Source organism: Panicum hallii, chromosome 6 (genome assembly GCF_002211085.1).
Source record: "Panicum hallii strain FIL2 chromosome 6, PHallii_v3.1, whole genome shotgun sequence".
Taxonomy (NCBI): domain Eukaryota; kingdom Viridiplantae; phylum Streptophyta; class Magnoliopsida; order Poales; family Poaceae; genus Panicum; species Panicum hallii.
In genome coordinates, this window is record NC_038047.1 from 26,847,802 (window position 1) to 26,918,259 (window position 70,458).

General features: G+C 43.5%; 4 protein-coding genes, 1 long non-coding RNA gene and 1 other non-coding gene across 12 annotated transcripts; 2 read left to right on the top strand and 4 right to left on the bottom strand.

Moving 5' to 3' along the window:
* Positions 1-3,661: 3,661 nt before the first annotated feature.
* LOC112898622 lies at positions 3,662-3,778 on the bottom strand. The gene has a single exon (XR_003229884.1). It is a non-coding gene; the product is annotated as a U5 spliceosomal RNA (small nuclear RNA).
* A 5,779-nt stretch (positions 3,779-9,557) lies between these two features.
* LOC112897198 (peptidyl-prolyl cis-trans isomerase CYP59) lies at positions 9,558-15,804 on the bottom strand. The gene is made up of 15 exons (XM_025965441.1): positions 15,365-15,804; positions 14,842-15,110; positions 14,085-14,189; positions 13,703-13,820; positions 13,549-13,599; positions 13,363-13,454; positions 13,131-13,230; positions 12,561-12,680; positions 12,388-12,465; positions 12,130-12,176; positions 11,994-12,049; positions 11,143-11,183; positions 10,665-10,770; positions 10,368-10,500; positions 9,558-10,282 (listed from the first exon to the last, which is right to left on the bottom strand). Exons 2-15 carry the CDS (start codon positions 14,937-14,939, stop codon positions 9,763-9,765), a joined length of 1,665 nt encoding a protein of 554 aa, XP_025821226.1. The 5' UTR covers positions 14,940-15,110; positions 15,365-15,804; the 3' UTR covers positions 9,558-9,762.
* Positions 15,805-21,084: 5,280 nt separating this feature from the next.
* Positions 21,085-27,114, bottom strand: LOC112897971. Of its 5 annotated transcripts, none has more exons than XR_003229797.1 (7): positions 26,560-27,114; positions 24,200-24,285; positions 23,086-23,261; positions 22,799-23,002; positions 22,118-22,183; positions 21,389-22,040; positions 21,085-21,295 (listed from the first exon to the last, which is right to left on the bottom strand). It is a non-coding gene; the product is annotated as an uncharacterized LOC112897971 (long non-coding RNA). The 5 variants fall into 5 exon arrangements; XR_003229796.1 differs by having other exon boundaries at positions 23,090-23,244; positions 26,560-27,113; XR_003229794.1 differs by having other exon boundaries at positions 23,086-23,244; positions 26,560-27,112.
* Positions 27,115-27,509: 395 nt separating this feature from the next.
* On the top strand, positions 27,510-32,549 carry LOC112897080 (KH domain-containing protein At4g26480-like). Of its 3 annotated transcripts, XM_025965274.1 has the most exons (8): positions 27,510-27,693; positions 28,608-28,693; positions 29,877-30,022; positions 30,760-30,876; positions 30,957-31,073; positions 31,634-31,777; positions 31,912-32,070; positions 32,156-32,549. In XM_025965274.1, the coding sequence occupies exons 1-7, from the start codon at positions 27,605-27,607 to the stop codon at positions 32,059-32,061; spliced, it is 849 nt and encodes a 282-aa protein (XP_025821059.1). In that variant the 5' UTR covers positions 27,510-27,604; the 3' UTR covers positions 32,062-32,070; positions 32,156-32,549. The 3 variants fall into 3 exon arrangements, with proteins under 3 accessions (XP_025821059.1, XP_025821058.1, XP_025821060.1); XM_025965273.1 differs by having other exon boundaries at positions 31,912-32,549; XM_025965275.1 differs by lacking the exon at positions 29,877-30,022 and having other exon boundaries at positions 30,767-30,876; positions 31,912-32,549.
* A 3,612-nt stretch (positions 32,550-36,161) lies between these two features.
* Positions 36,162-40,806, top strand: LOC112896567 (glucose-1-phosphate adenylyltransferase small subunit 2, chloroplastic/amyloplastic/cytosolic). The gene is made up of 10 exons (XM_025964584.1): positions 36,162-36,416; positions 37,085-37,381; positions 37,960-38,229; positions 38,356-38,535; positions 38,868-38,971; positions 39,089-39,200; positions 39,319-39,417; positions 39,497-39,616; positions 40,234-40,351; positions 40,505-40,806. The coding sequence occupies exons 1-9, from the start codon at positions 36,162-36,164 to the stop codon at positions 40,348-40,350; spliced, it is 1,554 nt and encodes a 517-aa protein (XP_025820369.1). The 3' UTR covers position 40,351; positions 40,505-40,806.
* Positions 40,807-41,485: 679 nt separating this feature from the next.
* Positions 41,486-45,815, bottom strand: LOC112896566 (pyrophosphate--fructose 6-phosphate 1-phosphotransferase subunit alpha-like). The gene is made up of 19 exons (XM_025964583.1): positions 45,482-45,815; positions 45,056-45,216; positions 44,864-44,976; positions 44,656-44,730; positions 44,459-44,572; positions 44,162-44,229; positions 43,993-44,076; positions 43,820-43,873; positions 43,644-43,724; positions 43,460-43,553; positions 43,279-43,352; positions 43,078-43,188; positions 42,944-42,988; positions 42,803-42,859; positions 42,618-42,722; positions 42,419-42,535; positions 42,225-42,328; positions 41,966-42,131; positions 41,486-41,859 (listed from the first exon to the last, which is right to left on the bottom strand). The coding sequence occupies exons 1-19, from the start codon at positions 45,572-45,574 to the stop codon at positions 41,722-41,724; spliced, it is 1,854 nt and encodes a 617-aa protein (XP_025820368.1). The 5' UTR covers positions 45,575-45,815; the 3' UTR covers positions 41,486-41,721.
* Between the last annotated feature and the right edge of the window lie 24,643 nt (positions 45,816-70,458).

Below are 70,458 nucleotides of genomic sequence, written 5' to 3' on the forward strand. Positions count from 1 at the left end.
AATTCCAGCCACGGCAAGGAGTGAGGTCGAGGATATCCGGCTCGAGAAGCTTCCTAGTGGAGCGGCGAAGCTGCTGCGGGCCTTGGCCGGGGCTGGGGTGCAGCGAGACGGCCGGTCCACGGTGGGGCAGAGAGCTCGGTGCGGCGGAGCAAGGCGGCGGTGGTACTAGGGCTTCGGGGCGGCGGCTACGGTGGGGATAAGGGTGCAGGAGCTTGCGGGCATGTTTAAAGGGGAAGGCCGGGGATCTCGGGGGGGGGGGGGCATTCGGAGAAGGCAGGCGAGGATCACGGCGGCCGTTGCGCAGCCGGTGCTGCGAGGAGGAAGAAAGGAAAGAAGAAGGAGGCGCTACCAGGTGGGGTCGGGCGGTCAGTGAGAGAGAGAGAAGGAGAAAGGGAGCGGGCCGAGCTGGCTGCTGAGGGAGGCAGGGTGAGGGAGCTGGGCCGAGCGTGGGAGGGGGGAAAGTGGGCCGCGCGAGGGGAAAAGGTGGGCCGCAGGGTGGACTGGGCTGCTGGTTGGACTGCTTCTCTATTTTCCTTTCCCTTTTCTTTTCAAACTCAAACTCAAACCTATTGAATTCAAATAAATTTGAATCCAACTCCAACCACGCAATCAAATACAACTTATGCACCAGCATGAATGCACAAATATGTTGAACCTAAAAATAAATTTTAATTACTTGTGTAATTTAATTAGATTAAATGCAAGCTAGGCAAAATAAATCCTTAGAAAATTACTGGAGCCCATTTAAATTCATTATAAATCTCGAAATTTTACATTAGGGTGTTACAGTTATCACGGCGGCAATGCAAAATTCTCCAACGACAAAACACCATGGTAAGTACCCTTAGGTATGTCCTGCTTTTGATTTTAAACAAAGCCATTCTAGGAGATAGCCCGAGGTTCACCGCTCTTATACTCAAGATTGTCCCCATTTGAATATGGCTTGAACATGTTTTCATGCTTCCTTTATCTATTCTCGTATGCTTTGGTTGAATGTGTGATGCATAACGCATTCATAGACTTTTCTAAATTAAGCGTGGTGCTTAGGTTAAAAAGTCCGCTTTAATCAAATTAGATGAGTTTGATTGATGGACCCTAGAGTTAATGCTTGTATAGATCTTGGTTGTATATGAGGACAGATCCCTGTAGGAAAATCTTCAAAACCAAATGGGTGAGTCGTTAAGCTGAATTCAAATGGAAAGGTAAGCCAAGGTATTGGATTCATATTGCGCAATCTACGAAGGAGGTACATATCATCCTTCACGGGTCACCGTAAGTATATCCTCTTTTGTTTACGTTGATGCAATTTTAATTCCGCCTTGTTTGAGTAAGACTTATGGTGAAAAAATATATTTGAGTTCGAATAAAATAAGGATCCCTGGTTCTCGAACCATTAGGGTCCCTTTTGTTTCCACCTTTTGTCTTTGAATAAAGCACCAGGTACAAGAACAAGTGTGGGGGAGATCTCTTGGAGTTTTGATGCAGATACGGCCGAGATCACCCACAAACATGTGCACAAGACTGAAAGAACTAGCACGCAAAAGGCTTAAAACCTATCATGACGGTTTGTGCACCCAACCCCTCAAATCTTCCTGATCCATGAGTTTAAATAAAATTCATTGTTAATCATTAGAATTAAACTCAAGGTTATCTTTTGTTAATGTGCTTCACACGATTGGCTTGCATATATTTTATTCCTTACTAAACTTGAACTTATGAATCATATCTTAGGGAACCCATAATATTTAAGTTGTTGAAAAGTGAGATATGGTTTGATGAAAGAATCCTTGCACTCTCTGTTATATGTCTAGAAAAATTTATTTTAAAAAAGAGAACCCTCCATAGCTTTACAAACTTCCCGTGTTTGTTCTACCAAAGCCATGTGTCGATCTTCATGAAAGAAACCATATACATATGTACCTTGTGGTTGCATTGAGCTTCATCAAATTTTGCGATCCTAGTGAGATGTCTTTTCATACTTGCTTGATCAAGATCACGTACGCTTCACATGCTAAACTTCTACACTAGAAGTTAGCAATTTGCATTCCATCTATTCACAAAATAAAATTGTGACACCCTTGGTGTCTAACAAAGATCCATAACATGAAATCAGGCATAAAAGAGCAAGAAAAGTATAAAACAACCTATCAAAATATATAGTTTAAGCAAATGTATATATGTATATGTATATATGCATATACATGTGAACCCTTGTAAATAAACCCTTATCTCAGAGCTAGCTAGCTCTGCAAAGGTAATTCTCCGTGCATTTATAAATATATGACGTTTAGGATAAGCATGTGATTTCTTTTTTTCTGCGAGCACTGGGTCATAGCTGTGTGTTTTTCTCCATTTTTGCTAATTCAGGACGTTGTCTAGGCGAAGCATAATAATTTTGATCCAGGTTATAAGTTTCTGCAGAAAATGGTCGAGTAGTCGGCAAAAATAGGGTATGGATTGGCCGGTCGTAGTTGGCCCCAAAGCTGTACCTGCAAGGCTGCAACGATCAGTCCGTGTCGTGTCAAGGGCATCATGAAACGAAAACGAAGGCTTGGAGTGAGACAAGATGCTCCATGGGTTTAAGCTAAGGGTAGCATTGCGGGCCGTTCTGGAGCTTGCTTTTTTCATGCGTTGTCCACCTGGATGTGGTTGAAGGTTGGTGGGGACAGGCTGCTGCTGCTGTTGCGCATATATTTTGAGATGTTTGTCCTGAATAAAAGTGTGCTGCGATTTAATGGAAATTTTTCTTCCGTTCACACTCATGATTATTGTTTGAAAAGGAAATGCAAGCAAATCCTTTAAAGCAAGTACCTGGCTCTAACAGTCACAAATACTTGGCGCTCTGACCAAGATATGGTCAAAACTTTTGGACTTTCTCAAATTATCGTGTTTGAGAAATATCACAAATTATATAGGTAATTCTTTTTCTTGAAAAGTACCCTCATAATCTTATCAATTTATCATATATTGTAACCATAATGTAACACTAGACTGGATGTGCCCATAAATGCAAGCACCTCCATTCTAGCCCAAATCCCCGTCTCGACGCAGGTGCCTGTATTTTCGTATCAGTTGTGCTTTATGGTAGGCTTAATCTAGGAATACCAAACCGTACACGTACGATGTAGGAGCTTGCAATTGCATACACACCTCCCTTCTGCGATCCATGGCGTATGGAGGGCTATAAAGCGCGAGGACGCCGCCGCCGTACACTCGAGTATAGTAGGGGAATTCGTAGTAGGGTGAGTGGTGACGTACGTGTGTACTGCTTGCAACGGGTTTACCGAAAACGTGTACGGCCGACGTGATGTCTAACTTGGTTGGATTCACGTCCCGTCGACTTGCCGGCAACAAACAATAGGCACCGCTTGCTCATCTGCCCGCATGACGGCCAGGATTTAAGAGGGCAGCACCGCTTAACTGACGTGCAAAAAAACTGCAAAAATGAACGTGAAGGGCCTAATATACATTAGAATCCCGTTGGAGACATGGGCCTTTCCTGCTTTCCAACATTCTTTGCTGGTAAGGAAAAGATAAAAAATGGGAGAGTTCACATTTTTTGGACGATAACAAGCCACAAAAAGAACATACATGTGCTTGAAGTTGAAGGAGCAGTAGTAACTCACACAAAAAAAATTTGGAAATTATGACATGTTGGGGCGGCGCCTCAATGAGAAAGGACCCTCCAAAATTAGAGTATGCTGCTTTTTGTGGAGTGCACACGGTATTTTTTAGCAAAACGTTAAAGAATAGTTCGCTTTGTGCTCACCACGCAGCTGCTTGATTTTGAAGCCTGCAGCTGCCGCCCTATAAGACGTGTCATTGCTGGCTAATCTCCTCCAGACTAAGCAGTGTGGGACTAAACATCATCATCCGGTTCATCCCCCGGGTGATGCAGCCGCTTCTCAAACACACCCTCCCGCGTGGCCGCAGTATAAACCCACATCAACACACGAAGTCGATGCAGCAAGCCAGCAACCTGTGGAAAATTGGATGGAGCTCACGATCACGTTCGAGTTCTACTCGGCTGGGCCACTGGCAGGTGGGGTCACTGCGGGGCCACTCGGATGCGTGGGGGCAGTCAACGATCTAGCCAGTGACATGTGGGGCCACGGATGGGGGAGTCCGACCGGGAACTTGTCGAGTTCGAGTCAGACACGAAGAAGAACAAGAAGCGACCATAACCAACAGCCTGGGCACAATCTTTTGGGAAGGCAAGCAAGATCTTAGGAGAAGATGGCGTATGGACAGCGCCGATCAGCTCGCTCCGTCCTCTCCGACGAGTCGTCTCGCTCGCCTCCTGCTGTGAGGTCAAAGCCTCGCGAACGTGGGACCCATTGGGGCAGCGGCGGCGCCGAAGAAGCAAGGTTTTATATAGCAGACTACAGCTGCCGCTATAGTCGACTATACGTGACATTCAGGTACTTAGGATTAAAACACACTAGATGCTAGTAGAAAGTATGTACGTTTGATCTTTTATATGTGTGCTAAGACTTGAATGCAAAGGGAAAAGGGTATTTGTCTAAATTCTGGAAAATTTAGGTCTTTTAGTGTAAAATGGGTGAGAATGGGAGGTAAAATTAAAATATATGAAGGTTGTTTTGCAAAAAGTTAAGAACTTACTTTAAACCGCAAATAGAGGTGAAACTACCCAAAGGATGCAAGTGTAGCGTAGATTTTAAATAGAATTTCTTTAAAGTTTAAAACTTTGCTAAATTTTAAGTTAAATTCAAATACTTAGCTCTTTTGCAACTGAACCTTAAAGCAAAGTTGTAGATCTTACTAAACCCTACACTTTTGCTTTTGGCCACATTTTCATTTGAGATATGGTTTGAAAGTTAACTAGGCTTTACAGTGGAGTCCCTGCACTTTTAACAAATTGCACCTAGGTCCTCCTTCGTCTACCTCCAGTGCCCCTGCTCTGTTTTTCTCTCTGCACCGCCCCGCCGCCTTCGCCGGCCATGTGCCGAGCCTCAGCTGCTCCCCGCGCCGCCCCTCTGCGCGCCACGTGCTGTCCAGCACCCCGCCCGCCGCTCACCCAACCGCGCTGGCCTCTCCTAGCCCCGCCCGAGCTGCTCTCCGCCGCCGCTCACCATCACTGTAGCCCGACCGGTGCCACCTCCTGCTTCTGGCAGCCCCCACGAGTCGCTCCCGGGCCGGCCGCCGCCCTAATTCTTCCCGCTGGCTTCTCCCGCGCAGGCCACGCTGCCCCGCCTCTGCCTGAGCTCCGCCCACGGCCGCCACGCACGCCGTCGGCCGCCAGCACCTGCTCTCGCTCGCCGTGCCTCCTCCTCGACTTGAAGCACGTCCCCGAGCTCCCAGTGCACTCCCTCTCGCCTTCACGCACCCACATTTGCACTGCCTTCTTTCTCCCCGAGCTCCACGACTCGCCGAAGCCCCACCGCTACCTCGGCTCAACGTCGACAGCCGCCTCCGCCATTTCCCACCCCCGATCCAGTGCTCTAGCAGCACCACAGCAACCCACTGAAGCTCACAAGCCCGCCCAATTTCGTTCTCCCACGCTAGATCACCCGGACCACAGCGCCGGTGAGCTCGAGCTTCCGCCGCCGCTCGGCCTCATCGTCGTCCCGACAATCTACTGCTTCTTAGCCCCGGCCAAGCACACCACCAACACCACATCATCACGTGGAACCTCTCTGGCCACTTCCCCACCGCTCTCCTGCCCTCCGGCCACCGGAGTGCCGTCGACGTCCCTCGGACCTCCGCCGCCCACCTCTGTTCGCCGTCGACCCGCCGCCTCGGCCCCTCTCTTCCCCAACACCGGCCACCCCCGTGACCGCCGTGAGCTCCTGAACCTTTCCCCTCACTTGCCCCTCGCCGCCGGTGAGCCCCCTCGCCGGAATTTGATCGGCACCGATCGGTTTTCCTGTGTAGCCCGGTCAAGGACCCAATTGCAAAGATTAGAATCTTTCCAGGGTCTTTCTATAGGAAATCAGTACCCCCTCTCAAATTCAAATCAGCCAATTTGTAAAATCAATAGGAATTTGTAGAAAAATTCAAAAATTACCAAACTAGTTTTTCTGTGTTCCAGAAGTTTAGCTCTACAACTTTTGTTAGTGGAGTTCAGTTTGAAACCAAATATTTTTAGAGTTATTTTAAAGTTTAATAAAAGGGTATCTTATGTGTAACTTTTGCATGTTAACTTTATTTTCTGTGAATTTTGGTGAGTAGCTTTTTTAGGGTACAAGTGATCTTGTGTGAAAAATTCACCTATAGTACTGAATCCTAGTTTGAATTAATTTAAACTTATGCAAATCAAGCTAGAAATATTTTAAATTTATTCCAGCATGTTACTAAGGTTTTCATGCTTAGATCTTTTTACCATTTGATGTTCTGCAATAGAGTAGTCCATAGTAAATATTTTGCAAATTTACAACACTATTTTGCTTAAGGTTTGCATTTAAACTTGAAATTTGAACTTAATTCAAACACTTTAGTTTCTGTTTTCAGAAAATTATGAAAAATTCACAGTAAGCTTATTCACTATAAGATAGCTTACCCACAAAAAATTCAAGGCTAGAGCTTTTGTGGATTTCAAAATAAAAATTAAACTTGTTGACTTAGTTCTATTAAATCAAGTACTTTGATATTGAATTAAAGTATACTTAGTGAATTTGAATTCAAATCTCCTATTTTATGAAGTTGTATTTATCAATTGGTTGGATTGTAACTTTATTGTGAAATAAAATACTTAACTCAAGAACCACCTAATTTAAATTATTGCATATCATGTAGAGTCAGCGACACTCGACGACGGAGACTACGAGCTAGTCCCGGAAACCGAGCAAAGGATTTCTGAAGATCCTGCAAACATCGTCGAGACTTTAACTGAAGCCCCGAACCAAAGTTCGGAAGTCTTTGACATCCCCGACCCTAGCCCCGCTCAAGAAGGCAAGTCCCGATGCATAACCTAGTATTTCAAATTACTCCATTTATACAATTTTATGCTTATATATTATATCTTGCATTAAGTCTAGGAGTTGAAATGAAACCCTAGATGCATGAATACTAGGAACTTATGTATTGTGTCTGAGTCCGTATCGAATAAATGCTCTGCTAATAGGACCGGCAGAAGTCGAGTGATTTCCTGTCACTCGCACGATATAGCAATTGAATGTTTACGATCCTGCAATCACTATAAGGATGATGGATGGGGTCATGTGCAGTATCATGACCTGGAAGGTTACCCCGTCTGTGTTGATAAAAGTTGCTAAGATCGCAGTGTGTGGTAGTGGTGGTTAAACATTTGAAAGTACTAGCCACATGCCGTGAAATATGGAAAGCGGTAAGTCCAGTAACCAATCGGCCCGACGAGTGGACATACCTCCCACCACTCGTAATTTGGTTTTTCTCACGCACCGACGTGCGGGAGTACGTTCCGCACAGCGGACAGGAGTACGGTCATGTAGTCGCGCTACAGACGTATGTCCTGCACATTGGATGTGCGTATGGTCCTACAGTTGCTTGTGGTGGCCCTGTTCGACGAGTCGGAATGAAAGGCAAACGGTTGCTTTGGAACGATCATTGGATGTTCTTAGGTTTACCCTTGCAAGGTTTGGAAATTCGATTCAGAATCGCCGTTTCTCATGGAGATTGAGACTGCTTATTCCTTCTGCCACATAGAGTAAGAACAGTAACTATTGTTGGAATAATCTTGATGGATGCTAATCTCTACCTTGCTTGCCTAGAATAGGTGCTTACCTAGAATGGTTAATGAAACTAGAATCTGAAAGCTAAAATATGAAAGTAGATCATACTCTTTGTTGCTTTTTTCAGCAAAAGAAAACCAGAGCCACTCAACCTTTCATGATCTAGTTATGTGCTAAGTATACCTGATCTCGGTTAAGTCTTGCTAAGTATTAGTATACTCAGTCATGCTAGTCTATTTTTCAGGTATGACGTTTGAGAACTCCACGGATGGTCCAGCATTGCCAATCTCTGTTCCGTTTGGCTGGTCCGAGGAGTGGGATCCGTCCCCGGCTGGCAGTGACCCTCCGGAATGACACCATGTTTCGGGCTGAACTTGGTGTCAACCTTCGCGACGTGTGTAGTCGCGTGTTTATTTCTTCCGCTGTAACTCTACACAAGCTTGCATAGCTTGTAGTTTTAAACAATGTTTGTATAAGTATACTTAAATTTGAAATGGTTTGTAATAATGTTTAATATTCTGTGAATTAAAAGTTGGTGAGCTGTTGTGCGATTGTAAACTCGCCTTCGTGCGAGGTAAACCTGCTTCGATCCTGTTGAACCGTGGTTGCATCGGGCGGAGATCCGACAAACCAATGAGTTGTTCCGTTTGAAGTGCGTTGAGTTAGTATCGGCTGTATAGCGATGACTAGCGCATTTGAGCCGGAATAATTCAGTCGGTTCTGCCACACTATGCCAGTAGAAAAAGAAATCAATATGACATTTAGCCTGCTAAAGACCGCTATAACTCGCTGAATATCGTAATGGCAGCCCTACTGCTAAACGCTTTAGCCGGCGATTTAAAATCACGCCAAACAGAGGAAGTTGGGCACGGTTTTCGGCTGCCCGGTCTGCAAGCACGCCACCGAGAGCATGGGGTGCCGGATCACCGCGAGCGCAGGGTCGCCGAGGCCTCATGCTGGGCCTGCGGGGCGGGCTACTCCGCCGCCGCCGACGCGCTGACCGAGCCCTTCGACGTCTACTGCCAGTGGATCGACGAGTGCCGGCGCGTCAGCACTCGCAGGGACCACGACGGCGACGTCATGATGGCTGACGCGTGAGGGGCTCGGCCGGAGCGCACGTCCTGCTGCGGATCGGTCGGTGTACGGTTCGGGAGCGTGGGGATCCATCCAGTTTTATCAGGCATGGTGCGGAGGAAGCACACGAGGAGCTCTTCCACGGCGGCGCCAGCGGCGTCGAGAGGGAGGCGCCCAAGATGAGCCACACGTGTTTATAGCTTCTCTGTTGTTTGGGGCCTCGGAACTACTGCGCCACCCGTCTCATACTCTGTTCGACTGTTTACATGGTTTTCAGAACATCGCTAGTACTGATTTTTCCCCCGCGAGGTTATTAGAATAAAATTCAAAATAGCACTCTTTTTATAGATAAGCCTGTGGCACTGAGCCTATGAGGAAATAAAACAATTCGGCTAAAACGAAAGCAGGGCGGTAGTAATTGGCAGCTTCTCTTGGGGATGATTCAGCTCTTCGATCAGCGGCAAGCAATGCCATGGCTGCAAAAAGTGAAGCCTGCCGCATTACGTAAAATGTATCCGTTGATCACAGTAAAGATGCAACCATTTCATGCAGAATTATTTTGCAGAAATAACCTCAAATGGGGACAATCTAATTTTGAAACATATCTATCCTACAGGAAGAACTAATAGCTTCTTCTCCGGGCACCGCCTCTTTATTATAACAAACTAATAGCTTATTGTAAAAGCTGGACTAAAACTGAACTTTTTAGATGACAAGCTGGATTGTTGAATTACCGATGTGGCGATGTATTAACAAATGAGCAATATGATAGACCATGAGACTAACAACATCGGTATGGAGCCAACTATAGGATAGAATAAGCGTACAACTAGCAGCACACTTAAGTCTACCGGCAACAAAATATCCTACAACACAGGAAAGTCGAATGAGATATGGATGCTACAAAAATTCAACATCGCTCTCAAGTCGTTACACTGATTAACAGAAAAATTTGAGCTAGTACATGCTGACATCAGTGGAAAGCAGGCAACACAAAACCGACAAGTTGTACAGAAATCTACCTACCATCTCTGTGCCTCCTCTCCTTATAGGACCTATCATCAGAGTGTTGGTTTCTCTCGCGGTGCCCACCATCTTCTCTACGTCTACTTTCTGGGCTCCTTTTCCTGTGGTCGACTTCATCTCTCCGGTGACGATCACTCTTTTCATATCCATCATCTCTATGGCGCCGCTCGCCATCTGATCTATCTCTTCGTATGTCCTCACCCTCTCCACTTCTGCCCCTGCTATGTCGCTTGCTATAATCACGATCATCGTATCTACCAGAGCTTCTAGCACCAGATCTACTGTAACTGTGGTAGTCATCATGTTTTCGACCCCCTCGGTTCTCGTCTTTACCAAGCCTGATTCCTTTCTCATCACTGTAAGTTCTCTCACGGTTATTCCTATCACGATTGCCACGAGGTGGTAGCTCTGATCTCCGATCATCATTTCTTTGAATCTTTCTTCTGTGACCATTTTCGTCATCCTTTTTATCAGAATAATCAGCATCGTCTTCATCAAAGACTAGATCATAGCTGTAAAATGACAAAGGAGTATCAAAGTATGAGATAATATTCAAAGACTTTTGTGCAATAGGAGAAAGAAAGGTAGAGGAGTGACCTTCGACGGTGATTTCCACCACGCTGTGCGTTTTCATCTTTCAGAACATAATTCGGCCCTTTGTTTTTCTGGTCACCATCTTGGTCACAGTCTCTGGCTAGGTGATCAGGGGCACCACACTTGAAGCACCCATCTGAAATGAGGAAGAGAGGTATCAATTATTTTTTCAAGAGAATGGTTCGATACTATACTGATAACATGGTTCGGAACTATACTAAAGATAACTTAACTTCCAATACATATGAAAATGGTATAACAGCATTATGGAGAAGGAAACTATTGTTTAGGATCTTTTACCTTTCTTCGCATTTGTTTTGCTTTGTCTGAATTGACCCCACAGCTTAGAAACACTCTGACTAAAATCAACATGGATTCTCCGGTCATCAATAAGACAATTGTCCATCTACAAGCATAGCACTGTGTAAGCAATTATCTCTTGGGATTATTCATAAATAAAATACCAAATGAGAATCAAGCTGGCCATCGTTGCATGCAAAACTCAGACTCTCCTCTGGGCACAAAAGTTCACTTGGTAGTGTTTGAAGGTGCTTATGTTTTACCCACTGCTTGTACCGGGCTAACTAAAATCGGTGAAACTACAAGGTAGATTCTACATTATGCTTAAAAAGGTACCCAGAACTTTGTCACGGCACCAATAATCATGTTACATTCACTAGTGAGGAGAAATCAATAAATTATGCCTACAAAATGCTAGAATAGCACTGTAAATACAGTGCACACACGCACACACAGTTGGGAATCTAAGATTACTGACCTTAAAATATGCACGCTCACAAGCCTCCTTTGTCTCGAATTCTGACAGAAGATCATCAAGATAAATTGTTAGCATGCCATATTAGGTAACTCAGCTAAGCATAATTTGAATCTAGAAGGATTCACAGATATTGTCATTACATATTAGGAACTGAACCTAGCATAGGGCCAATTTGTTTCAGCTTGCAATTGCACAACCAGATTGTAATACCAGATTATAGCAGTCTAGCACCTCTATCGTAACAATCTAGCAATATGGATTTCGCCAAATTTAAAAAATCTACAACCCGTTTTTCATAATCTGAGGCTGAAACAGCTGGTGAGAGCCTAAGAGGTGTGGGTGTACATCCCCCACTACCCATGCTCGAATCATGTCCTCTTCGACTCAAATTTGGGTGCATATTTCTTCATATTGCAATGCAAGTTTCTCCTAGATTGGTCAAGTTTTTTGTTTTTTTATTGTAGTCACCACGTATACGGTTCTACAATGGAACTTTGCGAAAAAAAGTGCGAGATTTTCTACTTTTCAGGAGAGTGCAATGTTCAAATTATTTTCTTTAAAAAAAATAGAGAGAACAGAAAACAAGATGAGCAACTAACTACTTCCCCCCTGTTTAGTACTTGGATGTTCTCTCGACCTCTAAATAGCCATCATACAATTAGCAATCCCTGTTGCCTATTGATAGGATAACCAACCAGAGACCTAATGCATAACAGCATGGACGACAGTAGCCTGGTGCAGCTAACTATGCCCATGCAACCATGCAATGGACAAATTGGAACTAGGGATCTAGCCAAATAGCAATATAGTACTTGTCAGCACAGTAAGAGTTTTTAAGATAGAAAACGCACCAATAAAAGCATAACATAAGCTATCTCCAGTCTTGTAGTCACGAATTATTTCAGCTCTGCAAGAAAGAGTTAAATAAATTGAAAGACGAGAATAAACAAGTAGATGCACACAGGTAGTGCTAAGAAATGTACTCACGATGTCACAGTTCCAAAACGAGAAAAAATTGTGTATAGATCTTCATCCTGCAAAATAAAAGTGTTAATCAGCAAAAAAAATGTTGATATTTAAAACCCAAGATAATCAGCAATGTAGCCGCAGCAGTAGAAAGCCAAACACTTCTTATGAATAAGAGCCAAAGAAATGTAGATAATTCCACTAAATCAGTGCAAACACATTTTAAAAGTCCAAAGAAGTGGAAAACTTAAAGGCAAGGAATTAGGAACTAATACTAACTTGCGTTACTGGATTGAGTTTGCAAACAAACAAGACATTTTCTGGCGGTTTAATCTCAGCATCTGGAATATCTGCCAACTGCACAAACAAAAGGTATTAAGCAGTTATAAACCGACATCAGTACAGAATTAATAATGTATAAGCCGCTGACTTTGATTTGGAACCGTACTTACACTCTCAAGGATTACTGCATTTGTGTGCGCCTCTTTAGAGCGGATCATCTCCTCAAGTTCTTCAGGAGCCACTGTTTCATCCAAAGGGACCCAACTATCCTCTAAGCGCTCCTCTGCAATCTGTGTAATTCACCTCGAAAAAGAACTATCAGGATTCAGGACATACTCATGTTGCAGGACTACTACTGGATTTGAAGATTCCTCTTTTATAGGGTTGAAACATGACTAATTTCAACCCTAAATGGAACAAACTCACTCAATAACTATGATGCCCAAAATTTCAAATCAAATCCCTAGGTAGGTATACACAGATGAATAAAAAGAAATAGGCAGAAAAACACACACTCTGCAGTCTGCCAACAGACACCAGGACAAACAAACAAATTCTTGATAACCAACATACTCATAACTAAATTAAGAAAAGAAGCCAAAAACAAAATAAATGATTCCCCTAAAAAAAGAAAATAAATTATTAAATTATTAATGAATCGTGGCCTCTGATTAAGATTGATGCATTTTGACTCATCACTCATGTTACTGACGTGCACATGATTAGGATACTAGAATTACCTCACCGCGTGGTTTTCCTGTGGGAGAATTCTCAGGAATAAGTTCAGCGAGCTGAGGAGGATCATCGAAAGGATCATCTAAGACATATGTGTGTTTAATTCTGCAAACAATTATGTAGTGAAAGGTCAGCAACCAGGAATGAAAAGAAAAAGTCAGAGAAGAAAACTAATGCTGGAGAATAAGTGAACTATGGTATTTATGTTTGTAACAAATGCATTAATCAACACCTCACCTTATGTCCTTGAATGGTCTTCCTTTATCATCAACATAAGCTTCATTTATTTTTGTCAATGTATCAAAACCTTCAGCAACCATCCCAAACACCTATAGTCCACAGAAAACATATGAATTCTTGCAAATAAAATAATTCAGTTCATAAGAAAAAATATATCGGTTAACAGAAACAAGTACTACTCACAGTGTGTTTATCATCAAGGTAGTCCACATCATCCCGTAAGGTAACATAGAACTAAAAACATAAAAACATATAAATGGAAGGTCAAAACAAGCAATGATATTCTGAAAATGAAATATCAAATATCATCAATAAGACAGCTAGGCAGGCATTTCACCTGTGAGGCGTTGCAGTTTTCACCAGCACTTGCCATAGCAACAGTTCCAGTTTTTGAATGCCTCAACTCTGGACGGATCTCATCATCAAAAAATCGAGCTTGATCACCATAGAGAAATCTGATAGAACAAGAGTTTTCAGGCATACATTCGACAACATTAGTAAGATACTTTAACAATAATAACTGTACACAACTGTGCATATGAAGACGAGCAAGGATGTAAGGAAGGCTCTATCCAAAGTATACATGTATTGTAACCATCGAAGATACTAGTTATACCTATCAACCTATGATGAAGGATATCACATTATATCATTCAGAGATGAAACTTTGGTGGCGAAGTAAGAGACATCTCAAAAGTTCAGTCAAAAGAATTGCTTACTTGTACACAGAATCACCGCCGGCGCCAGTTCCAGTTGGATCGCCAGTTTGTGCCAAGAAATCCTTCTCCACCTTGTGGAACAGACACCCATTGTAGTACTTCATTCTGGTCAGTCAAAGAAGATACCAAAGAATAAGTACCCTAATAATCTGAAGGGATAATTCACATTCATGAGCTAGTATTGAAGATTTGGTGGGGAAAAAAATGGGCAGGAACCACAGTATATGCTAAATCGAGTCCCCCAGAATGTCACAGAAATTGATAATAAGGACCCTAAGCAACAGAAAATCAATCCTTTGATGTCCCCTAAAATCATCAACGTGGTTCTATCAGCTCTATACAGGTGCAGTAGGCTAACTGACCTACCTGCAATTTATCCTTACATAAGATGTAATCATGTAACTATGTTAGCCTGCAGCACAACAATTTCGAAATTTCCAATTGCATCCCTCCGAAACGAATTAACAAGACTAGCTAGCAGTAAGCAGCAAAAGGTGCTTGAAACTACGAATCCTACGGAACTAGAGGTAAATTGGTAAAGGACCATGGATCACACTAGCAATTAGTTTCACTAACTTACACTCAACACACACCCATTGTAACCCTAAAAATACAATCAAACCGATAGTCGCCCTATAACGCCAAATTCACCAACTCAACAGCTTGGACAGAACAAAATATCAATCCAAAATCATGTTGCCCGAAACTACAGATGGACCAAGAGATCGAACAAGCCCTAGGCGCGGCGGTTGCTTACTTGCAGAGCTTGAGGAAGTTCTTGGTGGTGAGGGGGCACTTGTCGGTGTGGAGATCCACCTCGATGTCGCCCACACTGGTCACGATGAGCACCGACATCTCGAGAACTTATCCACCTCCACCCTCGGCTGTCGAATGGTGGGGAGACAGTATTTGGGGGAGATGGGGCGGAGAACGGGATAGTGCGGCGTCCTATGCTTCTGCAGTTTCTTCAGAGTAAGCAGCACATGAAGGAGGAAGCGCGTCCTTGCCAGGTCTGGAGGAGGCAATCTGGGCGGGCCCAGGATTTCAAACATGGGTATTCAAAATCTTGAAGAGAAATTTTTTTTTGACAGCCTAAATCCTAGTTTTAGCCATGTGTCATTGATTATAGTATCAATTTAACAGTAATTGACTAATTGTACAATATGTAGCAGTACAGCCAATTTTATCTAGCAAGTTTTTTTCTTCGCAACTGATATTTTTAGACCGATACACAATACTAAGTCTAAAAAGTATAACTAAAATTTGGAACGACGACAAACTTGAAAAGGAGGAAGAAGAGCGAATCACTGGCTGATGCCCTTGTCGTGCGCCCGCACACGCTGGTGCGCTCGCCGCTGCCGCGGGGCACCCGGAGACGCGGAACACCTTGGTTCACTGGCTGGCTTCTTGGCTTCTTGCTCAGTTGCTCTGCGCGAGTGCGCGTGCGCCACTGGGCGCCCCTGCGCAGCGCGGCGCGGCCTGCGCGCGTGGGCCCCGGGGCCCGGGTGCGACGAGTGCCAGGCGTCCGAGCGCTGGCCGCTGGGGGCGAGACGGACGGGCGGCGGCGAGGCACAAGGCGGCGGCCGGCGGGGGAGACGGCAGCCGGCAGGACGGGCGAGCTAGGGCAGACGGCGCGGCGCGGGGGGGATCGGGAGGGAGGGAGACGGGAGTCGGGAGGCCGGGAGGGGGAAGCCGGTCTGGCTGACAGATTTTGGGCCGTGTGGGCCTGTGTGGCCGGCGGTGGGGGATGGGAGGTGGGCAGGTGAGGATGTTTGGCCAAAAAAGAGATTAGGGCCTGTTCGGATATCCAATGGAAAGAGAAGGAGAAAGTGTAAAACTTTTGCTCTTTTGCACTTTTTTTTGCACTTTTGGATCCAAACATCCCAAAATGTAAAAAGGCAAATGCTGCCGTAATTTTGCTAATTATGGATTAATTAGGCTTAATAGATTCGTCTCGTCATTTAGTCCTCATCTATGTAATTAGTTTTTTAATTAAACTATATTTAATACTTCTAATTAGCGTCTAAACATCTGATGTGACAGGAGCAAAAATTTTGCCATTTGTCCTTTTGCCATTTGCCCTTGGATCCGAACAGCACCTTAGGACCACAGGAATCTGTTTTGCAGTGTTATTTTCATTTCTTGAATTGTATACATAGATTTTGATAAAAAATACTGGTATTCAGTTGAATAACCTTGAATTTAATGGGATCCGCTCCTCCGCAATCAGACCATCCCAGGCAGATGCGGCGGGGGCTTGCCGGAGGGGAGGCGGCGGACGTGAGCAGGTGAGCCATCGAATCAAAGAAGAGAAGATGGAGGGAGGAGCGCAACTGCGGTCCAGAGTTCTCCAATCCGGCCGGGCACTTTTTGGACCGATTCACGGACCCTAAGCGATGATAGTAGACCCAACTCGTGGCCTGCCAATTTAAAAAAAAATAAAAACTCGTGACCCGCCTGTCACGAAACTCTCAAACCACCTCCGTCTCGAGTTCAGACAGAAGAGCATCTATAAAAGAGAGAGAAAGTGTTAGATGTTCTATCTGTGCGACTCAGCAGAGCCGCAAGTAAGTTTAACCCTGGAGAAGGTAGAAGATACTGACACCACATTATGGCTCTACACTGTAATAATTGTAACTTCGAGTAAACAATAGAAGGTTTCTACGGTCTAGAAACATGTATTGGTGGTTATGATTACTCTCTTAAAAAAGGAGAACAGAAAGGCTCAGATTATTCATAACTAGTACTCTTTTTTCTGTACTACTAATAAAGATGGCAAACACGTTGAGTACACATCACCACACTAATATACTTATGGGTATGCCTCCAACCAGTATGCAGTTATGCCTCCTTTTTCACACGTCCCATGATCGATTTTGGTCAAAATATACTTTGAAGTGCCCCTTGATTTTCTTATAGGCTGGGAGTTGGATGCTTAGTCCTTCACGTTATGCAGCTGATTAATATCACTGGGAAATAGCAAAAGACCTAATTTTTGTTACCTTTAATAAAAATCAAGTTTGCTGAAATATCATGAGAAAGAACCTAGCCACCAAGGTACATTTTATCTTTTGATGGTGACTTGATGAGTAGACATGGTAGAGAATGAAAGGGTCCATGTCGACATGACCATCTGTAGAAAATGTGAACATACAGATTAGTAGACGACAATCTGTGCAACTTATTTTGGTAACAAAATATTCACTTTCAGACATTAAGAGTGCTGACTGTATAGTGCAACCACCAGGAACCATGTTGCGAAAGTAGCATTGCACTTTTGCAGCAATGGTAAGTCTTCCTCATCTGAGACCGCGTCTGCATCAGTCCGTCTACGCCCGCCACGCCCGCTCGCCCGCTCCTCTATTCTCCTGCCGCGTCGTTGACAAGGGCCGTCGCGGCCAGGAGCGCTAGGCAGCCGCTGCGCTCTGCTAATCACATCGTCAACTTGCAGCACCGTCGCCCTCCTCGGTCCAATTCGTAAGCCGCGTCCGCCTTTGCTCCCCGCAACCCTGCGCTCGAGCTGCTTGCCACGCTCACACGCGAGAAACGGCCGAGGCTCGAGCTGCTTGCCATGGAACCCTCAAGGTGTTCCGTGCTCATCATCTTATGAGTAAGTTGTCCGGAAGCACTCATGGGGTTCCTCTCTTTGGAATTGCTCGTCGCTTTGCACATTGTTTCCGAATCACTTCCTCAGAGCTTGCAAACCTTTGATCGCAGATTCTCCAGGCAAACTAGATAGCTACGATCCGTTCATTGTAAAGAACTTGCAAACAAAAACTTGACATCAGTATAGAATCATAACTATTTCCAAACCTTTTTCAAGTTCTTGATTGCGATTCTGGCAAGGGTGATTTCAAGCAGGTGCTTCCAGCGTAAATTTGTCCCCCATGCCTAAATTGTCCCAGTTTCCGTAGTTTGATTTTTTTTAGGTTAAAGGGAGAATGCTTGGATTTTCTGTTCTGATCGAACTGCTCTTTGTCATATGTAAATGTTAAGAAACCAGACTGCTTACTGAATCTACCTTCTTTCCAAACCTTTATCAGAATGCCTCTAACTCTGGACGGATCTCATCATCAAAACATCGAGCTTGATCACCATAGAGAAATCTGACAAAACAAGATATAGTTTTCAGGAACACATTCGACAACATGTGATAGTAAGATACTTTAACAACAATAATTGTACACATGTGAAGAGCAAAAATGAAAGAAAGGCTCTATCAAAACTATACATGAAAACCATCGAAGATACTAGTTATATAACTTATATCTATGATTATGGATACCAAATTACATGGTTCAGAGATGAAACTTCGATGGCCTGAAGTAAGAGGCAGTTGAAAGAATTGCTTACTTGTACCCAGAAATAATCACCACCAGTGCCAGTTCCAGTCGGATCACCGGTCCGTGCCAAGAAATCCTTCTCCACTATTGGCATTTCTTAGCATCGTCACCAGAATTGTTAGTTCTTGGCAACGACACCAAGAAACGCCGTGTCGGTATGTCTTAACGATTACAGATAAATCTGCAAGCACACGGATATACCGTTATAGCATTTTACCTAGAAAGTATTCGGGTATCTGTCGGTGTCTTATCGCTAAGCCCACCCAGATATACCCCCCCAGATGGTAGGTTGTAGGTAGAGTGTCGCCAAAATGAAGAACTCAAAGGTGCAAGCAGCATAAGTTTTAGACAGGTTCGGGCCGCGATATGCATAATACCCTACGTCCTGTATGGTGGTTTGTATTGCCTTGGATGTAGATCGGTTTGGAGGGGGTCTCTGCCCATCCTTATATATTTTGGGTGATAGGGTTACATGAAATCCTATATTGATACTAGCTTAGGAGTTCTATCTGAGTACTACTCGAGTAGTTTCCTTCTGTACTGACTATTCGTACTTGTATACGAATACTTTGCAACAGATATAAGGTATGAGACATACGCCATCTCTTATTCTAGAATATTCTATGCCATGTGTGTAGTCCCGTGGCCCCAGGTCTAACAAGCCTTCAAATTCTTCGTAGCCGAGTACTGTAAGCTTCCGAGTACTTCTGAAGTTGCCTTCGGTTTCTTCTGAAACTCCATCTTGAAGGCGTCCTCCAAGTATTTCCTTAGCTGCCTCAAGGCTGTAAGGTGCTTATGCTCCGAGTAGTTTTAAGTCTTCTTTTATATGGGTTACGATGAAAATCGTACTCCATATGGATTAGCCTTCAAGCCTTAGGTTGAATGGAAGAATTAGGTTGAGGGTCAAATTAGTCTTTAATATTCTTTTCTTATCTTCCAAATATTTTTGAAAAATAAGCATTGATGACATGTGCCCCGCAGCCCCCGAGCCTTGAATCCAAATCCTAAAGATTTGAGAAAATGATCCAAATGAACGTGGCATGCTTTGTAGGGTATTTTTATAAACTTGAATTGATGTTTAAGATAGGAAATTTGGTTTAAAATTCAAAAACTCTCTTTTTCGGGATAATATCCCTGAAAAAATGGTTCATCAAATAACTTCCCCAAAATTATTCTAAACTACCACTCAAAACAAATCTTACCTCAAGAAAAACTCCTCAGCTTCTCCAAAGTGAAACCGGAACCCCCGCTGGTTATTTAACCACGCGGTGGCTTAGTGTTAACCCACATTTTCACTTGCCTTTTTACTGCTTCGAACCCCTCGTCTTCTTATGTCCTAGTGCCGCCACCATTTCTAGATCTAGATCTAGAACTACGCCTCCTATGCTTGCTTCTTCCTCCCGTATTGCCTTCACCGTAGTCTCCCCTCTCATTTTGTGCGAATCTCCGCCTCCTCAATCCTCATCCTCCGAGCGCATGCGAGTGAAGCGACTTATGACATCAAGGATGGAAAACAAGAAAACTGCTACCAAGGGAAATAAGCACAAGAAGAAGGAAGAAACCAAGACCGCAAATAGCGACCAGACATACACTAAGTGCTCTAGAAATGATCTTTTGCGTCTTGTTTCCGAGGGTCTTCTTCAAGAGAAAAATGTTGTGCAGGGGCGTCCGTCTTCCATCAACCTTATCCATAAGAGAATGTTGATGAAATCGTTTTGTTTCAACACTTTGTCGAAAGGGGATTGACCCTCCCCGCCTCCGACTTCTTTCGTGGCCTTCTATATTTCTGTGGTCTTCAACTCCATCACCTCAACCCAAACTCTATGGATCATGTAGCTATTTTTGTTCATCTTTGTGAGGTCTTTCTGGGCATCGAGCCCCACTTTGCTCTCTTCCGCTACCTTTTCGAAGTGAAGCCTCAACCGGGTCTAATGAAAGACTCGCTCACGTTGGATGTCTTTATTTACCTATGTTAGTTGGATGTCTTTATTTACCTTTTATGTTAGGCCTATGGGTCCTTTTATACCGAATTCTATCGTTATGTAATGGCACTTTAATGGTACACTTAAAGTCACCATAACTTATCCAGGCATATGCATCCGGTTTGTCCTTTTAAATCAGGTGTAACAAGGCACCACTTAAGTTCCAACATGACATTCGATCTAGGTAGTCTCGGCTACCAGCTGGGTCATTGCGTTTTGGCTGTTCTAACTAATCCACCCATCCTTTAGTCCATGGACAAGAAATAGCCTAGCCCACAGGCTTATCCATGTTGACATGTCATATTCATCTAGATGACCACACGTCGTGATTTCGGTATTTCAGTAGGGTTTGTGAAACACGACCATATTTGCTAGTTCATTTCTTTCTATCCAAATACAACCGATTTTAAGATTAGGATTGGGCTCGAGCATAGATAGGCTAGCTTGCAAAACAGTCGATGCTAGGTCCACATGACATCTTGGTGGGCGTGCTTGGTAGCAAGTTCTAGTCCAAAGTAATTTGAGGGTGGTCCGAAATACTATCTGTTCTACATGTAAAATTGTACCGCTTTAATTTCTTGTATAGGCCAGTTTTTATTTTCATTTTAATTTTTACCTACTAGTTGAATGCCCGTGCGTTTCTACAGGTGGAAAAAAATTCATGAGAATTCAAAGTAATTCAATGTGAACTAAAAGACACAATAAATAGCATTCTACATGTTATTAAACCCTTTCATCTCGTAACACTTCCATCAGTAACTAAGGCATCACAACTGAGCTAAAAAAAATTAAATGGGGGGAATCATCCTAGAGGGGTCCACCCATATTTTCATTCTCTAAGCTCTTAAAATCCATGCCTTGCTCCCTTATCGATCCTAGAAACCTCCTGAAAGAGTAGGTCACCGTAAAATGATTTGCAAAACGTAAAAATAAAATCATTGACTTGTACATGAATTTCTGAGATGACTCTTTCTCCTACCTGGACTGGTCTTGCTCTCTTATCAATCCATCTTTCACGTTATCTCCATGCAAACTGAAAATAAACAGAATAATTCAGAATTATTGTTCCAATCTAAACACAGCCAGCAAGTATAATATGGACATATAATAATAGCACATGCTACAAAAAAGAGAATGTTTTTTGATCAAGTTTGTCAATGAAAAGTAAATAGCAACTGTCACATTTGAAATTAAAGCACCCAAGTTGGACCTTACGTTGCAAACCTGGCAAACAAAGTTAAAGCCTTTTTCACTGACATGAATATCTTAATATCGTGGAATGGACTGATTGGTAGTTACTATAGGGAGCATCACGATTGTGGAGGAGTGATGGCTGACGTTGGAGCTGTGCATGACCAGCTTTTTTGGTCCCTTGAATGGTGGTTGCACCAGTAGTGAATCTAAATTTGCAAATTGTTTGTTTTAGGCCAATTGATGTGGTGTCGGTGTACCCAATAACTGGTGATTTCATGGGGGCATGTTGATGTAGAAGTAGAATTGAAGGAGAAAGTTATGAAACTTGATGCAGCCAATGTTGTTGGGATCAAATCCCTCCATGATCAATGTGGTATTATCATCGACTCACTTTAGGATCTTTGAACAGCTTGTTCAGAGGCAGTCAGTATGCGGACCTGGTGGTTTGAGAAATTCAGAAACATTCACAGTTCATAATCTTGACACATATCTAGTTATGAATTGTTTCATCTACCTTGTTATGGACCCATTGTCACATAGTTTAGATCATCCTGACAATAACTCAAGCAATTTGACAAACCTGAATTACAAGAAAGGAGAATAATTTAGTTACTATTTCAGAACACCTGCACTTACTACTGAAGTTCTAAATACGGCAGAATGTGCCATGCTAGCAGACAGAACAGAATATGTTCATTTAATATATTTAACAATGCCGATTGGGTTAGAGCAGGAGTAAAATAAAGATTGACAACTGTATATATAGTTCAAAGTCATTTGATTCTAAAAAGAATTAGACATGAGAGCAAACATCCCAAGCAACAAATTGCTTTTGCTATAATTAATTATCTGTTTCTCTAAGCACATATGAATCTGAAATGCATTCCAACATGTTGTAACTAAAAAACTTATCCATCTCAAAAGTCTTGCTTTCTGCATTTTTCATTCTAGAGAACTACAGTATATACGGATGAACCTGAGAAGGTCCAAAAAATTAAGGCTATCGACTTCTAGAGAATTTTTGAAATGTTGGATCAAACTTTATACTGAAAACAGCCTCCAGTTATTTGAGAATCTGTATGGCGCTAGTGCATTAATGCTGGGACATATAGTTATACTGAAAGCTTATTTTTCACAAATATTAACAATAAGAGATATTTCTAGCACTGCAATTATTCAGAAAAATTATTCTGACCTGTAAATAGAACATCGTTACTCCGAAAGCAATGTTGTAGCATTTCTATTTAACATAAAGATTTGAGATGAGGATGAGGTTCCTATGCTATACTGATGAAATTCTTTCAATGGCCATTGTGATTGAGAACAAATTATGCATGTTCAGGTAGATACGGGAAAAACTGATGATAGCATGTGTGCTAGTGTGCTCCACACAGTTTACCTGAAAATATGGAAAATTTTCCTTATGGACAACTATCAAAGAACACAGAACATATCAAATTAGTTTCAGAGTCTAGAGAATACCTACAAAGCCAGGGGATGAGCCAGGAATCATGAAGGATAGCATATCATCCTTGTGTTTTTTGCTCAATAGGTGATGAATTGCTCAAATTTTGGCTACCTCATAATGCAAATTTGGTGTTTGCTTGAGGATCTGTCCGACCTCCACCCCTGCATAAAGATCTAGGCAAAAGAACAACCTCAAAACAGACGTGATCAATCATCAGATAAATAATGGATGAGTTGCATTTATATAATTTGTACTCTCGCAGAATATATATAGAAACAAAAATATGACACAGATGTTATGGCATAGTTATACACGCAAGGCTTGCCGTCGGGGTTTGGGGGGATAAATTGCGTTTCTTCCTAAACGTTTCGTTGAATATATGGCCTGTGTTTGCAGGCCTGATCTCATTGCATTATGATTTTGTGCGAAAAGGTCTGAAATGTTCTATGATTCACCATACCAGGGTTAACAAAAATAATTATTTGTAGATATCAGTTTTGCCATATATCACACAGTGTGTATCATCTATCATTACTGGTCCAATTGACCACCTGTGTTCATTTATTTCAGTTCTGAAATGCAAGTCCGAAAGCGAGTGTGAAATGCCAGGTTTAGAGCATGTGTAAGTGTATATGTCTGCTCACTTCCCCCCTGAGAAAGGGTTTCTATCCGTTCTGCTGTTTATTAATTGGTAAACCATGCACCAAACTACTCAAAACAATTTGACCGACCTGAAAACAAGCTACATAATTGGAGAAAAACTTCTATCAAGAGCATGCCATCTGATTACTGCACCCAGAGACAAAGGCTGCTAGCACAAAATTGCCTCAGAATAAGAAGAATTTGAATGGAACACATAGCACACAATTGCCTCGGATTAGGAATACGAAGAATTCGAACGAAAAACAAAGCAGAGGTGGAATCTCCAGTGCATACCACAGTGAATATGGATTTTGGACAACCAATTCATATTCACTATGTTATCATTTCTCCTCCCAACAAAGAAATAAAATTATTGTCTTGCCAATGACCATTCTGTCAATTAGATGTGGCTAAAGATGCTGTTTTTTTTTTGGCATTCATCAAATTATTTAAAAGGCAGAAACAAACGGTTGGAGTTGGGTATACCTTATGCAGAAGAGCACATCCCTTTGAAAAAAAGATCTTCTGTACGACTAGCAGAGCTCGACGGCAAATGTCAGAATAGTTGTTACCTGCATTCCATAGCTTGGTTTCATCAGTATAAAAAGGAATTGTCTAAAAGATAAAAATGATAAGATAAAAAATTATACTGAACTTAATACTTTCCTAGTGCAATGGAGTGCAAGCATTACTCGGTAACCTTAGGTAATCAGATCATGTGGTATTTGTTAAACTAAACATTGGGTAATAATTTTGAGTTAAGGCCCATCTTCCTCAATTACAAAAATAAATTGACACCTAAGCTTAACAATATTCATTTAGAACAAGAACCTTCATATGTAAAGTGGGTTCCATAAACATTTTCAGGAAAGTGTGAGATGCAGGATCAAAGCTATACAGTTCAATATGAAGAAACGTGAAGCAGTACCAAGTGAAGTTAGAAAAGAAACTGGCACCTGACTCCATGAATATTTTTATGGCTCTAAATACTAAAACTGAATTACGACTACTGGAAGCAGAATGCACTGAATGGAACAAATAAAGAAAATTGCACGCAGCTGTATCAAAAACTCAACGTCCTTGTCAATGTTTATAGATATCAGTAGTTGTTACACCTGCAGACATCAAGATCTAGGTGATAAAAAACTGGATCAGACATCAAGCACCAGTTATTAAAATATTGGGCCAGACATTAAGCACCAATTTGTTCAAAAGATTCAAGACTGAGCAAGTTCAAAAGGTTCAAGACTGAGCAAGTTCAAAAGATTCAAGACCGAGCTAGGATCTAAGCATGACAATGTATTTACTGCAAAACTCATCTTGGAAACACCTAGATGATGCGACAGTTAAATAAAAGGCATATAATCCAATCAATAGGATCATGGGCTGCTGACGGTATTGTCCTCTTCGTGGTCCTCATCGTCGAGGAGGCCCCTGTTCCACAAGTCGTGGAGGCAAGCAGCGGCCATTGGAAGCACTGGGCCCAGGATCAGATCGAACAGGTACCTTACTTCAACCCTCCACCATCGTTTTTTGTTTCTGGATTTAGATGTGGCATGCATGCAGAAGAGGAATTCCAGGCATAAGTGTGGTTTTGTCTCTTTTGATCAAAATTTATCTGGAGTTAAGAACGATTCCTGAAATGTGGATTAAATGTGGTTTTGTCTCTTTTGTTCATAAGAGAATCAGATCGGACAGGTCCTGAAAGAATGAAGAAATTTTCTGGTAGGGATGGAACCTGCCATTCAATCTTTTAACTGAGAACAAACAATCAAGTGTACCATCATTATGATGTGGCAACAGGAGGAGAAAAAAGGACCAGAGAATTAATATGAGTTTAGGACCTAAGAACGATTCCTGTATAAGGAAAAAAATATTCCTACGATTGAGAACGAATTATTCTCCATTTTAACTTGCAGCTAATTTAATTTCTGCTCACATGTATTTGATTAAAAATCAACCTTATTCTCAAAAGGTCTATTGACATTTGACAAGGAAATAGAGAATGATCATGTCCAGGAACCACTTCATGAAGCAAGTGTTTTTTTAGGTGGTAACTGCGCTTGCTGACTTTAATTGTCTCATTCCTTTTTGGTTGTTTCAGGTGCACGCTAATAATATGGAAAGAGAGCATGAAATATCGATGTCACCTGCTATGGGTGAATTGTGACATAGCTTGGGCCTGTTCAAAGGATCACACTTGCCCTGAAACATTCTTTGCAACCTTATTATGAAACTTATAACCATAATTAGTGCTATATAATTTTATTTTTCTTGTTCGAAGGGTTACAACAAAACTAACAGAGAGTCCAATTGTTCAAAAAATTCAAGACTGAGCAAGTTCAAAATATTCAAGACTGGGCAAGGATCTAAGCATGACAATGTATTTACTGGAAAACTCATCTTGGAAACACCTAGATGATGCGACAGTTAAATAAAAGGCATATAATCCAATCAATAGCTGAACAGCAGAACAGGTATTGACTGTCAGAAAAACATCTTTGATAGGCACTTCATGGAGGTGCGACAATTTACCAAAGTGAACAGGTCTTGAGATTCGCAACCTTTTGTATTGAAGCAATAAAATTAAACCCTCTAAATGCATACATGAACCATTTATGATCATAGCTGCATATTTTTTTTCCATCTCTGACCATATGAGCGGCATTAACGCACGGCATAGAGCTAGTTATCTAAGAAAAGGGCTACTATTATCCAAAATCGTTTTCATGATCTAATAGCCAAGGATTCAAATTCCCTGATGGGAGCATAATTGCAATTGTACTCTGTACCAATCAGACAAATAAAGATCAGCTGAAAAGCTAGTGATCGGAGTGTCTACTCACCTACCAACCTGCCAAGCCAACTGATGCACGGCGAGGGCGACGATGATGGCGCCTGTTGCTGGCTCGGCGAACGCGGGGATCGCCGCGGATCGTCAGCGATGGCGAGGGAGGGCAAGGGAGCCGGCGTGCGGATCGCAAGGCCGACCGAGGGCTAGGGAGACGGCGATAGCGAGGGGGTGAGCCCGCCCAAGGGTTTGCAGCTCCGTTTCGAGCCCACCGAGGGCGACGGCGATGGAGCGGGTCGGCGACGGATCGTCGACGGCGATGGCGAGGGGGCGAGGGCGACCAGCGCCGGCTCGAGCCCACCGACGGCGTGCGGACGGAGAGGAGGGGAGGGCGAGGGGGAGGCGGAGAGGAGGCGACGTCGAAGTCGAGGAAGGCGGCGTGCGGTTCGCGGGAACGAGCGGATCGCGGGGGCGTGCGACGGGGGAGGGGTGAGCGGACGGAGAGGAGGGGAGGGCGAGGGGGAGGCGGAGAGGAGGGGACGGCGAGATGGAACCATCGATCGGACGGATGAGGTTGATTTCTGGCACGACGAAATTGGCTGGGTTAAAGGTCGCACCAAAGTTTTGTTGCCAGTTCGTCCTTTTTATTGTGGTAGAGAAAAGATTGCTACATATATACTATAGAATGAACTGTGCTTTTTATGAGACTGCTAACAATCTAATCTCGTCAACTTTTATCCATTTTATTCAGCATGTGGCGTATGAGTTTGAGTTGGAATGGGAAATGAAATGATGATATGGGCATGGGCTACATCATTTCCCATTTGCAAAACGCCACCGCAGCAAGTAAGCTGAAACTAGGCGACTAGAAAAACCCAAGAGCAAAATTTGACTTTCTTAAAAAAAATCAAGAGAACCAAGTTTGTTTTGCAAGGATATATGTGTAATTTCTGAACTATCTGGGCATACATGCGCATTAGGCTGAAGAGATAATTACGCACCAATCAGCATTTCGCAGGCTTTCCTCGTGAAAAAAAGGAAAAATCTGCTCGTGCTTTCGCCCCTCCTTCGGTAGATCCTACCCAACTCCGGCGGCGGCCATGTCTTCCGGCGGCCGCTACATGGCCTACTCGCCGTCGCCTTCCACGGGCCCGCACTCCCCTCGCCTCCCGCTCGCCGACCATGAGAAGTACGCGAGACGCCTGAGCCCCCACCTTTCGCCCCCCTGGTTCTATCCTTCTTTTACTCATCGCGACGATGACTTTGTTCTTGTACCGCGATGGAGGTTTGATCGGTGGTTCTGTGGTCGGTATCTTGAAAAGATTGGATCTTGAAGTCGATTGGAGATCCATGCCTGGTTTTCGGACTTGGATTGGGTTGACTGTTCGTCGTGCTGAAATTTATGATGTTTCCGATTCGAGTAGTTTTAGATGATCAAGATGCAAGTGAATCTTTCTCTTTCTACTTAAGATGGAACTGTATGCGAGACGGTGGCTCAACTGTGGCCGTCGGGTTGGACTTCTGCCTATCAGAAGTCTAGATGTGTTTATATACTGGGGAGTGAGGAACTTTCCTTGAATCTTGAAATTTTTATGAAAGATTATGCATTTCATTGCGAATTTTGGCTTTTGATGGCTTCAGATGAGTTTTTGATTGGAAGTTAAAACATGTACCTTATGTTTCTTTAGGCGAAATTGATAAGAGCTGAGTTAGTGAGTAGTGAACTGATTGTGATTTTTAGCTGATTTCTGTATGGGCTCAATCGATTCTAGTTGAGATCAACTATTGATATTTGATTGGTATCACAATCGGAGTAGTCCTGTCAAACTGAACAAGTCAATCTACCAATCTACGTGGGAGGCTGACCATCTGGACTCTACTTCACCACTTTGGTTCAGTTTGATATTGGTTCATAAGTGCTGGGTCGCCAATCTACCAATCTACTTGTAGATTGAACAAGTCGAACAAATCCACGGCATTCCACTTAAGCTCTGACTCTAAAGGATCTAGTCCCATGATTCAACATAACAGATCAGTTGATGAGCATTCACTTTCTATTATTACATATATGTGTGCGCTTAATGCTGGGTGTTGTGTTTCCAGGTACATTGCGGAGTTGCTTGTGGAGAAGCAAAAGCTTGCCCCTTTCATGCAAGTTCTTCCATGCACATCTCGGTTGTTGAATCAAGGTAAATCATTATTAGCACATCCACTAAATTTAGTTTCTTGTCTACCTACAAAGAGGCATAGTTATTTTCCTGAGTGAACAAGTACTGTATGTGCTCCTATCTTATATGAATGAAATTGTGGGTAATTAAAAATAATTATGCAAAGACATTCCGTTCTTGTACTGTAGTTCTAGTATTTCTTAGCACCACTATGGACATATAAATATGCCCCTCGAAGACTCAAGTCAGAGTTGTAGGTGGAAGGAAGAGCTTTTAAAAAGGCTTGTGTTCTATGGGAAATTCTTTGATGAACTTAAAGTTCAGCACATAGAAAAGTTCTCCAAAAAAAAACACTACATGTACGCGTGCCAAATCAAGATCACTTGCTAACATATATGCACATATGTGTTCATGTTTGTTATGATAGATGCACAAATGAACACATTTCTGCACATTTTTTGTAGGTTTCTATGATTTGGCATGATGTATTTGAAATGTGGAAGTTTGTGGTAGTTCACCTATAATGAGTCTAAACAGGCTTAAGTTCAAGAAATCCACATCCAAGTGTGGTTCCATGTGCTGTGAGTGAAACAAATTGTAGCTCAATTGTTGATGAACCTGGTTACTTTAGGAATGGCCAGGGTTCCAATTCGAGTGCTTCCACATTATGAATCCAAGTCTGATGGTACCGTTGTGTAGGATATTTGACGTTTTGATTGCATCCCAACAGTATGCACTGTAGGCAACTTTGCAAAAGAATAGCTACTTAATTTGGTACGTCATCTAGAAAGGCTTCTAACATCTCTCTATGGTTGTTATTTTTATTGAACTAGTTCCTCCTTTTTTTATTCCTTGCTTTTCTTATGTCAAGGAATAGCATAGCTTTTAATTTCAGTTCAGATAAATTTTGAATTGTTGATTTGTGGACCCTTCAGCTATTACTGGCAACTGACCCTGCTTTAGTTTCCTGAACCAATAGTGATGTCATTTGATTGCTTCTATGTAGCTAACGGTAATCCTGGCATGTACAGACAATGCTGCTTAGGAAATCTATGTGTGCTCATGATTACGTTAGTTTAACTGAACTTAAAAAGTGTTGGATTTAAGTCGATGTGTTTGTCCGTCGACTTCTGACTTGTCTGTTTCAATGTGTCATGCTAACTTATTGGTACCTGTTATGCTTGGTGTTCCAAACTGTGAACAGAAATATTGCATGTATCTGCACTCTTGGGGATTCCTGTTTTAGATCAGCCTGGGTATCAGCATGGTAGCCCCCTTATAAACGGAGGAGCAATACCAAATGGAAGGCCTGTTGAAATGAATGGTTGGGCGCCAGCAATTCCATCTGAAGTATGATTATTGACCACTGACGTAACTATTGTTATTTGTTATGGGCTGTGGTGAATGTGAAAGATCTAAATGAACTGACGGTTGGTCTCTTTGTTTTTGACATTTGTCAGTAGCGAATACCCTGCAATTTTTTTTGGGGTTCATGAGGCAATTAACAACAGTGTGCTGTAGCCTTTAGGGATAAACTCTGATCCGCCTCTGAAGTTGATGAATGGTTACACATTAACTTTTCAAATAGCCACACAATTGTTTCAGACTTGTTGACTGCGAGAAAATGGTTAATTTCGAGGATGAGGAGTATCTTATTGTCTGTTAACATCTTTTAGGCCTTTTGGAATGGCATGACTTAGGAGGCCACAGGTGAAATCTAGCTAAGTTAAAATTGACCAGATGGAAATTTCCATGCTCAATTATTTGAAATTGTAATTCGCACTTTAGAATGGATTGCTTTGTTCTTATTAGAATATATATGCTTTGGTTCATTAAATAGTTGCCAAAAATCTGGAATTTGGGCAGTTAAGTGCCAAGTTGCAGTATTGATATTTTAAGATCATTATCATCTTAGGTTTGGCTGAATATGCAAATGAATTCGACATGAATTACTGTACCTTGTGAAATTACAGTGTGCATGTATTTCTGGCCAGTTCTCGAGTGGGGGATTCTGTATCAAGTTTAGCTAGAATGTTCTTGTTTCAGTTAGTTTATTTTTTGGGGCCATATCTTGTTTCATGTTTCAGGGGGCAGGCATGTTCCATCCTCCATCTAGAAATTGGGTCAGTCCACAAGGCAACTCCTCAGGTTTTATTGTCAAGAAAACAATGAGAATGGACATTCCTGTGGATAAATACCCTAATGTAAGATGTTACTTCTCTCTCTTATTCCCTTTATTTCACTTCAGATGAAATTTTCATGATTGTGGCATTATTCTTTGCAGTTCAACTTTGTGGGTCGACTACTTGGTCCAAAAGGAAATTCCCTTAAGCGAGTTGAGGCAAACACGGACTGCCGTGTCCTGATTAGAGGCCGTGGCAGCATAAAGGATGCTGCTAAGGTATGTTTGATCTTGGTTATAAAACTTTCCTTGTGACAATTTGAATTTGCGTCACTGTTAATATTCTCATTGTAAATTCATATGTTACCATACACCTGTCTTGTTTCCTTGTCTCATACTCAAAATTTTATTCTCTTTGGAGCAAGATTTACCCTAAACCCTAATTATCATGGGAACGTATGCTAGCTAGAGTGTTTCATCTATGTGTTGGTTTGCCTATACACGACTACAAAAATCGATGGATTCCACCAAATTTGCATGGTTCTGTGAACTTCAACTATTACACTAATTGATGGTTTTCTATTTTTTGGGTATGGTCAGATGTGAAGTTTATCAACTGCAACAAGCTATACTGCATTTGGCAGCAAACTTGAATTATATTGTATAGGAATTGTCTATATGGCTAGTCCTTATATATTATTTTGCTTTTACATTATAATTTTCTTGTTCAGCTTATGCTTCCGAAATGTCTAGTATTTGGTATCTCGTCCAGATACTGTTATACTGCCTTTTCTTTGATTGTTGAGGTCACCTGATGCTATTGCCTTCACAACTTGCAGGAAGAGCTGATGAGGGGAAAACCAGGATATGAACACCTTAATGAGCCTCTCCACCTTGTGATAGAAGCTGAGCTGCCAGCAGAAATCATTGATATCCGTCTTATGCAAGCCCGAGAAATTCTCGATGACATGCTGAAACCTGTGGTAGGATAGCTTTGCCTATTGGCCTAATGAATTTCTCATTAAGTTCCATATTCAGTTCAACCATGCTGTAAACATTTTCTAGTCTTTGAGTACCTTTTTTCCAAATCAGTGCTTATATGTTTAAACATTGCTAGGATGAATCAATGGACTTCTTCAAGAAGCAGCAGCTTCGCGAGCTTGCCATGCTAAATGGTACCCTTAGAGACAACAGCTCGCGAAAGTCAGGGTCGGTCTCCCCATTTCGCAACAGCATGGGCATGAAGAGGGCCAAGACTCGTGGTTAAACCGCAAAGGTTACCTTTTAACTCTCTCCAAGTTGAAGACATCTCTTATGTGAGATTTAAATTTGCTGCCTGAAGTCTGAAGTATATGTTGCAGTTGTGGCGAGAGAACCATATCCCTGGTTGTGGTTGTGGCTGTGGCTGTGTAGTATGCTACTGTTTACTCTAGACGTCTAATCTAGGGGGGAGAATGTGATATGCGATTTTGGTAGGCTTGTATAGCTCAACATGTTGGTCACCTATAGAAACGACTGATTATATGGAACCTAACTGGGTAGTGCTTTTATGCCATCTTAGTGCATATGACCATTGTTGATCTGGAAATGGTCAATATTTCGTTTGTGTTATTAGTGCACGGTGTAAGAAGTAGCTTTATTGGATTATTGTAGGACATGTACGGTTCAGAATAGCTGAGAAGCACATTGTTTGAGACTGGTACTAGCAGCGATCCGATTCAAGACTGCATCAATATAGTGCCGTTGTCTTAAAAACTATGAATGATCCGCAGTATCAGTATGCATAAAAATTCCGTGTGGGTTCCTATAATTGGCTACATAATATAGGAGCTCTCAAATAGACTTCTCAAGTGTCTATCTGCAGAACATTCAGAGCACGTGAAAAAGTGAATAGCCTAAAGATAAAAAGAAAAGGAAAAAGTCTATTTTACTCCCCTCAACAATTCACTTTGTCCACTTAATCCTGTAAATAAAATTTAGACTCAAGCTACTATCCCAGACTATTTCAATTGGTTCAATCTACCAATTCGATAATTGATACATATCTGTTCTCCTCTTAAAAAAGGAACTTCTAGGCTTTGGTGAGATGGCCGAGATCGTGTTTACATATCTAAAAACTTACCCACCTTCTTCAAGTGTATCCGATATATATAATAAGTTTCGAGTGTGTCAACTCTCCGTTCACGTATTTTATTATACATTATACATATTTATTTATATAATAATAAAATACCTCCGTGCGAGAGAATATGAAAGATTTTCTTATTTTGAACCTCGACATAAAAAAACTTCTATATCTCAATATATGTAAATCTCTACATGTATCTCTATATATACATATATTATGTACATTAATATCTCTATCTCTACTATTACTAAAGCAAGGCAATGATTGCTTGGTGCATCAATTGGAGTCCTAATCGGAATCCGGGTCATCGTATCTTGGGAATCCAAAACTATCTAGAATTAGCGCTTGGCGAATAAAATAGAAAAAACTGAAATTCTCAACCAACACCACTATGTTATATATTATAAAATATATACTTCCTCCGTCTTGTGAAAAGTGTAATCCTGCGTTTGAAAAAAAAAATCTATAAAAAGTGCAATTCTAGAGATTGAATCTCAACTACCTGCCTAACTAAGTGGTCAGATTTGATTTGCATGCCAAAACTAACTGCATGTGGCAAATAAATGAGGGCATGAGAGTCTTTTTACGCCACCACTAATCTGTCTGAAAAAACTAGAATTGTATTTTTCATGGGATGGAGGGAGTATGGTGTATAATATATGTATTTTTTATATATTAAATTAATATATTTATATAATTTTCCGTAGCAACGTACGGGATACTTGCTAGTATACATATAACATGTGCATGTACATTATGCAAGTATACCTATAATAGTATAATAGTATAGTAACTGAAAGTGGCTAATTTTAGATGGTTTCATTGCCGAATTTTAGGATTCAATGAAGTTTTAAGGCAAACGACGATGATTTGGTACATTAGGTACCACCATAGGATCGATGAAAGCAATCATTGTAGCGGGCATATTCTTGGAACAAGCGAACGAACAGGCGGCAGCTTCTGGTTTCTCGGCGTCTCTCCACCGTCGAAGTCGCTTGCCCGTGCATCGCTCACGAGTAGGACGCCAAATCTAGGCTCCGCAAGTGGTAGCGTGCCACGTCTGTACTCCCTTTTTTGACACGTGAGCCGTCCAAATTCCGGAGCCCACATGCTCGCTTTCTGCTCGTTCGTTAGCTCCCATCGAATCCACCAAACAGCGAAAATGGTAGGCGCCCCTCGGGTCTCGCACACAGTCTATCAAAAGGTGGAGGCTGATGATGGGAGGTTGGCGTGTTCATATTGTGTCTCTCTAAATTAAAACGTACTCCTTTATTTTTAAAATCTAGTTTGTTTTGATTTTTCTAGATTCATAATTTTTCTAAAAACACTAAAACGATCTATATTTTGGAACAGATGGAGTGGTTGAATATATGTTGATAATACATTTAATTTGATCTACTATTGTTATCTGACTAGAGGTTAATTCCTAGTAAGGGAAATCTAGACCATACAAACCTATTTATAAAATTTATAAGGTGACTTGCATTTTTTTTAATCATGCTCTAAGATGACAAGATGATTTCTACGTGATCCTTATACGTGGAGTTAAGTAAGTATTAGCTAAGATTTTAGATCCTAATAAATATCTTAAACCGGTAACTTTGAGCATACTATGTTCAGTGAAAATTCATCACCCTTTTGCTTGCATTCACCTCTCATCAAGTTTGTTTGGAGCATTATGCATGGAGAAACCCACAAATATGTTCACAATTAAGGGATACAAAAGTATTATTTTCTACAACTTCAATTGCATCACATGATGAGCTTGATATGTCATGATTTTAATACTCTATTTTTTTCCATTTTTCATAGTTCAATACGGCCCGAGGGTTTGTTACAACCTCACACGGAAATCCAAATGTAAAGCACAAGCTACTTTAGATTGCATAATGGAGAAAGTGTCAAGCCTAACTAAAAAAGTATTTTTTGTGGCATATTGCTTAACAGCAATCATGCGTTGTTTGTTATCTTAATATTGGACATACCGCCTTCTAAACATCACGATATACTTACAACCTATACCTACCTTTTATCGTGGAGTGCACTAAGGAGACCTCATGGTTTGGGCCAGCAAAACGACATTTCCCAATGTCGTATTCTACACTAGAACAAACTCTACAGCTATAACTTGTACACATGCTAAGTTTTTCAAAGCAAACTTGTTTCTTTACGTTAAGAAAAATGATAGTGTCATATAAAAACGACAAAAACTTCATGCTTCGAAACCCATAGTATGTGCCTTTCTAAAAGTTGCTAGTGTATAAGAACAAATCATACAGCTTGTTACACTTTCGATCAACAAACTTCTTTCGTCAAGTAAAGAAATGGCATCTTTTATGTATGGACCCACAAGTTATTATGGCCTATAAATTAGATAATAGACCTCAATGAATACACAAAGACACACCTACAAATTCCATTCTCATATTTCCTCTATCTGACTTCTTAAGTTGCATCCATGGATGTGGCATTGGCGTCTAAAGCCTTCCCTTCACCCTCAAATGCTACAACTGAGCAACCAATTTCAAAGCGTGACAAAGCTGTTGCAAATGATTCCACATCCAAGCATATGAACCTCTATCCCAACCCTAATGATGTAAGTTATCTTATATTTATCTCCATATTAAAAAATACCAATAAACTGGTGCCTTCAGAATAAATTATTTATCGAATGTCGAGATACGTTATATGCAAATCCGTTATCACAATACTTGGATGCCATAGCGACGAATTAGAAAAACAGCAAGCTTTTTTTGTCACTTTTAGAGGATCTTAATACAAATACTCAGTTTGTGCACAATTATTTCGTATGGCCTGATCAACATTGTTATGAACCTATATCCTCCTAATATCCTTTTCTATGTTTCAGCAGTGAGTACATGTTTTTGAGCTTTTTCTTACGCATGCCAACTTAAATCCTTTGTCATCCGATGTCAACCAAGATCATTTGCCACAATTAGACATAGATTCAAGGCCGTTCCAGAAGTTGTCACCTGCACAGTGCAGACAGAGTGCAGTCTCTCTCTCTCTCTAGGAAAAATAAAAAGAAATTTAAAAAGATCTAGTACTGAGCTAAAATCGCACAGCCACACGAGCAGTCTGACACTCTCACCACCACTCTCTATCAGACCATCTGTCAGTGTGTGGCCTCACTCCCCGATCCTTCGCCAGGCCACAGGCTCCCCGTGAGCTCCGCCGCTCGGCGCCTGCCTCCCCCGTCCTACCTCACTGCAGGAGCAATGGCGATGGCCGCCATGGCCTCCCCGTCGTCCATGACCATGATCCCTGCGCGCCACCACAGCGCCGCGCCATCCCCGTCCACCTCCGGCGACTCCTCGGTCCGCCGCCTCCGCGCGCAGCCGCGCCATGGCCGGCGCGGCCGGGGGACATCCGTCTCGACGGCCGCGTCGCAGCGGCGGCCGTTCGTCTTCACCCCGCGCGCCGTGTCCGACTCCAAGAGCTCGCAGACCTGCCTCGACCCCGACGCCAGCACGGTACGCCCCACTTCTTGCACGGGGAATGCGGCGTCTCTGTTGGCGCGCCTGGCCGTCCCTCTCTGATCCGTCAGTCGCAGGTTGGAGGCGCATTTGCGTTCCTGATGGGAAATTGGGACGTGTGCGCAAAAGATTGCTTTTTTTATTACTTACTAGGTACGCGTTGCTGATCTAGATGCGCAAATCAGCGGCTGGGATTGTCGTCTTCTGTTCTCATGTCATGTGCACGTTTTCACGGTTGCCGATTTTTTATTTGTATGTTCTAGGTACCGATGAATGAGGCAATTTTAGGATGCTAGTTAGTTGTTGCGAGGTTCGTGCGGTTGATTACGGATTCCTTGTAGCCAATAAGAAAGGTATCAAGATGTTGTCATGGCCGGTGGTTGTGGCTATTGGATTATTCTCTTTACTATAATCCCATTATTTTTGTTCTCGCACGGTATTAGTTTTGGGTCTAATGAGATTATGATGGTCCATTTGTCATGATCCGCAGGCGGTCTCTGTTTTTTTTAAACATGATCTGTTCTCTTATGTTATTAGTTTCTGAACAGTGATAACAAAGTAGAGTTTCAGAGCTATATCGCCCTTCTGTTATTACTCATAAATTTAATGCACTTTTTGTTCAATTGATTTTTCTGTATGCAATTAACACATATTTGTTGGCTCAGAGTGTTCTTGGAATCATTCTTGGAGGTGGTGCGGGGACTAGATTGTACCCTCTGACAAAGAAGCGTGCCAAGCCTGCAGTGCCATTGGGTGCCAACTACAGGCTCATTGATATCCCTGTCAGCAATTGTCTCAACAGCAACATCTCAAAGATCTATGTGCTGACACAGTTCAACTCCGCTTCTCTCAATCGTCACCTCTCAAGAGCCTACGGAAGCAACATTGGAGGTTACAAGAATGAAGGATTTGTTGAAGTGTTGGCTGCCCAGCAGAGTCCAGATAATCCAAACTGGTTCCAGGTATACCTACTAATGCTGCGTGTTATCTGATTTTCTCTAATGTGAAATGTGCCATTTCAGTAGCATGCACATCAGCGGTTTCGAATACGAGATGTTCTGCTTTATTCTGAGACTGAATGTAGACAGAAACAAAAGGATACTGCTCTGTTCAGTCTGCATAAATTTCATAGGGTATATGAAATAAAGGGGTATATTTGATATGATTATGCACTGTATGAAAATATATCGTTTCAACTTTATATGACTAACTTTGCTGGACAATTGTGTCACATAGTTAAGGCCAACATTCTATCTTTACTGTATCTATTGTACGGGTGTACAACGATAAATCTTTCCCTAAAATAAGTAGCACATTTAACACCATATTCTCTTTTTCTGCATTTCATATTCTCCCTATGGATTACATCAAATTTGTAACCAGCAGAAAACAAAGATCATTCCAATGCTGTTACTGAACATGAGTTTGATGTGTATTATCATGTCTCAAGCAAATGCATGCTTATCTACAGGAGGTTTTGTTAAGAGTGCTTCACTAGCTTATCTTGAGTACTGATTTTCCTTTATATATTTTGTCCCAGGGTACTGCAGATGCTGTAAGGCAGTACTTGTGGCTATTTGAGGAGCATAATGTGATGGAATTTCTAATTCTTGCTGGTGATCACCTGTACCGGATGGACTATGAAAAGTTCATTCAAGCACACAGAGAAACGGATGCTGATATTACTGTTGCTGCCCTACCGATGGATGAGAAACGTGCAACTGCATTTGGTCTTATGAAAATCGATGAAGAAGGGAGGATCATTGAATTTTCTGAAAAACCGAAAGGAGATCAATTAAAAGCAATGATGGTACACATAAATATGCCTTTCCTTTGTAGCTAACTTAAGATATACATTTGTGGACTATCATTTAGTGCACCTAAAATGTTCTTCGTTAAAATACATTCACACCTTATTGATGCCTAATTGATGTAGGTTGATACCACTATACTTGGCCTTGATGATGTGAGGGCAAAGGAAATGCCTTATATTGCTAGCATGGGTATCTATGTTTTTAGCAAAGATGTAATGCTCCAGCTCCTCCGCGAACAATTCCCTGGAGCCAATGACTTTGGAAGTGAGGTTATTCCAGGTGCAACAAGTATTGGAAAGAGGGTATGAAAAGATCATTGAATCTTTAGCTGTTTGTTTTCTACTGATATTTTTTTTAAATTACCATTATAGCATTTGATGGCCTTTTCAACAGAAATGCCGTCATACCCTGATATTTCATTTTATAGAGCAGCATGCTATTATTAGACACTTACATTGGAGTGCATATTTCTAGTTCATGTGCATTAAGTTCTGCTTAAGAGCAGTGTGCTAGATAATGCTCTGTCATCAACTACGGGAGCTATGAAGCAATTATTTTCTAGGCAGTAGGGTCTAGGGTGGTACCTGGCCGCCTTTCAGAATAGTGCTTTAAGATATGCTATTGTTGTCTGCAGGTGCAAGCTTATCTGTATGATGGTTACTGGGAAGATATTGGTACCATTGAGGCATTTTATAACGCAAATTTGGGAATTACCAAGAAGCCAGTACCAGATTTCAGGTGTGCTTTCTCTTCTCGCTGTGCTGCAGTCTAAGATTACAAAACTGCATACATGTCAAGTCTTAGAATTTCAGTTAGCCTTTTATGATGTTTTGTTTGCCTTCAATCTGAATGCAGCTTCTATGACCGTTCTGCTCCAATTTATACACAACCTCGACATCTGCCACCTTCGAAGGTTCTTGATGCTGACGTGACAGACAGTGTTATTGGTGAAGGATGTGTTATTAAAGTAAGTAGTGTCTTGTTTTACTGCGGCATATTTCAATACCTTGCTATATTATGCTCTTTATATTTCCTCCAAAGTAATTTCGCATACTTCATTTGCTAAATCCTTTGTCTGCATGTAGAACTGCAAGATACACCATTCTGTAGTTGGACTCCGATCTTGCATATCTGAGGGTGCAATCATAGAGGACACTTTACTAATGGGTGCTGACTATTATGAGGTAAAATACATACAAGTATAACTGTATGCTTCTGTCAGAGCAATTAGAGAACTCAAACCTTGGTGTTCTTTTTCTCCAGACTGAAGCTGACAAGAAACTCCTTGCTGAAAAAGGTGGCATTCCCATTGGTATTGGGAAGAATTCACACATCAGAAGAGCTATTATTGACAAGAATGCTCGAATTGGAGACAATGTGAAGGTATTCCAAACTGAGAGTCTTACATTGAATAATCTATTGGTCTCTATTTTCTTTTTTCCTTAGCATCTTACATAATATGTACTTGATATGTTGTTTTCTCCTGACAATTTATGCATTTTTTTAAATGTTAATTTAAAATATGAATACATGTCCTTTCGTCATTTTGCATGGAAGATAGCTTATATAATATCATTGTCTACACTTATCTTTGCCTGCATAATTGTTCATTTAATCCTTCACCTGTATTTAATTGAGGTAATCAAGCTGAAGTTCTGTGTTACAAAAGATAAAGCCGTCAACAAGTCATATATCAGTTTCTTGTTGTAAAAATATTATAAAATAAAAAATCTTAAAGGCAGAAATATATATCCAACTTTGCAGTGCCATTCATGCATATCCATTCAAGTTCCATCCAGAAACACCTGGCATATCCTGACCCAGTTGTTTCACTGCTCTGTTATCGCCATCATTTGACAGACCTGTTGTTGCATTTGATTGTTCTTAACTTATGAGCAGAAGTGTCTGATCATCTGAATAGTTCTGAACTTGTGATTCACATTGCATTACCACACTTTTTCTTTGGCAGAGATTGTTCTCACATGATGTTGATTTTGTAGATAGTCAACGTTGACAATGTTCAAGAAGCTGCAAGGGAGACAGATGGGTACTTCATCAAAGGTGGAATTGTTACTGTGATCAAGGATGCTTTGCTCCCAAGCGGAACAGTTATATGAAGTAAGTTACCCTTTGCAAGCACAGTACTCTCAGTAAAGCCTCCCCTGCAAAAACATGACACCATAGTAAACCAAATAGGTAGCAAATGCAACATCTTTGCTGGTGTTTGCAAGCCTGCCTGTTCATAAAACCAGTGTCTGCGCTGTGCTGCAGGTAGATGTGCAACATCCGCCCGAGGGTCATCGACCATCGTCAGCACCCAACTACTTGCTTGATCTGCTGACCATGTCTTGGAGACCATGGAAACAATAAAAGAACTGCCAATCAAGGCACTCTTTCTTTGTATTTTCTCGTTGTTCTTTTTGTCGTCTTTAATATTCTAGGATATAATGTTGTAGGGGCAAATGTTCTGCATATGTTGTTGGAACCAAAGTTGCATGCCTCGATTTGGGATACATCTTTATTGTTGTGTAATTATCAGTTTTAATTGTCATGCTTTGCTGCCGTTGATCTGAGCTGAGCTACTCACCATGCATGATGAGCCGTCTGACATGTTCTGAATACCCACTTCCCCTGTCACCTTGTCAATTACTCAATTTCCCATATGGCACTCTGTCGCCTCACTACAGAGCACTCAGATCTTCTCGGGGAAGGGCAGTATAAGACCATGTCGAGAATGTAATTAATTCCATTGAAATTTTACAGGGAACGGTTTACTTTTCTTTGTGAAAAAGGAATCAATTTATTTCATTCGTACTGGAAACGAGATAAATTCCCGTGTCTCAAGAGGAAAAGAGGCTGTTTTTTCCCCTCGAAGGTTATTAGGTATGTTTTATTCTCTTCCTCTGCTTCGACTTCACTGAAACATGTACAAATTGGACAGTAATAAAATCAACCTTTCTTCATTCGACCATTGGACTTCCCATTTTGTTTTCCTTTTCCTGAGCTAGTACCTTTTGAAACTGTAGTTCCATACCCAGTAGTTATCTATAGAAGTCACTGGAACCGATAAATCTGAAACCTGTCCCATCTGCGAACTGCGATTCTACAACCGAGTGGGTATTGGAAGCAACCCCTTCGATCCATGCATCAATTACTTCCATGGGAACTTACAGAAGTGTTCCGAAGCAGCATTTAGCACTTCAATACCCCAAAAAGAAGGCGGCTCGATCAGATGGGTTTTGCACTCTAAACTGTCAGGCGAACAAGGTTGAAAACCTGCATCTTTCCAATCCACCAGTAATTACAGTTTCGGTATCAAGTGCTGTTCCAGTGTTTATTGGCATGAACCCCAGTGCTTGTCACTCAGAAAGGGAAAACAAAATAAGGAAGCTACCGAATACCGGGAGCCCAAGATCCAGAATCTGCTTCTGCTACAAAACTGGAATCACTCTACAACAACCCAGACGCAGGCAGGCTGACACCCACGCTCACTTGAAATGGTAGAGAGGCAGCTCAGCGTTGAGGGGGTGGGACATCACCGTCAGCACGTCCGTCACCGACAACATGGAACTAATCGCCGCCTTGAGGATCTCCCGGGAGCACCCCGGCTTCACCATGGTCCTCACCTGGGAACACATCATCAGTGGACATGTCAATGTTAGAGACCTGCTCCTTAACTACAAAGGTTTTTATCTGAAACTCAGGGCCGATGAAAGGGTTTGAGGTCTCAACCTTGCTGAGACACTCTTTCAGTATCTCAATATCACCCATGTAGTCCTGGTTCTCAATGGTAAGTGTGATGGGTTTTGCATCTGAACCAGGCCCTTCGAACTGAATGCCTCCAGGGGTTCGGTAGAAGTCATCCAGGAGGAAGCTTGAAGCCTTCTCTCGCAGCAACCTGAATTATGCAAGAAACATAATAGTAAATCAGTTCAACATAGTAACCGGAAGAGCAGGAATGGGTATTCAGTTCTGAGCAGTGTGGACTTACTCATAAGCCTTCCCTTTCAGGTCAATCGGAGAAGGATGGATGGAAGGCCTTCCTATAGGGATTGCTCCAGGGCCACGTAAATGCCTCTTGAGACTCATCATCGCCTAGTAGTTACAACAAATTGTGCTACTAGGTCAGTAACGAGCATATAAATGGATGTTAATCTTTCAGCGTAGGATCAGTGTCAATCTTACAGTTAAAGGAGCAGCAGCACATCTCCATTTGTCTACAGGGTCCTTTAGATTAGCCACAGTTGCCATGTACCCCGTCAATCCAGCTGCAATCATATGCAGGGAGATACGTCCAAGAGCCTAAATTGTTCAATGTTATAAGGATTGCCATAAGGATCAGGACATTCATCAATTTTCTAAAATACAGAGGTACAGTACTCACATAAGCATAGTCGCAGTCAAAATTTGACGGTATAGATCCTCGAGCCTGGTATCCGAAGAAATGACAGACGGAACTGAACTTCCTTCCCTTGTATCTTCCTTCTTTCTGAAAAATTAAAAGTCCTCAATCAGTATGGACAGATTCAGAGATGAAAAACATGGAACAGTGGCAGCAAAGGAACTTACTGTTCTCTTTATCATTTCTGTTTCCACTAAGTGAGCTAATAGTTGCTCTGTGTCAATCTGAAAACAAAAGGACATTATGACATCAATAATTGCATTGAATAAGTTTCAATGTTAGTTAATTGAGCATTCAGTATCACAAACCTGGGACAACTGCGCAGAGTTATCTGATTCTTGGTGGAGGAGCAGCTGAGTGAAATGTTACAAATAGTTAGTCCTTAGTTTATCTTCATATCATTAAATATTAAGAAAATCTAACTTTGCTAGGAATGCAAGACCTCTCTTCTGATGAAGGATGGCAGGAACTGGAACAGAGCAGCTGCCCATGGAGACAATTGTGATGACATCTCAGCCACAGGAACATTATTGTTGTGAAGGATATTGATTTCCTGGAATATTTGAACAGAAAACCAATAAAGATGGAACCAAAATAATGTTATATATTATCACTTATTTCCCTGAAGGTAGACCACATATACCTGAATAAGAGCATACATTTCCGGGATACTTTCTATTAGTCCTTCCGGAATAACTAGCACACCATGGTATTTCCCTGAAGATGGATAACCACTCTTTCAATTTATGATTTATCGCAATATCATAATACCTTGGTTGACTTAAACACCTATAAAATTGATCTACTAAAGAAGCTGTACAAACCTAATTCTGCCCTAGCTTGCACACCATCACATATCTTGTTTATAATTTCCATCAGAGTGAGTTTTGACAATGCCACCTCCTCTCCTAAGATGAGCTGCAATGAGTAATTGAACAAAGGGATGTTAATGCTCTTTCTTCACTTCTTACAGTAGACAGTTATGGAGATGAATATATCGAATCATACCATGTTTGGGTGTGACTGAAGTGCACATTCAAAGGCAACATGGGATGCTTTTCGTCCCATCAGACGAACGAAATAATAGTACTGATAGGAAGAAAACACATCAGCCAGTATTTCTTAGTGACAATAACAGTTGCAGGCTCTCAATCACTAATCTGAATGGATGACAGGATAATTACCTTTCCAGCTGAGATTGCATCGAGGCAAACATTGCTTACAAGCTGTGAATTTACCTGAAAAGCAATCATACAAAATGATATTAGCTACATACTGAAACTCTGATAGTGGTACCTCATAAGTCCCTTCATGGTCCACATACTATGCAAAATCTCAACGAGAATATGTCTTTTACCTTGCAAACTGTATCAAATCCGACGGTTGTTTCAACAAACTGGTTCTTGAGATCACCATTCAATGATACCGGCACACCAACAACCTGTTTAATGGAGGCTTTGGCTTCTTAAATTTCTGGTTTACTTGAAGCATTTAAAATTGCAGTTTAGACTAGTACACAACTGTACCTTGGTCTTACAGTTATTTTGGATAAGGGTCTCTGCAAGCTGTGCAGCATCTGAATTGGAGGTCACACCTAGAGACCAAGCAAGAGCAATGTAGAAAGAATTAAATGTTTACTTGAACTAAGAGAAAATATATGTTTTTTTGACTTTTGACAACAAGTTATAGCATAACATTACGCAGAATGGATTGCACACTATAGACTGATGACCAGTAACAGCATGCTCAAATGTCTGTAGGTTTCGGAAATGAACAATCACCACTCTTGGTGAGCAATTTAATCAGCTTCTGTTATTTCGTACCTCCAATGATGACCAACCCATCCAAGTTCAGACTGCGGCATGCTGCCATTGCAGAGTTGACTTGCTTAGTTGTGCGGATCTGATCGATACTCCTACCGAGCAAATCGAAACCACCTTCAAAGAAGAAAGTAGACCATGTGTCAGTATTGATAACAACAGAAACATGCACAGAATCAGGGGACATCAAGTGCACCAACCCTGGTTCTTGTAGGAAGCAAGAACATCGTCAGTGATCTCCAGTGTCTTGTTCGCAAACAGCCCCTCAGTGCCACCTATAAGAAGCACAAAATCTGAGAAAGGGCTCTGAAGAAAATAGTTACTTTTACAAGTAGCAAAAAGTGTAGCCTGAATATGGTCAATTCAGTCTGAATCGAGCATTTGAAGGAATTGGGTGTTTTCTATTACCAACAAATCCGTAGAGCACGCTCTGAGGATTGTAGGCTTTGAGAGCGTCATGCAGGCCCCAGACAACGTTGTGCCCTCCTGGCGACTGCCTCCCGGAGAACACCACGCCCACCCTGCACATGAAGTAAGTTCAGGCAAAGCCTCGCGCGATCTCGTCACATGCATGATCAATTCGGGCGCCCTGAGGCTGACCTGATCGGGGGGCGCTCTTCCGTGGCGGCGGCCTCGGCCGGCGCGACGAAGCTGACGAGCGGCTGGCCGAAGGTGTTCGGGAAGGCCTGCGCGACGACGTTGGCGCAGCTGGGGTCGATGGTGGTGGTCGCATCACCGTACTCCGCCCGCACCGTCGGGCCCTGAGGGAGAAGGGATTGACAGTCCGGTCAGAACCGATTCTCAGTCTCCGGCCATGGATGCAGAAACCAAGAAAACCCCCCCATAAACCCCCAACTTTTTTTTCCAAGATAAATTCAGGACCGGGGCCGATCGGATGGCGAGCACGGCAGCTGCCACTCACGGTCGGTCGGAATCAACTCTCACGCAAGAAGTAGCTAATCAATCCGTGGACAGGGGAAAAGCAGAGACGGGGGGAGATGGGCCTCAGGGATCGACAGAAATCACCTGGAGGGACGGCGGGAGGCGGGGCTGGTAGAGGGCCCTGCGCTGCTGCAGGCCCCCCGCCAGCTCCTTGGGCGCGCCGAAGTCGACGTTCATCTCCTCGTTCTCCTCCTCCTCCCCTGCTTGAACTCTGGTCAGGGATCGAAGCTTCCCGTCAGCAGTCTATCACTCACCAGTCACCACAGCGCTCAGTTGACTCTCGGTGGTGCAGCGCGGTGGTGGTCGCTTTCTTGTAGAGGGAGAGAGAAAGCGAGGTGGCCGTGGGTTTGGGATAAGAGCGAGGAACAGGGGGGAGGAGGCGTGCAGACGGCAGCAGAGGCCGCGGCGCCGGCGGTTTGGCGACACTCGCTGTTGGTTTCCCGTGTCAGCCGCAGTCGCGGACAGGTGAGTCGGCAGCGAGAGTGACCCGCGACCGTGAGCCCACTTTCGCTCTCGACTGCGCCGCGGTGCCCGCCCACCGGCGTGGCAGGCGGTGCGGCGCGCGCTTGTTGTTTTCGCCGTGCCTCCTTTCCTGTGGGTTGGTTGGTTGGTGCGGGCGGCGGGTGTCTGCGTGGCCGCCTCTTTCTCAACAGAGGGGGCGGCGGTTTTGGACGAGGTGGGCTGTCTCCTTTTATTTTTCTCAGTTTATTTTAATGTTCATGCCACTTTTCTATTTACTCCCTTTTTTTTATTCGATGCTAGGCACATTTTGCACCTAGCATTTGAGCAGTGACGGCTTGATAGCGAAGGACATAGACCATGCTTGACGCAGTGAATTTAGCATGAGCGGAGAGAATATGTTGCATTATTTTCTTTCCCTTGTCATTTTCTAGAAAATATTCTAAATCTTTTAAAAGATTATCATTGGCTACAAATTTCTTATTATTTTTGCAAATATTGAAATAAATTTAACTTAAAATTTTAACGTGAACATATATATGAAGCCGCTGGAAAAGACATACCGTTATATTTGAGGATCTTTTACACTACTTTCACACTCAAAATAAAAATTTTGATTGCATGTACTGACGTGCATCAAATGAACACGCTTGCCTGTCTTGTGAATAAACCAAAAGTAGGTGCTCAAGTTTGCATATATAGAAGAGGACTTAAACTTAGAACCTTAGGCCTAAATTGCCGCCTTAGCTCCACTTTTTACCTAACTACAAATAGATTGTAAAGAAAAATTTACTCTCGCCATGATGTTTTATTAGGCTCCGGACAATGTATCTTTTTACAAACACATACACATGACTAGGGTTTGGGACAAACGTGATGGTGACACTACACTGTAAAAATAATTTGTAGCAACACTCCATTTTTTTTCCACGGGTCAAAATGAAACCTATGACTATAAAAGGAGCGGGGTTACTGTAGTAGCAGACCCGCCTCTAGAAATGCATCTTTAGGGGCGGGTGACGCCATCAGCCTGAAAGATAGGATTTACAGGGGCGGGTGACGGCGTCACCCGTCCCTGAAAATGGGTCATTTTGAGGGGCGGGTGATGGCGCCACCCACACCTGGAAATATATATTTAGGGGCGGGTGGCGCCATCACTCGTCCCTAAAAATACCCATAAAAATCTAGACAATGCCTTCCTCCTCCCGACAGCCCATTGCTTGCTCGGGGGAGGTGCTGTCAAAAATTCAAAAAAAGGAAAAAATAGGAGGGAAGGTTTTAAATTTGATTTCATTCGAGTTGGGGGCTCTAGGAGGTAAATTGATGCTAATCCCATATCTTTTCTAAGCTTTTTAGATAGTTTTAAGCTTTTTAGATAGTTTTAAGTCTCAAATGGAGCTCTCTTACCTCTAACTAGATCTAGATCTCCATGGTGTGGATTTGCCATTTCGGGCTCCATTTACCTCAAATTTTGGATGAAATTAGGTTATTTTAGTAGAAGAACAAGATTATATAATCATTTGGGTCCAATCTTTATATTTTAGCCTTATTCCTTAGTAAATAAATTCCTAGATCCATAGAGGAGAGAGAAGAAACTTTGTTTCTTTTCTATATTTACACAGATGCAAGATAGTTTTTTCCACAAAATTTAGTTGTTCAATAATAGGTTGGGCCTTGATTTTTTTATTTTTTCCATGTTAAATTGACTTTTTCCAAATTAGTGAAGAGCTTGTTTTATATTTTAAAAATTATTGAAGAGCTTGTTTTAAGCCATTTAAATTATCTCTTGATGTTCAGAGATGGATAGGACATGGATGTACAAAGCACGAAGGATGGATGCCTATTTTCATGGAGAACTTAATAAATTCATTCAAGCTGCGGAAAACCACGCAAAAAATAAGAAGACACAGAGGATACCTTGCCCATGCAAAATTTGCAAGAATATGAGAGATTCAGCGACACAACTACAATCAGATCACATGTGTTGGTGGATGGTTTTGTTAGAATTACACACTCTGGACGTATCGTGGTGAGAAAGCACCCCCTCCGATGGAGAATCCGCTCGATGAAATCATACAGGACGCCGAGTTTAATAGATTGTTTGATGCTTATGATGATTTTGATGATGCTGGCAACGATGATGAAGATGTTGGTGGAGGCTATGGTGATGGTGTCGATGGGGCTATCGATGGTGACAATGATGATAGTAGTGACGCTAAACTTGATGATGGTGATTTCCTAAGCCAATTGTTGCATCATACCAAAGCAGACCTATTGGTTGGTAGTGCTAAGGGGTTGGCAAACTTCGAGATGATGAAAAAAATTAGCATAGGAAATATATAGAGCGATCTAAAGGATATCCAAAACACTAGACCGTTCTCCGTTTCATACTCGAGCTGTTGATCCTAAAGACTAAGCACAGTTGGTCAGACAGTAGTTTTAATGATCTCCTACGTATCTTGGCTTGGTTGCTTCCAAAGCCCAATAAAGTGCCTGCCAACACATATCGAGCAAAGAAGCTTGTCAGCCCAAATTATGGAAAGACTGGCATGCCCAAATTATTGTATTTTATATTGTGGGGATACTTTTAAAGACTTTGGACAAATATCTTGTATGTTCTGCAAGTTGATACAAAACAATACCGGTTATTGTGGTGGCGTCAATCAAGATCCAGGAGATGGGAACAAAAGGAAGAGGAAGGGTGCAACGAATAGTGTTCCCTCTATTGAAACAACAGACACTACTTTAGGCATCTCTGAGAAGTAGAGCAGAATTCCTGCTATGGTTATATGGTACCTCCCAATTGCCGATCGCCTAAGGTGTTTCATCTCCAACCCTAAGAATGCTGAATTGATGCGTTGGTGGGATTCAGATAAGCACAAGAAGGTGAAGGAAAGCTTCGACATCCAGCTGATGCTCACTAGTGGAAGAAGTTAGATGAGCGGTATTATCTAGAATTTGGAAAGGACCCAAGGAATGTTCAGTTTGGGTTGAGTACGGATGGAATGAATCTGTTTGGTGAAAGGACTAGCACTCACAACACATGGCAGTGATGTTGACGATGTACAACCTACCTACATGGTTGTGCCAGAAGAGAAAGTATCTTCTGCTATCCATCCTTATACAAGGACCAAAGCATCCCAGCACCGATATAGATGTTTTCCTTAAGCCTCTGATGCAAGAGATGGAAACTCTATGGAAAGAGGGTATCGATATCGTTGATGGTTTTACATGGCAAACCTTTAATCTAAGAGCCATCATCTTCATCACCATCTATGATTACCAGGCTCTGTTTGTCCTTTCGGGACAGATCAAAGATAGGATGGGATGCACGGTCTGCATGGATGACACCATATCATCTTTCCTGGAAGGTTCTAGAAAAGTAGTTTACCTTGGGTACAGGTGCTTCTTGGTTGAAGGATATCGGTACCGAAGTAAGAAGTTCAACAACTTTTTTGATGGCAGGCTTGAGTTACATTCTGCACCAGTAAAACGAGATGGGCATTATATTTTCGAAATGGTCACGACCATCTAGGTCACTTATGGGAAGATGATGAAAGATGGGAAGAAGAGAAACAGAGATAAGGCACCTATCGAAGGCGTACCATTCAAAAAACAGTCCATCTTCTACAAGTACTTGCCATATTGGGCGGATCTTGAGATCTACCATGCAATCGATGGTATGCACTTGAAGAAAAATGTGTTTGGTAACATAATTGGGCTCCTTCTGAGACATCAGCAAAGACAAAGGATATCTTGAAGTCACGTCAAGACGTGGTAGCCATGAAGATAAGAGAAGATCTTCACCCTGTGGATAAAGGAAATGAAACATATGAACTTCTCCCGGCTAGCTACAACTTGACAAATGATGAAAAGAAGGCAGTGTGCGAGAGCTTACGGAGGATCAGAGTCCCAAGTCATTTCTCATCCAACATAAGGAAACTAGTCTCAATGAAAGACCTCTCGTTATGCGGCTACAACTCTCACGATTGTCATGTATTGCTGACGGTGTTCCTCTCTATTGCAATCAAAGCGATTAAGCCAGTATACGTGAAGATGGTAATCACCCGGTTGTCTTACTTTTTCAACAAGATTTCTCAAAAGATGATAGACGAAGATGAATTGCAGGATCTCTAGGAATTTATTGGGGAGACTATGGCACAGCTCGAGATGTGCTTCCCTCCGAGATTTTTTGATATAACGGAGCACCTAATGATTCACATGTTCGACCAGATACGTGCACTTGGTCCACTTTACCTACATGAAATATGGACATATGAGCATTTCATGTCCATTCTAGATCGATACGTACTGAATCATGCATACCTAAGGGGTCCATGATAGAGGGATACAGTACTGAGGAAATCATCGAGTGTTGCGTAGGTTACCTAAGGATAAAGGAGACATTGGTTTGTCCGTTCCACGTTTTTTGAGGAGGTTGGAAGGGGTTGGCATAGTTGGGAGGAAAACTTCCATCGACAAGAATTTCAAAGGTGTGCAACAAGCACATTATAGCATCTTGCAGCATCTCACGATAACGACATCATTAGTCAACGAACACTTGGGCATGATTCATGCAAAAAGTAATGGCCACTTGGATGATTGGATCACGAGAGAGCACAAACGTGGATTGACTCCATAGTTGAAGGACCTAGATCTTCCAGATCTCGTGGAAGAACAAAATTTTTTTTAAGTACTTATCACACACACTATAGCACACACTAACAAATTTTCAGAGTAAAAAAGAAAAAAATATTGTTATTTCAACATACTTAACCATTATATACACTAAAATATGGTTATCATATTTTTTTTCTAGTTCTATAGGTGACAATATACTTAGGGTAAAATTTTCACTATTCTTGATTTGTTTTGCTATTTTTTTAAAATTAATTGATTTTTGCAGAATAAATTTGAAAATCATTTGCAGGGGCGGGTGGGGGCCTCACCCGCCCCTCCAAATTGATTTATAAGGGTGGGTGGAAGCCTCACCCGCCCCTACAAATGGGTTTCTAGGGGCAGGTGATGGCCCCACCAGCCCCTACAAATGATTTTCAAGTTAATTCAGAAAATTCAATTAATTCCAAAAAATAGCAAAAAATATTAAAAAAGGTGAAACTTTAACCCTAAGATTATGCTGACCTATATATAATGCTTAATCCAAAATATGGCTTGAGTTGTATGAGATAGTAAGTGTGGGAGAACTCTGTATTATTGTTCAACACTCGTAACCATTATATACACTGAAATATGGTTGTCATATTTTTTTTTGTAGTTCTGTAGGTGATAATATCCTTAGGGTAAAATTATAACTTTTTTTATATGTTTTGCTATATTTTTTAAATTAATTAATTTTGCAAAATAAATTTGAAAATAATTTGCAGGTGGGAGCCTCATCCACCCCTACAAACCCATTTGTAGGGGCGGGGGCGGGTGATGCCCCCACCCACATCTACAAATGATTTTCAAGCTAATTTATAAAATTCAATTAATTCTGGAGTGTCCAGCATCGCAAGATGATGAAATGGAGCAAATTGCATCCCAGATGGAGTGGGACGATGAGGGCGACGTCGGAGTAGAATCTGGGGATGACGAAGATCCCAAGGTTGGACAAGGGGCTTGGGTAGGAGGGCAGTGGCACAATCTGATAGATCCACATCTGTTTCCTCCTAGGGAAAGCTGTTCAAGGTCGGAGTTTGATCCGGATTACGTTGCGAATCCAAGTCAGGTAATGACTACAAGATTACTTACAATGAGCATTTACTATACATTTTCATAGACTACGCATAATGACTCGTTGAATCGTATGATCCATGTAGGAGGCTCCAACCAAAGAAGTAAACGCCGACACCGACCTCCAGGCCCAACAGAGGAAGAACTTGAAGTCAATGATAGCTCCGGTCTGGAACCTCAAACTACAACCTCTGGCAGCCAAAACAAAAGGAAAAGGGGTCAGCATGGAAGAACCCAATACCTCGAAGGCCAATGGACGATCAATACAGTTAGCATAGCACGTGAGCCAATAGAGCCTCCTGAGGTGTCTGCAAAGTTTCAAAATGCAATGGGTTCTATAATTAGAACAAAAATGGTTTTGGATCCATCGATCCCCGATTGGCTAACGGTTCCTGAGGGGAAGAAGGAAGCGAGGTGGCAACTTTTGAGCAAAACTTTTATTTTTCCAAGAGGAACTAAAGATAAAGTAAAGCATTATGCTAGGAAGATGCTGGGTGAAAGTTTCCGCCGGTGGAAGAGTGATCCGAATACCAAGTATGTCCAAAAGGGCCGAACGCCATTTGCAGGTTATAGGGACATCACACTAGCATAATGGGAAGAGTTTGTTCGGCAAAAGACCTCTAAGGAAGCTCTAGCCCTAAACCAGAGAAATAGATATCTAGCACTGAGCAACATACATAAAGTTCATCTTGGCCCGGGTGGATACCAAAGGAAGGTCGATCAGTGGCGGCATGAAAGAGAGGCTGCAATAGCCGCCGAGCAACCTGACCCTTTTGAAGGCTTTGACGAACGTGGCTATTTCTGGCTTCAAGCAAGAAAGCCTAAGATAGTGGATGGCAAGCCTACATTTGACCAACCCGAGACCGAAGCGGTGGCGCAAAAAAATGTACCAACTTACCGAGCTTCAGAAGCAAGGAAAGTTCAAAGCCAAGAGGGACTAGGGTGTGCTTAGTTCAGTCATTGGGTCCAAAGAGCATGGAGGCCGCATTAGAGGCATGTCCTCTAAGGTGACCATTAGGGACGGGTTCTAGGAGGACCGGGCTAGCTATAGGAGGAATGACCGCTACAAGAAAGAAATGAAAGAAGCGGCAGAGAAAGCACTGGAAGCTAAGTTTAAGGAATTTTTCTTAGCACAAATGGCGGAGCAGCAGCAGTCCGGGCTATTATGGATCAACCTGTCGCAAGAGGTGGGGCAACAACAGATGGTGACAATGATGCCCCTTCTAGTATTGGCCCAAGCGAATACAACATGTGCTCTGAGCAGTGTTGCCTCTACCACATCACAACCATACCTGGTAGATTGTATATCTGTTAGTACCACCTGCTTGTTGCTCTATCCGGCTGGTAGAGTTGGGAAGATGAAGGAAGTAGCCAAGGCCCAGGTGGATCCGGTTGGGGGTTCATTTGAGGGGAATTCCGATCCCGCCCCAATATGCTTGCGTACAAGTGCAACATCTCCTCAAATCAAGCTATGGGGATCATGACATAGACATCCCCACTGCAGATGGGAAGCATTGCCTTAGAGAATGCCTTGGCTCAACCATCCTATGGCATAAACGAGATATCGTACTGCTTGGTCCACAACCTTCGGCATCTCCGGATCGTAACGTGCTGGCACAAGTCTTAATTGAGCATCCCTCATCATCAGCGGCACAACAAGAGGGGGCAGCACCAGAGCATACACTAGAAGCTCTAGCATCACCACCACAAGACCATACGCCACCGGCTCTGCAATCAACACCACCGGCTCCAGCATCACCACAGGCTTCGGCATCACCACCACGAGAGCATATGCCACCGGCTCCGCAATCACCACCATCGCCTCCAGCATCACCACAGGCTCCGGCATCACCACCACGAACGCATATGCCACCGGCTCTAGCGTCACCAACACGAGAGCGCACGGCACCGGCTCCGCCAGCACCACAACAACAATAGCCGCCGTAGTTGTTGGTGTCGAGAGTGATACAGTCTTATGGGAGGGAAGGGTCAGAGATTGCAGATATATGGCACGTCGCAAACAAGAAGTAGGGGTCAAAGGCTAAATCAAAGGCTAAGTCAAAGGATGATTCAAATTCTAGTACCATCAGATGACCGGGCTTTTCCTTGCCTCGCACTGACTCGGAGCACCATCCGGTTGCTGGGGTCGATGACATACAAGACTTACCGGATTGTCTGATAAATTTTGAGTATGGTAAACCATTTCTACCCGACGCTTTAATCGCGGGGGTTCCAAGTGACATGCAGAGGATGTATAGTTGGTACACGAGGGTGAAGCATCCCCTCATCCGAGCTGACTAAATGTGATACAAATATCAGTCCCAGGAGGCTGATAACATATTTATTACATCAGATGGTTCATTACCTACAAACCGTCTAGGTAGCAGGCACTGAAGCGCCACTATCAAGAGGGACAACATAAGGACTACAAGCCAAACTAAAGTGCCAATGAAATCTAAGATAACATCAGAGTCTTGCGCTATGGTAAGCTTCCTGTGGAGACCCTGAACCACAGGCAAGTTGGGTGCAGGACGGCGACCTACTCGACGTCTTCAGGAACGAAGTTCGGATCCTCCTCTGTAAAAACTAGGCAAGAGTGAGTACATATGTACTCAACGAATCCAACCACACCCACGGGGGGGGGGGAATAATAAAGATCATGCACAGGATATATCAAGGGTAAGGCTAGGGTTCATTTGCGATAAAGCGAGGTTTTACACATGCAAAGGTTCATTTAATAAAAAATTTTCTCAAAACATTTCTGTAGTATTCGAATAATAAGTGGGGTTGATCCTACACAAAGGATCCAAGTTTTAATGCTACCAGACTCCACGTCCACAGTAGCTCACGGCACAACTGCCGGACACTTTCAAAACAACTCACGCCACAACACCAACCATCCCAAAATGTCTATTGAAGTGACCATGCCGTAACTCGTCCAATACAGTGGACACGGCTATTCGAATAGATTTTACACTCTGCAGAGGTTGTACACTTTACCCATGTAACACCCTAAATTTTGCAAAGTACAAAAATAAATTGAATAACATGATAGGTTAAAGGGTTACAAGATTTTGATAAACAATTTTCTTAAAGTATAAAAATAAATATAAGGGAAATATATGATATGTGCATTTCATGCTCTCTGCATTATTTCATTGGTTGCAGTTTATTTGGATTTGAATTTGAATTCAAATGTCATGTTCAAACTCAAAAGCATTTGGTTGTTTTTGCCTCTTTTCTCTCCTTTAGGCCCAGCCCAGCTGGCCCCTCTCCCCTCTCCTCTTTCTCTTTTTGCAGCCCGGCCCAGCCAGCAGCTCTTTCCCTCTTCCCTTCTTTCTTTCTTCCGTGTGCGGCCCGTTTGCCCCCGGCCCACGGCCTCTCTCCTTCTTTTCCCCTCTCCTTTCTCCCCCGCGCACGCATGGCCCACTCCTTCTCCCCCCGGACCATCGGCACACCCGCTTCTCCCTTCTCTCCCTACCGCGCTGACAGGCGGGGCCCGCCTGTCAGGCCCTTCTCCCCCACCGCACCGAACTCAAGCTCGAGTCCGGCTTGTCCCCGCGCCGTCCTCGCCGCCTCCGCCTCAGGCCCGCACGCCCAGGCGCCCTCAGCCGCCCTTACTTAAGCCGCCGCACCACCCGCGCCTCTCTCCCCCAAGCCGCACCGCGTGGTGGTGAGGACCCTCACCGGCCACTCTTTTCCCTCCCCCACGTCTTCCCCGTGGCCGCACGAGCTCGCCGGAGCTTCCGAGCCGCCGCCCGCCGTCGCACCACCGCCACGGCCGATTTCGTCGTCCCCAATCGCCCTAGATCAGTTCGCCACGTCGCCCTCTACCTCCCCGTCCAAACCGCGCTCGAAACCGAGGCCGGGGACGTGATTTCACGTTTCCCCGGCGAGCCGCCGCCGCCTCCACCTCGCCGCCGGCGTTCCGCCACTGCTTCAGCCGCCGCCCGAGCCGCCTGGCCGTTGGATCTAGATCCAACGGCCCAGATCCTATCTACCCGTGAGTCAAACAATCCCAGTACCGGTCAACCGCGCCACTTTTGCAAACTAGCCCTTATGTTTTTCCAGATTCAACCCGCACTCCATCTCAGTTCAAAAGTAATCGCGTTTTAGTCCTTTTTCTTCTGTTTAGACCCCTGTAGTTTTCCAAAATAGAACCCGCCGTCCAATATCCCTCGGTTTTGTGTTCTAACCACTCTGTCTAGGGTTTATTTGCAATCTAGCCCCTGGTTTCTTTGTTTTAGGTCCTTTTAGATCCAAATCTTTCGCAGATAAGCCCCTGAAACCCTGTTTTAGCCCTAACTTCTCCGTTTTAACTCCGATTTCATCGATTCTTGCGCTCACGCGATCCTTACGACTTATACAATGTTTTTAAAATATTATTTTGTTCTGTTTATATTGATTGGTGTACTGTTTCTTATTATTTGCACTTATTGGCCTGTATGTGCTTGTGTGCGACGTTAGATGGTGCGCAGTTCGAGGATCCGCAGGGTCAAGACTTTGAAGAATTTCCTGAGCAGCAGCAGTTTGCTAATGAAGGCAAGTGGTCCTTGATCATGTTTCAGTCCTATTAATATCACAATTACATTTTTACTTGTTATGCATGCATGTGTCTAGAATCTGCTGGAATCCCAAATTAAGGATATGCCAAGTTTCATTTGACTTCCTTGTTTAAACCTGGGTTGTTTTATTTATGTTATAGCTACGCTAGTTGCTTAAGTAAATTTTGGATGGTTGGAAATCTTGCTACCTCCTGTATCCATCATGTCCTCGAAATATTGTTTTGGCGATAAATAAGATTATTGAATGAATTGGAACATGGAGAACCACCCAGGAAAATAGTACAACCACAGTACTACATGGCTCTGGTCTTGGCTAATTAATTAGAAACCTTGGCTTGTAAAGGTCTTACCGAAAGGGCAAGAGGGGAGTGCGTTGATGGGGTATAGCTCGGTCCTCTTGAGGTGTAGATATGATCCTGGGTAAGGCGTCTTCCTCATTAGGGAGGGTTATGACCACTGCGGCCTAAAACCTTAGCGGACCAATACAAGTTGGGGAATCTTTATAAAGGCCTCGTAGTGAATCCCTATCACTCACCTTGGAAGTGTTTAAGGGCCTTGCAAACCCGGGCATCAAGGGAAACACGAGCTGTGGGTAAAGTGTACAACCTCTGCAGAGTGAAAATGGATATATCAGCCATGCTCACGGTTAAGAGCGGCTTGGACCCTCACATGATAATTAAACTTGAAGATGAATTAAGCTGTTGTTCTTTATTTGTTGTTGTTGTTGTTTTTTTATCACTTTTTTATATAAGGGTTGGTATAAACTTAAATCTAGTTAATGCTTGCTAAATAAAACTTGACCAACTAAAATGCTTATCGAAGTCAAACCATGTCAGCTTATCCTTGATTTGGCCTTGCTTGTCATATAATTTACTCCACTTGCTGAGTACCAACCATAAGTGTACTCACGCTTGCTTTATTAAAACCAATGCTGCTCAGAACAAGATAACTTTCCGGAGTTTCCTGAAGATATTGGAGAATTCTAGGCGAGTGTCTCCCAGTCAACTGCCTGTGAAGTTGAAGTCCGCTGCTATTTATCGATGTTTGTTTATTCGTTTAAGCTTAACACTGTCGGTCATGTAATAAAGTACTATTATACTCTTTATCGTTAATGCATTGCTTCGGATATTCGCTTGTGACGTCTACTGTATGTGCGGAACTTGATCCTGACGCACATATGGGATGCATTCGGTTACCTTTCCTAAACCGGGTGTGACAGAAGTGGTATCAGAGCCGTGTTGACTGTAGGACGTTAGCCTAGCTAGTAATGGTCGAATTTTAAGTCTTATCTTGCTTAGTAGCCAAGCTTCTGCCTGCTTGCTTTTGAAAACTGCTTATTTCTTGATTATATCACTATTTCTATCTTTTTCTCCTTGAACTCATGCTTGTCTCCCAAGTGTGTTGATGTTTTTAAAAAAATGCAATCTTGCTTTAAGGTCACTCATAGCATTCTTCTAAATGTCCTCTATCTTGCGTTGCCCTCACTTCTGTTGCAGATGGTCAGGACCAGGCAGACTGCCCGTAAGAGCACCCGTGGACCACCGCATCCGATTCATCACTCGTAGGAGGTGTCTGACCCAGAGGATGACCACCACTACGACCATTCCAATGGGGGATGGGTGGACACCGACACAAAGGAGGAGCCCATGGAGTTGCCAGACGACCATCCAGAGGTCTCAAGTGGCAGCAATGAGGGCCCTGCAGGAGGAGATGGTGGTGATTCAGGTGCCGCAGATGGAGACAAGGATAAGGGTGATGCTGATGACTCCGATGCGCCAGGAGATGACGATGACGATCCAGATGATGATCCAGAGCCAGCTGTCGCTACAAACCCACCACCACCTGAGCCTCGCTATGAGAAGCAGATACTTCACTTGTAATCTGCCGAGGGTCCATTCCCCGCGCTTCTCTGGAGGGCCATGTAGAGGATTGGCTTTCCGTGGAAGCCACATTTTGAGGCCCACTTGTTCTGGAATGCACAGCACGAGGAAGAGTGGTTGGTGTCAGTGTTGATTTGCGTCCCGGATGAGAGACCTGGGTGCTGGGTGGAATACTCCAAGCACATTGACGAGGTGCCCAGGAGGACTTTGGAGGCAGGGACCAGTGAAGCTGCCAGGAGGGCACTCTACTTCCTTTGCTACGCTTACAAGGAAGAGCTCCAGGGCACTGAGTTTCAGCAGTTTCCACAGCGCAAGAGGGGAGCTACTTGTGCGCAGATTCCTGCCCCACCCCCTGGGGAAGGAAGCCTGCTCATGGATACTACGCAGGAGCTGGTCGCCGCTCTCAGCACGGATCTAGACGCAGCCGGGACAGAGATCCAGGAGGTCAAGAAAAAGCTGACGAGGACCATCAGGGAGAAGGCAATTCTGGAGGCTCGGCTGAGAGGAGATCCAGTGTTACCCCCGGAGTACGACAGCATTGAACCGAAGGAGTACTTGCCTGAGTCACCCCCTCGCAAGCGCGTTCACTACGGAGAGCCCGGCTACCGCACCAGCTATCGTTAGAGGATAGTTTTAGGAATTAAGATAGGAGTAAATTTTCTTTCTAGATAGGAGTTTTCTAAGAGTCTTTTGTAATCGCTAGTACGAACGATATTAATAGTGTGCTAAATTAGATTAATGTGAAGGTGTGCTTGGTTTTGTGACACTGGTGTGATTTGGATCTTTGTAATGATTGCGATAGGTTGTGGAGTGATGACCACAATCATATCAAACTATTAATACAAATATATAGTTAGTAAAATTTTGGGGATATCTATTTCTTTGCTATCTTTACCTTACCCTTGTTCCTGACCTTTTCCATGATTGGATTCATGAGTCTCCTTTTTCTAACCCAATCAGATGGTGAACACCAGGTCCGGGTCAGGAGTTGATCAGCCTGCAGCGCCGCGACGGAGGGTGCGCAACAACACCAACCTCAATCCTCCACCAAGCCAACCGCACCAGACGCCAACCGTAGGGATGGAGCAGTTTCTCGCTGCCCAGACTCAGCTGGTGACCAACATGGCGAACACCATCGCCAACATGCAGGCTCAGATGAACCAAGCTCCACCATCTCCACCACCACCAGCAAGGGACAGACACAGGGAGTTCATGAGTTACAAGCCTCCCACATTCTCTCATTCACCGGATCCACTTCAAGCTGATGACTGGATCAAGACCGTGGAGAAGATGCTCAACCTCGCCCAGTGCACCGACAGGGAGAAGGTCCTTTATGCCTCAAGCAGACTGGAAGGGACCGCCGCAGATTGGTGGGATGCTTACACAACAGCTCATGACAACCCCGACACTATCAGCTGGCAGGAGTTCAGAAGCAAGTTCAGGGAGCAGCACATACCCAAGGGCCTGATGAAGCTCAAGAAGCAAGAGTTCCTTGCATTAAAACAAGGGACAATGTCCGTGAGTGAGTATCGTGACAAGTTCATCCAACTGTCTCGTTACGCCCCAACAGATGTCGCAGACGATGAGGAGAAGCAGGATCACTTCAGGGAGGGCCTGATTGGTCCTATCAAGTATCAGTTAATGGTGCACACTTTTGACAGTTTCCAAAAGATGGTGGACAACGCTATCATGGTGGAGCATGCTCGCAAGGAGATGGGTGAGCAGAAGAGGAAGTACGAATCATCAATGCAGTCCAGCAGCAATGCATGTCCTCGCTTCAATGCTCCGCAGGGAACACCCTCCCGCTCAGGCGGACAGAATGTCAACTTCGGGCAGAATCAGTACCAGCGCTTCAACCAACAGGGTCAACAGCAGCAGCAAGCTCAACATGCAAGTCAGTCAGTGCAGCGTTCAAACTTTCAGCAGAATCGCCAGGGCACCCCTACGGGCACGCCGATGAGAAACAATGCCACTGCTCCCGCCGGTGGTAATAATTGCTTCAGATGTGGTGAAGCGGGACACTATGCAAACCGTTGTCCCAAGGGAAATGGCCAGAACACTCCAGGCCAGTTCAACAACAGCGGACAGAGGCAGACTCCGCAGCAGCAGCAACAGGCCCAAAACAACATGCAGACGCCCCAGAGCAACAAAGGTCAGCAGAACTATGTCCGCGGGCGTGTGAATCATGTGGCCGCAGAGACCGCTCAGGAAGCTCAGGACGTTGTGTTCGGTATGTTTCTTGTCAACTCAGCCCCTGCATCAGTTTTATTCGATTCTGGAGCATCGCATACATTCATCTCTGCTGATTACGTTGCTAAGTATTCCATTCCCCTATGCACAATGCCTAGTTCCATGTTAGTAAATTCACCTGGGGGAAATATGAGGGCTGTGTATCGATGTCTCGGGGTAAAAATACAAATCATGGGCAAGGATTTCTGTGCAAACTTGATAGTCTTGCCATCAAGTGGTATTGATATTATTCTCGGAATGGGATGGTTGACAAAATACGATGTAGTGATTCATTGCTCCAAGCGATCAGTGGTTCTCACTAGCCAGGAAGGTGAAAGATTCGAGTTTGTTGCAACACTTCCATCGGAAGCAGATTGTGCAGTGAATCAGTTGAAGGCAAGTTCGATGGAGGATATCAGAATTGTCAGCGAGTACCCAGATGTCTTTCCTAATGATTTGCCAGGTATGCCACCTGAACGTGACATTGAATTTATTAAAGATTTTTTACCTGGTACTGCACCTATCGCTAAGAGGCCATATAGAATGTCAGTTGGTGAATTAGAGGAACTTAAGAAACAACTGAAAGAATTGCTAGATAAGGGGTACATCCGTCCTAGCTCTTCACCTTGGGGAGCACCCGTAATATTCGTTGAAAAGAAGGATGGTACGCAGCGGATGTGTGTTGACTACAGGGCTTTGAATAAGGTGACTATCAAGAACAAGTATCCATTGCCGCGTATAGAAGACTTGTTTGATCAGTTGAAGGGAGCCAAGGTATTCTCCAAGATTGATTTGAGGTCAGGGTATCATCAGCTGAGGATACGACCTTTAGATATTGCCAAGACAGCATTCACTACCAGGTATGGGTTATATGAATATACGGTGATGTCGTTCGGGTTGACTAATGCTCCAGCTTACTTTATATATCTGATGAATAAAGTGTTCATGGAGTATCTCGACAAGTTTGTGGTGGTATTCATTGATGATATTCTGGTGTACTCCAAGAATGAGGAGGAACATGAGGAGCATTTGAGACTTCTTTTGCAGAAACTCAGGGATAATCAGTTGTATGCGAAGCTCAGCAAGTGTGAATTTTGGTTGGAGGAGGTCTCGTTCCTTGGCCATGTTATTGCCAAGGGAGGTATTGCAGTAGACCCAGGGAAAGTCAGAGATGTATTGAAATGGAAGCCGCCTACGACCGTGTCGGAGATCCGAAGTTTCTTGGGACTCGTGGGATATTATCGGAGGTTTATAGAAGGCTTTTCTAAGATTGTGAAACCTATTACTTCGTTACTAGAGAAAGAAAAGAAGTTTGAATGGTCAGAGGCGTGCCAAGACAGTTTTGATGAACTGAGAAAAAGGCTAACGACCGCACCGGTGTTGGCTATGCCCGATATTCACAAGAGTTTTGACATCTATTGTGATGCTTCTAAGCAAGGTCTTGGCTGTGTGTTGATGCAAGAGGGACATGTGATTGCATGTGCATCCCGTCAGTTAAGGAAGCATGAGCAGAACTATCCTACACATGACTTGGAGCTAGCAGCAGTGGTTCATGCCCTGAAGATATGGAGGCATTATTTGCTGGGTCACACATGCCAGATATACACTGATCATAAGAGTCTGAAGTATATTTTTACCCAAAATGACCTCAACTTGAGACATCGAAGATGGTTAGAGCTCATCAAGGATTATGATCTGGAGATACACTATCACCCAGGGAAGGCAAATGTGGTTGCTGATGCCTTGAGTCATAAGAGTTATGTGAATGCGATCATGGTTAGTCAGATGCCTCAGGAATTGTGCAAAGAGTTTGAACGTCTCAATCTGGGGTTCACCGCTCATACGGAAGGAATCACTATAGAAGTGGAGCCGACCCTTGACCAAGACATATGGAAGGGTCAGCTTGAGGATCCTAAGGTTTAGGAGATAAGGGAGATGATAGAAGCAGGCAAGGCACTAGACTTTACCGAAGATGAACACGGAACGATATGGTTCAGAAAGAGGATATGTGTGCCCGATGCGGATCATCTCCGAGAGAAAATTTTGCAGGAAGCTCATGACTCGGCTTATTCTATCCATCCTGGCAGTACTAAGATGTATCAGGATTTGAAGGAAAGGTATTGGTGGTATGGCATGAAACGTGACGTTGCAGCTCATGTGGCATTGTGTGATGTGTGTCAGAGAGTTAAGGCAGAACATCAGAGACCAGCCGGATTGTTACAGCCCTTGAAGGTGCCGGAGTGGAAATGGGAAGAAATCGGTATGGATTTCATTGTGGGTTTGCCACGTACTCGAGATGGTTACGATTCTATATGGGTTATAGTGGATCGACTGACCAAGGTGGCCCACTTTATACCGGTGAAGACTACATATACAGGTGCACGATTGGTAGAGTTGTACATCTCGTGAATTGTGTGCTTGCATGGGGTACCTAAGAAGATAGTATCAGATAGGGGTACTCAGTTCACATCTCGATTCTGGCAAAAATTGCATGAGTCAATGGATACGAAGTTAAATTTCAGCTCCGCTTATCATCCGCAAACTGATGGACAGATGGAAAGGACGAACCAGGTGTTAGAGGATATGCTCAGAGCTTGTGCATTGAAACATGGAGGCAGTTGGGATAAGAGTTTGCCGTTTGCAGAGTTCTCTTATAACAACAGTTTTCAGGCTAGTCTAAAGATGGCACCGTTTGAGGCACTGTATGGCAGGAAGTGCAGGACTCTGTTGTATTGGAGTGAGACAGGTGAAAGTCAGTTGTTTGGACCTGAGATTATTAAAGAGGCTGAAAGGCAGGTACAGGTTGTTCGTGAGAACCTGAAGGTGGCTCAGTCGAGGCAGAAAAGCTATGCAGATACTCGACGACGGGAGTTGACCTTTGAAGAAGGGGATTTTGTATATCTGAAAGTGTCACCTATCAGAGGTTTGCGCAGATTCAAGGTCAAAGGGAAACTGTCGCCTCATTACATTGGTCCGTTCAAGATTCTAGAATGGAAAGGTGAGGTGGCTTACCAACTAGAGTTACCTGCACGATTGTCAGACGTGCACAATGTGTTTCATATCTCTCAGTTGAAGAAATGCTTGAGGGTACCCGAGGAGCAGTTGCCACTGGAGGAACTGGATGTGCAGGAGGATTTGACTTATGAGGAGCACCCGATCAAGATACTGGACACAGCAGAGAGAATTATCCGGAGTAAGAGAATTCGGATGTGCAAGGTTCAGTGGAGTCACCATTCAGAGGATGAGGCTACCTGGGAATGAAAGGATGAGTTACAGGCAGAATTTCCCCAGCTCTTTGTTAGCCTGGCCGAATCTCAAGGACGAGATTCCTTTTAAGGGGGGTAGGTTTGTAACACACTAAATTTTGCAAAGTACAAAAATAAATTGAATAACATGATAGGTTAAAAGGGTTACAAGATTTTGATAAACAATTTTCTTAAAGTATAAAAATAAATATAAGGGAAATATATGATATGTGCATTTCATGCTCTCTGCATTATTTCATTGGTTGCAGTTTATTTGGATTTGAATTTCAATTCAAATGTCATGTTCAAACTCAAAAGCATTTGGTTGTTTTTGCCTCTTTTCTCTCCTTTAGGCCCAGCCCAGCCGGTCCCTCTCCCCTCTCCTCTTTCTCTTTTTGCAGCCCGGCCCAGCCAGCAGCTCTTTCCCTCTTCCCTTCTTTCTTTCTTCCGTGCGCGGCCCGTTCGCCCCCGGCCCACGGCCTCTCTCCTTCTTTTCCCCTCTCCTTTCTCCCCCGCGCACGCACAGCCCACTCCTTCTCCCCCCGGCCCATCGGCGCACCCGCTTCTCCCTTCTCTCCCTACCGCGCTGACAGGCGGGGCCCGCCTATCAGGCCCTTCTCCCCCACCGCACCGGACTCGAGCTCGAGTCCGGCTCGTCCCCGCGTCGTCCTCGCCGCCTCCGCCTCAGGCCCGCACGCCCAAGCACCCTCAGCCGCCCCTACTTAAGCCGCCGCACCTCCCGCACCTCTCTCCCCCAAGCCGCAGCCGCTCACGCCCCTAACCCTAGCCACCGCGCCCGCCGCCGCCGCCTTTGCCGCTCGCGCCTCGGGCCGCCGCCGCACCGCCGTCCCGCTGCCGCCCGCCGTCGAACAACCGCCTCCGGGGCACCCCGTGGTGGTGAGGACCCTCACCGGCCACTCTTTTCCCTCCCCTACGTCTTCCCCGTGGCCGCACGAGCTCGCCGAAGCTTCCGAGCCGCCGCCCGCCGTCGCACCGCCGCCACAGCCGATTTCATCATCCCCAGTCACCCTAGATCAGTTCCCCACATCACCCTCTACCTCCCCGTCCAAATCGCGCTCGAAACCGAGGCCGGGGACGCGATTTAGCGTTTCCCCGGCGAGCCGCCGCCGCCTCCACCTCGCCGCCGGCGTTCCGCCGCTGCTTCAGCCGCCGCCCGAGCCGCCTGGGCGTTGGATCTAGATCCAACAGCCCAGATCCGATCTACCCGTGGGTCAAACAATCCCAGTACCGGTCAACCGCGCCACTTTTGCAAATTAGCCCTTATGTTTTTCCAGATTCAACCCGCACTCCATCTCAATTCAAAAGTAATCGCGTTTTAGTCCTTTTTCTTCTGTTTAGACCCCTGTAGTTTTCCAAAATAGAACCCGCCGTCCAATATCCCTCGGTTTTGCGTTCTAACCCCTCTGTCTAGGGTTTATTTGCAATCTAGCCCCTGGTTTCTTTGTTTTAGGTCCTTTTAGATCCAAATCTTTCGCAGATAAGCCCCTGAAACCCTGTTTTAGCCCTAACTTCTCCGTTTTAACTCCGATTTCATCGATTCTTGCGCTCACGTGATCCTTACGACTTATACAATGTTTTTAAAATATTATTTTGTTCTGTTTATATTGATTGGTGTACTGTTTCTTATTATTTGCACTTGTTTGCCTGTATGTGCTTGTGTGCGACGTTAGACGGTGCGCAGTTTGAGGATCCGCAGGGTCAAGACTTTGAGGAATTTCCTGAGCAGCAGCAGTTTGCTAATGAAGGCAAGTGGTCCTTGATCATGTTTCAGCCCTATTAATATCACAATTACATTTTTACTTGTTATGCATGCATGTGTCTAGAATCTGCTGGAATCCCAAATTAAGGATATGCCTAGTTTCATTTAACTTCCTTGTTTAAACCTAGGTTGTTTTATTTATGTTATAGCTACGCTAGTTGCTTAAGTAAATTTTGGATGGTTGGAAATCTTGCTACCTCCTGTATCCATCATGTAATCGGAATATTGTTTTGGCGATAAATAAGATTATTGAATGAATTGGAACATGGAGAACCACCCAGGAAAACAGTACAACCACAGTACTACATGACTCTGGTCTTGGCTAATTAATTAGAAACCTTGGCTTGTAAAGGTCTTACCGAAAGGGCAAGAGGGGAGTGCGTTGAGGTGTAGATATGATCCTGGGTAAGGCGTCTTCCTCATTAGGGAGGGTTATGACCACTGCGGCCTAAAACCTTAGCGGACCAATACAAGTTGGGGAATCTTTATAAAGGCCTCGTAGTGAATCCCTGCCACTCACCTTGAAAGTGTTTAAGGGCCTTGCAAACCCGGGCATCAAGGGAAACATGAGCTGTGGGTAAAGTGTACAACCTCCGCAGAGTTAAAACTGATATATCAGCCGTGCTCACGGTTAAGAGCGGCTTGGACCCTCACATGATAATTGAACTTGAAGATGAATTAAGCTGTTGTTCTTTATTTGTTGTTGTTGTTTTTTTATAAGTTTTTTATATAAAGGTTGGTATAAACTTAAATCTAGTTAATGCTTGCTAAATAAAACTTGACCAACTAAAATGCTTATCGCAGTCAAACCATGTCAGCTTATCCTTGATTTGGCCTTGCTTGTCATATAATTTACTCCACTTGCTGAGTACCAACCATAAGTGTACTCACGCTTGCTTTATTAAAACCATGCTTGCTTTATTAAAACCAATGCTGCTCAGAACAAGATAACTTTCCGGAGTTTCCTGAAGATATTGGAGAATTCTAGGCGAGTGTCTCCCAGTCAACTGCCTGTGAAGTTGATGTCCGCTGCTATTTATCGACGTTTGTTTATTCGTTTATGCTTAAGACTATCGGTCATGTAATAAAGTACTATTATACTCTTTATCGTTAATGCATTGCTTCGGATATTCGCTTGTGACGTCTACTGTATGTGTGGAACTTGATCCTGGCGCACATATGGGATGCATTCGGTTACCTTTCCTAAACCGGGTGTGACAGAAGTGGTATCAGAGCCGTGTTGACTGTAGGACGTTAGCCTAGCTAGTAATGGTCGAATTTTAAGTCTTATCTTGCTTAGTAGCCAAGCTTCTGCCTGCTTGCTTTTGAAAACTGCTTATTTCTTGATTATATCACTATTTCTATCTTTTTCTCCTTGAACTCATTCTTGTCTCCCAAGTGTGTTGATGTTTTAAAAAAATGCAATCTTGCTTTAAGGTCACTCATAGCATTCTTCTAAATGTCCTCTATCTTGCGTTGCCCTCACTTCTGTTGCAGATGGTCAGGACCAGGCAAACTGCCCGTAAGAGCACCCGTGGACCACCGCATCCAATTCATCACTCGTAGGAGGTGTCTGACCCAGAGGATGACCACCACTATGACCATTCCAATGGGGGATGGGTGGACACCGACACTGAGGAGGAGCCCATGGAGTTGCTAGACGACCATCTAGAGGTCTCAAGTGGCAGCAATGAGGGCCCTGCAGGAGGAGATGGTGGTGATTCAGGTGCCGCAGATGGAGACAAGGATAAGGGTGATGCTGATGACTCCGATGCGCCAGGAGATGATGATGACGATCCAGATGATGATCCAGAGCCAGCTATCGCTACAAACCCACCACCACCTGAGCCTCGCTATGAGAAGCAGATACTTCACTTGGAATCTGCCGAGGGTCCATTCCCCGCGCTTCTCTGGAGGGCCATGCAGAGGATTGGCTTTCCGCGGAAGCCACATTTTGAGGCCCACTTGTTCCAGAATGCACAGCATGAGGAAGAGTGGTTGGTGTCAGTGTTGATTTGTGTCCCGGATGAGAGACCTGGGTGCTGGGTGGAATACTCCAAGCACATTGACGAGGTGCCCAGGAGGACTTTGGAGGCAGGGACCAGTGAAGCTGCTAGGAGGGCACTCTACTTCCTTTGCTACGCTTACAAGGAAGAGCTCCAGGGCACTGAGTTTCAGCAGTTTCCATAGCACAAGAGGGGAGCTACTTGTGCGCAGATTTCTGCCCCACCCCCTGGGGAAGGAAGCCTGCTCATGGATACTACGCAGGAGCTGGTCGCCGCTCTCAGCACGGATCTAGACGCAGCCGGGACAGAGATCCAGGAGGTCAAGAAAAAGCTGATGAGGACCATCAGGGAGAAGGCATTTTTGGAGGCTCGGCTGAGAGGAGATCCAGTGTTACCCCCGGTGTACGACAGCATTGAACCGAAGGAGTACTTGCCTGAGTCACCCCCTCGCAAGCGCGTTCACTACGGAGAGTCCGGCTACCGCACCAGCTATCATTAGAGGATGGAGCAGTTTCTCGCTGCCCAGACTCAGCTGCTGACCAACATGGCGAACACCATCGCCAACATGCAGGCTCAGATGAACCAAGCTCCACCATCTCCACCACCACCAGCAAGGGACAGACACAGGGAGTTCATGAGTCACAAGCCTCCCACATTCTCTCATTCACCGGATCCACTTCAAGCTGATGACTGGATCAAGACCGTGGAGAAGATGCTCAACCTCGCCCAGATTGGTGGGATGCTTACACAACAGCTCATGACAACCCCGACACTATCAGCTGGCAGGAGTTCAGAAGCAAGTTCAGGGAGCAGCACATACCCAAGGGCCTGATGAAGCTCAAGAAGCAGGAGTTCCTTGCACTAAAACAAGGGACAATATCCGTGACTGAGTATCGGGACAAGTTCATCCAACTGTCTCGTTACGCCCCTGCATGCCAAGCAAAGGGGGCGGCGTGACGCGCGTGCACAGCCACCAACGGGGGCAGCGACGGGTCGTGCGCTGGCCCGCGCGTGCGTGCAAGGAGCGGGCTACAGCTCGAGCAGGCAGTAGGCAGCACAGGGGAGAAAAAGAAAGAGGAAGCCAGCGCAAAAAAAAGAGTCTGGGAAAAAATTTAGAAGAGAGAAATAAAATGGATTTGAACAAAATATGAGAAAAGAAAAAAGGGGACATGGGCGCGGCACCGACGATCGCGGCCGGGCAGGCGCACGCGGCCGACCGTGACACGATGGTGATGTGACGGGATGGCGGGGCCAGTGGAGAAGGAAAAGGGACGGGCAGCTCTGCGGAAAAAGAGGAAGAGACTGCGCGATGTCGGAACAGCAGAAAATCGGGAGGTGGGCTTCGGGAGCTCAAGCGGCGGAAAAGGTTTAAAAGATTTTTAAGCAAGTGATTGGTAATGCAATTTAAATAAGATAAAAATGCGGGTGTTACAGAGGGTATGTAGACTTGGGCTCACAAGCATGTGGGCTCGGTACGACCTGGATATATTCGGAGCAAAAGATCCTAAAGGCGTCACTAATATCTTGTTCGATTCTAAGACATCCAAAATATGTTTCATCTCAAAGTACTAAGCATAGAAATGGTTAGACTCTAATGCATGTAAGTATCGTATCGAAACTAATATCTTATATGCTATGGCCTACTGGATTATATAAGCATATCTAATTGATTGTGATGCATTTTTATTGTATAGGATGCAACAAAGACAAGCCGACCCTATAAATTGCCCGCTTCTTGACCCTCAAGCTATTTGTGAGTCCAGGCATCACGGGCAATGTGATCGAAGGACAGCCATGATGAGATAAGAAAGTGTAAAACACGCAAGGAAAAACAAGCAAAAAGAATACACGAACCCAAAGAGATCATAAAGAGGGTTGGGGTCTACATATCGCTTCAGATGCAGAAATACCAAGATAGGGATGTCATATGGGCACCATACCACTTCCAGTAGGTGTAGTTTCAATCATTTATTATAATATGCACTTGCTTCGAATAAATGTCTAAGAAATCAAATATAATATTTTTGCAGAAATCACTGGATTGCTTTTATGCTACAGTCAAAGTGTGAAAAATGCTTGTATTGGACTCCACTAATTTTGATCCGCGTAAATACAAAGAATTCATATCCATCCTCAACATGTTAGCAAAATTCTTATCTTCTACATTTACATCATGCTAGATCTTCCAAAAAACTACATATATAAACTAACTTCTCATTTCTTTCTTTTTAAAACAAGGCTTACAGGCACTACATTTCCAAAGGAGGAATTCATCCCCCGATAGAACGATAGAAATGACTTTGCACACACACTTCCCGTGCCACAAGCAACCTGCAGGTTCCGTGTACTGTGGGTACTACATGTGCGAGCATATGAGGGAGCTCGGGAGATACACAACTGATCCCAAATGTGTAAGGGGCTAATCTTTGTTAGGCATAGATGCATATGTGGGAATTGTTTTTGCGTGTATCTAACACCTGGCTTAATTTTTTCGTGGATTTTTGAATTGCAGATTCAGCTGAGAAAACACAATGACCAACTCCATGTGCAGCAACTTCTCAACGTAGTCGCCGATTTATGCCATTTTATTTTGCATGAAGCAATCCATGTAATGGGGTATTTTGTTCACCATAAACATGAATTGGCAACTGAAAAAAAAACGAAGGTCTTTGTCAATGGGACGCTAAGCACCTCCTTGCCGGCTGCAGTAGCGTTCATCAAGGGTAATAGGATAAAAATATGTATTTTATGCGCAATTTGATGATGTTCTATAATGTGCACTGTAATGACATACTTGGATATGATTTTATTTTGTATGCATTATTATTTGTATTTACGAAACATATTTAATGTCGGTCACTATGACATTGGATCCCGCACTAGCTTGATAGGTCAAAATTGGTGGGAAACAAAATTTTAAAAAATAGCGGGAACCAGATTCGGAAAATTTAAATACAAATCAACCATTTTTTGGCGGGAAACCCATTTCCAGAGGCGGGTCACGTCTTCGCCCACCCTTGAAAAATTTCAGAGGCGGGTGACACCCTGAACTGCCCCTGCAAATACCATTTACGGAGGCAAGTTACAGGCTGACCCGCCCCTGGAAATTCACCTAGAAATAAATTTCCAGGGGCAGACGTGTTACCCACTCCTAGAAACATCAT

Bases quoted from the DNA above. Each gene is read 5' to 3' on its own strand.
- LOC112897198 (XM_025965441.1), bottom strand. From the start codon at position 14,939: ATGTCGGTGCTCATCGTGACCAGTGTGGGCGACATCGAGGTGGATCTC. The intron at 13,600-13,702 runs GTGAAATGCCTG...TTATGTTTTTAG, and splicing joins AAAACTGCAACGCCTCACAG to TTCTATGTTACCTTACGGGA. The intron at 12,177-12,387 runs GTTAGTATTAGT...TTTATTTTGCAG, and splicing joins AACTCAATCCAGTAACGCAA to GATGAAGATCTATACACAAT.
- LOC112897080 (XM_025965273.1), top strand. From the start codon at position 27,605: ATGTCTTCCGGCGGCCGCTACATGGCCTACTCGCCGTCGCCTTCCACG. The intron at 27,694-28,607 runs GTACGCGAGACG...TTGTGTTTCCAG, and splicing joins CCGCTCGCCGACCATGAGAA to GTACATTGCGGAGTTGCTTG. The intron at 30,023-30,759 runs GTATGATTATTG...TTCATGTTTCAG, and splicing joins CGCCAGCAATTCCATCTGAA to GGGGCAGGCATGTTCCATCC.
- LOC112896567 (XM_025964584.1), top strand. From the start codon at position 36,162: ATGGCGATGGCCGCCATGGCCTCCCCGTCGTCCATGACCATGATCCCT. The intron at 38,230-38,355 runs GTACACATAAAT...TAATTGATGTAG, and splicing joins ATCAATTAAAAGCAATGATG to GTTGATACCACTATACTTGG. The intron at 39,201-39,318 runs GTAAGTAGTGTC...GTCTGCATGTAG, and splicing joins GTGAAGGATGTGTTATTAAA to AACTGCAAGATACACCATTC.
- LOC112896566 (XM_025964583.1), bottom strand. From the start codon at position 45,574: ATGAACGTCGACTTCGGCGCGCCCAAGGAGCTGGCGGGGGGCCTGCAG. The intron at 44,573-44,655 runs GTTGGTGCACTT...TCTTCTTTGAAG, and splicing joins TGCTTCCTACAAGAACCAGG to GTGGTTTCGATTTGCTCGGT. The intron at 42,989-43,077 runs GTCTTGCATTCC...CATTTCACTCAG, and splicing joins CATCCTTCATCAGAAGAGAG to CTGCTCCTCCACCAAGAATC.